Below are 72089 nucleotides of genomic sequence, written 5' to 3' on the forward strand. Positions count from 1 at the left end.
GCGGTAGCTTCTGCAACTTAGTCTAAGTTTGGTTTCATCGGATCATATAGTTGGCTGCGCACGAACTTAATGTAAAACAAGCTGAAGTACAAAAACAAACAAACAAACAAACAAACAAACAAACAAAACTATTTGGAGGTTTGCGCAAACCAGCGAAGGACATCTGGCGTACCCCAGCGGAGGACTTAGCATTATTTTTGACTACCTGGTTGACATGCAACCGAAATCTTGATTACACGGCGCCTTTTTTTCGCAATAAGCTTCCGTCATATCGTGTGCATTTCGGCCGGGGTTCGAATCCGTAGGTCCGTTGGATCCGTAGGTCGGTGCTTTGCTTCGAGCTACCGAGGCGGCTACGCACGTCTTGACGACAATGATTTGAAATTCTCGTCCGTAGGCAAAAATATATTTCAAATATATTTTGTGTAATTTAACGGGTTCTAACATATAGTTTGGCAGCATTTATTGCTAACGTTTCTTTAACAGAAGCAGACGCCTGACTTTAATGTGTTATTATTACATAAAAATTCTTAATCTTCCGAATGTAAATTATTTCAGGAAGTTCAACCCTGGCGCCGTCTAGTACACGAATATTTTCTATAGTACGAAACGGTTGGTAAAACTACACATCAACTAGTGATAACAAATGCTGATAGCAAGAGCTTTTCTTTCGCCTGACTCTGCTTTTGTAATGACTTATAATGCACACATAGACGAGTCTGCATTCTTACAATCCTAATGGCAGGCTAGCATTTTTTTTAGGGGCGAAGCTCCTTAAGGTTCAGTCTTGTTCGTCCGGCGTCCGTGCTCACATCGATTGCCATCCCATCTGTCTTCTTGAAAAAGCAAAAATGTTTACGCAGTCGACAAGATTCGAACCTGTGCGGGGAGACCCCAATGGATTTCTAGTCCATCGCCTACACCACTCGGCCACGACTGCGGGACGAGTAGGGGGCTCTGAAATGTGGTAGTAACTCAAGAGCTAGGGATGTCATAGATGAAAACGTTGCATGTAGCCGCTCAACGTCTATACAGGAGATATAATCGCGTTAAACTTTGCGTGCATTGGCTCAACGTTTATAGACGAGAGGGCGCTGCGGTCAAATGCTCAACTGCGTATATAACCACGATCGATACCACAGATTCTCTTTCTGACATGGATGAAAACGAACCCGGAACTCGGCATTACCTGTGAGCAATAAAAAAAAATCAGCGCCATCAGCACTACCTATGAACAAAATCAGTATCATCAGCACCACCAGAGCTTCGGCCCAATCAACATCCTTCACCACGTGGAGATGCGGTCATTTTTTTTTTGCTGACTGCGAATCAAAATAATCCGTTATGGTAGCGAAGAGTTATGTCGGAATTTTTGTTTAGCACATAGCACATAGGCTATATAACTTGGGGATTGTCCGAATCGTTTCGATCAGCGTCATGGCAGAATGTCGACTGGCTCTCAATAAAAAGTCAATATATTATCAAAAAAAAAAAAAAAAGACAACGTTTCTGATGAGTAATTGATTTCTAGTCAGATCTTTTTTTTATATTTAAAATACATCCCAGACTAGCCGGAAAGCACGACGTGACCTACGGTTAGGAGGAAGTCTATTATCATCGTGGGTTTTGTAGTTACGTGCGGTTTACATTCCTCTTGCCAATGTTTGCAAGTCCAGAGGCCAGAGTGCAATGTTCACAGCCTAGCCCGCGGGCAAATCACGCGCCACACGCAAAAACTCGAAGATTTTTTTTTTTTTTTTGTGGGGGGGGGGGGGGGGGGAGGGGGGAGGGGGGAAAGGGGGATAGTCAATATTTCTATATTTTTTAACCATTATATGCTAGTAAAAACTGACGCCTTTAATTTTTTTTTTCTGTTGCACAGAGGAACGTGCCAGGACTTCCTCAGGACTCTTACCTGGACTTCCGTCGTCCTTGTTCTTTGGATGCCTTGGCGAGAAGACCTGGAGCACGGGGAAGTTGCTGTCTGTGCTCCAGGACTGTAGGGGTTCTGAGTTGGACAGCTTCATGCGAGGAGCCGCCTTCAACCGAACCTTAGAGTCCGTGTTTAAAAACAATAAGCAATACCGTATATCGTAATCTGCTAACGTTGACGCAAGTGAACAAACCAGTGAAGATGACTGTGGTTCTCATGTTTAGCACTTAATAGTTACAGCAATATAACGCATTAAGCAACTGCAAATAAATTAAAAGCAGACTGTCGTTTTTAATAATTTTTAGTTTGTTAATGGTTTCCCATATAATCTCAAAGATTACGAAAAGCAAGTCATATAGTTACATTATATATAAAATTACAAAACGCTCAATCAAGGAATGTAGTTAGAGGTTCAAACTCACCAAGATGAAAATTAAGATGAAATTATTCTTTCTTCATCCATAACTTAAACCAACACGCTCTTCCCCCAAGCATGAAAATTAAGTAAGTCTTCCTAAAATAATACAGTTATCAAACAAAAAAAAAAAAAAAAAAAAAAAAAAAACTAATCGTATTTAATCAGGGCAAAACAAATTTACGCAGTTCAACAAAACGATGTGGTCAAAGTGTACGCTATAAAACTTCCCGTGCGTCTACATTTCTGCGATACAACTAATGTGCCAGTCACTGTAATGTACAAAAGGAACTGAGCAACTGTTGAGGCCGGCTGAACGTTTGCACTAAAAAATAAAGTTTACGACGTCAGAAAGCGTGAGTACAGCATATAAAGCGCCATTTTCGGTGTCCCGTCATTAATTCATTTTCCAATGGATGCACCTTACCAGGCTTGTCAATTGCCGAGGTGCTTCCCTAGGTCGCACTAGAGACCCTAAATCAACCACAATTAAAGTATCGACACCGCATTCCCCGATTGTTTTGTAGGCGCCGCCATTTTGTTGCCGAGCGCAAAGCGGGGGCGGCTGGCGATAGTTACGATTCTAAAATGCGAATCGCTGAGTCTTACATATGTATGGCGTGAGAAAGCTCGGGTGATGTCGTTTTGCACTGTCGCGGACTGTACATTTTTGGAAGTCCAAAAAAAGAATTCCTGGGATTTTGAAAATAAAGATTTAGTTTACAGTCAAAAATAATTTCAAACAAAGAGACGCCTGAAGTGCATTTACTGCGAAGTCTAGCTTATGTAGGTCACGCTGATTGACTCTGAGTATTTTGCCAAAAAGTACAACCATTGTTTGGGGCATAAAACAAATAGAAAAAAATTATCGATATAAATATAACTTTATAATCGGGACAGGTTAAGAACCCAGTCGGTGCGCTCTGCCTCAAGCGCAAGCTTTCTGCCTCTGATAACACTTCGTCACATGCGCAACCAAAGCCTAGAGGAAGGCAACGAGAGCAAGCTGGAGGCAGAGCATCTATTGGGTTCTTAAAGGGTAACTGCAAAGAAAAAAAAGTTTTTTTTTAAACAGCCTAATTGGGACAAGCATGTCACAAAACAAATGTTCCGCGAAAAAAAATATTTTTTTTATCAATATTTACGCCACAGGACGTAATTTAGTAGAGTCAGAATTTCTCCACATTTGAAACTCCCGGTCTTTCGACCCCCGCGGAAGAGGAGTACGCCCCGCCCCTCACTCTCCTTGCGTTGCGGAGTTGAACGACGCAGCGTCTCGACTTCCGGCAAGATCTGGCAACCACGCCAGGCCGTGGTATTTTTTTGGTTTGACACGGTTTGCGAGCACATGTAGCGAAGACGTGACCGGAGAAGTGCCCCTGTGATGTTCCCGGAAGATGGAAAGTATCGTTCGTAATCGTCGTGCGCGCTTTCAAAGCGAAGGGAGTCACAGAATCCACGAGTGCGCAACCACGAGCCAAGGTTCACGACAGCGCTGCGTTGGTTTCGGCGATCTCGTTCCGTTTGGTGCAACACGGCGATGAGACAGCTGAAACGTTTGTGGTGTGTGTAATGCGGTGCTAACACGGAGCGCAAATTGGTTGTTGTGGGGTTGACGTTCAACCAGTTAAGTCCCGTCGTCGTCAGCTGATCCAGTCAAACTGGTCCGGGAGGACGCTGGGAGCGTTCTTAAAAGTAAATCTGCCTCGTTCTGTTTCAAAATGTGGAAGTTTCCCGACGCATTCCGTGAGTAAAAAGCTGCGGGCGTTTTCAACAAAATTACTACGTTTTAATTGAACAATGGACTCCGCATTGTTGTCCTAAATCTGCCGTTTTTATGCTTCGTGTTGGACTGCGTTTGCACAGCGACGTGTGGCATCGTGCGGTGTGAATAAATTTGGGCACGATTTCGTACCTGCCTACAGATGCATGAACTGAGACCATTTTTATGTAGTGGACATAGTGCTTTTTTTATTTTCTGTCTAGTCGCGGACGTTAGGTGCACACGGGGGCGAATCTCGACGGCCTCCAGAGCGATACGACGAGAACGTAACTGGACACGTTTGTCGCTACGCGAACGCCCGATTGCCTCCACCCAAATAGCATTCCTTTCGGGGCGACATGGCTGCTGGAAGGCTCACTGTCGAGATCACGCATCTAACATCTCCGAAAAGTCAGCATTTGCACGCACAAACAAGCAAAAAAAAAAAAAAAAAGCACGCTAAGCAAGCAAAGAGGAAAACGAAAGAACCGCGCTATGAAAGCCAAAACCCCGCGTCGCTTCCTATCACTAACACCTGCGACAGCTGCTAAACACACACTACTTCACTTCAAGAAGTCTCACTCAAGCACCTGGGTCAGCACGAAACGACGAAACACTGATCACTTCGGCGAAACGATTAGTCGAGGTAGGCGAGACAGGCGGGGGCAGACTTCGGCGGCCATGAAAGATGGCGAAGCTTTTGTTTGTATGAATCCAAACGGAAGTGCCCGTCTTGTAAACCTTTTGTAAAGAATAATAACTCTCATCACATGGGTTATTCTTTAAACGTAAAAATATGCCGCTCAAAAGGAAATTGCAACGAATAACAAAGGTTTAACAACCAAGATCTAAGCTGTCAATCAAACTCTTAGCCAATGAGAACCTTTTGGGATTGACGTCACATAATCACAACTTCGTGGCGCGCGATTTAAAACGGGCGAAATAGCCGCAAACTAAAATCAGTCTCACGCAATAAATATTGCTGTAAAAAATGTTTTTTCTCGCGGAAAAATTGTTTTTTGACATGCTTGTCCCAATTAGGCTATTTAAAAAAAAACTTTTTTTTCTTTGCAGTTACCCTTTAACCTGTAGCCAATTATTCGCAACTGCAACCCCTCCCCTATAGATGGCGAGACGGTAGTCCCCAGATGGCGGAGAAGACGGGGACAGATATTCTCTCGGATTTCTCTCGCGACTGTTCGTTGCAGCTGCCCAGTGCGCTAAAATTAGTAATTTGGCTACAAATACGGGGGCGGTCGGTGGAAGAATACATCTTAGGTCACGAAGATGTTGACGTGAGTAAGAAAAATGAGCATTATGATTTTTGAAAATTGCGAAGAAGAAAACAATTTCTACCTTAGCGCACTACGCCGGCCAAAACCATGCGGTGGCAGCAGCATGAAGTCCGAAAGTCCCTGCCACCGTCTCCGCCACCGTCCCTGCTCTTAGGGTTCTCGTTCGTTTGCGAGAGGGCGAGCGGTGTGCTTTAGTTGGGAACAGTTTGTCTCCCTTTATGGGCGAACGAAGCCAAACCTAAAGGCACACGCATGTTACTTTGAAAGATACCTGCCCTACATTATTACTCGCGTGCTCGGCAGGCACACTGAGAGCATGGAGCTTATTCTTAAATGTTCTTATTCGCGACTCCAGCAAAACGGACGCCACCAAGCGGGAAAACCGGGAACCAGCCGGTCCAGGTCGCTCCGCGCCCCTCCGCGTCTCAGATGGCTTTCGCGGACACGTGTTGTCGGCGCGATGGCGAACAGTGTAATTTCACGAAGGTCCGAAAATTTCTTAAGTTTGCCTGAGTGTTCATTAGTGCGGTGAAGCCTCAGTAGATTGTTTCCTTCCACCACGTGTTTTCGATTTCTTGGATGGGGAGCAATCGCGGAAAAACGTTTTGATTTCTTGTCTGTCTCGAATCACATTCAAAGTGACGACTGCTTGGTAACTGATAGGGGGTTTCTTTATAAGGATATAGAAAAGTGGGAGGACGACAGACGAGGCATTTCACTGGAGGGAACACCAATGCCACCTCCTTCAAGTGAATGGGAAGGTTCGATAGCTGATTTTCTTGAGTTTGGTTGTGTTCGATTAGCTTCAAGTTCGAGCCACCCACGCCGGTCGGTGCGTTGGCTATACTTCGTTTCAGCTTCAGTCCAGACGCAGCCGATGCTACAAGCGCGAGCATCTGGCCCAGAACAGTGCTTGCACTGCACGAGCGCGCGTGCTTGGCAGGGATGCTGAAAGCCCGGAGCTCGCGTTTGTAGCTTTGGCTGCGTCTGGACCGAAGCTGAAACGAAGTGTAGTCATCTTGGCTGCTTTTCGCCGAAAAATCCTTTGGACCACTCTGAAGGAGTTGGGCTGATTTCGCAATTATTTGATTCAGGAAAGCCTGCTCACTGCAAATGATGAATGAGGGAAATGATCTGTTTTTCAAAAGGTGGGGGACGCGTTTCGCAACGTTAGAAGCTGTCACGGCATTATGATCTATCGCGCCTCCAATATTTATATTATACCCCCGTCGAATTAAGCCAGCAGCAATATACGTCTTCATTGCTCAGGTTGACCGGCCACAAAAATACTCATTTTTTCCGTTCAGGATTCGAAGTCAAGTTCAATGCTGAGAGGTTCTGCGAGAATCTCCAATGAAGAAGTTTGTCCGCATTCGTCTCAGTGCTACCGGCCAGAACCATTTCGCCAAGTTTAACTTAGTATCTCTCTGTCTGTCAAATATACTTTTATTCAGCAGTTCACCTAATAGCTAATTAACTAAGCTCATATTTCAAACCGAAGAATATACTAATATCGCTTTAGTGGGACATAGTACGTAATATAATATAACCCGCTCGTCAAAATGACTTCTCGATTGCTGCTAAAACCTGAATTGAAATACGAGTATCAGCTGCTTAGTGGGGCGCCGGCGGGTTAACATTCCTTGGCTCAAGAAGCGCTTGCTTAATTTTCGTAAATTTCCTGCAGCCTCTGTTGTTGACCGAGCACACGGCTGAAGCTATTTCTTAAACGCGGATACGCACAAAAGCCCGATTTCACGGACAGATAAGTCGCATGGTCGAGGCATGCAAGTTGGCTGATAATCACTATCGGTGGGAGAATTCTGCACTCATTGCCGCTTTCTTTAGATGATCAAAACTGATTAGTATATTACCGCCTCTCCAGAGCCCATAGTTTCGGTTTCGAACGAAATCTCCGAAACGAAAGTTTGACATGAAAAGAACAAAAAACACAGTTGGAAAACAAAACTATGCTCTGCAAGTTTATGTGCACCGGCTACACTTAACCGTCTCAGTTCAAATACCTATAATATTGGGCATTAAACAAAGAAAATCTGTTAAATTGAACGCGCCACCTGTTCAGGCGGCCCGGCCGAGTCGACGCGACCTGGACTCAGCCGCCATGTTTTTTTGGTGGTGGCGCCCCCTATAGGTCGCTGGAGTCGCGAATACTCTCGCAGAGTGTAGCTGAAGGCAGGGAGTGTAGCAGGATGGAGCGTAGCGAATATGCGGACCGCAAGTTCGTCCGCTTGTTTTGCAGGGGTTGTGGTGACGTCAGAACGCCGAGCTCTGATTGGTTCTGAATAAAAGATAGTGGGTAGACCTCACGGCAGGTTGCTTTGAGGTTTACCCACTATCATTAAATCAGAGCCAATCACAGCTTGGCGTATTTATGCCGTTACTGCAACTCTTGCGTTAAAAGCAGACAACTTTCTCTACGGATTGCGATACACTTCAGGTGGCTTATACTTACTTTGAATCGCACCCGATCGACGAACATCTGAGTCGCGTTGTTTTCAAAGTCTGGAAAGACGATACCTCCCAACACGGAATCCCTGTGCGCCATCTCTGCCGTATAGTGCGCCACCATGGCTTCTTCGGTCTCAAAGCCTCGTGCTGCGTATATACAAAAAAGAAAAGCGAAATGTCTGAACCACGCATAAAAAAGGAAATGTGGCGTGTGACCCTGCAGCTCCAGGGATCAGGTACGAAGAAACAGTTTTTGAATATAAATATAACAATTAAAAGTCTTTTTTTTTTTTTTTCGAGCAGTGCTTTGCAATGCCAGGCTCGTATCAATAGGGATTTTGAATTTCTCGGTACGTTTCGGCTTGCAAGAACACAAATAAAGAAATGGGCATGGGTGAGGTCACATGACACCAAGACGCCACGGGACCACGTGCTTTCCCGATTGCCACATGTCATCACGTCGCACCGTGACGTAACTACCTAAAAAGGCAACGCATTTAGAGCTTCTTTGGGATATCCCATGGGCGGTCAGACGGACATATTGAAAAAAAAAAAGAACACACAAAAGGGAAATATTTTAAGGGAAGAGGTGAAAAGCCACAATAAAAAAGCGAAGCACTTAAAAAAAAACAAAAAAAAACAGCACTTAAATTTCGTCTGTAGCAGCGAAACAGAGACACTAAAGACTGTTTACGTGTAGAAATGCGAATGCATTCGTACACGCAGCGGTATTTCTTTGTGTTTTATTGGGAATGGGAATTTAGGTGCCGTTTGCCTGCTACAGGCGGTTACAGACAACGGTTACAGACAACGCCGACTTCGCTCCATGGGACAGTTAATGATTTGGCATTAACATTTTTCCTTTCAGTTGATGTCGACGGTGGATTCCACTAATAAAGCGATTGCCCAGTACGATTTTTTTTAGTTTTTACTCCTAATTGGTAAAACAAAGACCTTGTTATGTCTTCCTTTTTAGAGCCCAGCTCCTAGGCACCCGGTTCCGCGTTTCGCGGCGTCGCCTTCAGCGTCGGCCTCGTCGTCGGCGTGATCGCCCTGCTAAATTTAGCGGGAAATTGAATTGGTATTGAGGCCACGTGACGTCAATTTTCCCGCTCAATCTAGTGGAGAAACTAAATTACTCCACGGGTGACGTGCCATGAAGTCTTGTGACGGCATTTTTCCCCGCTAAATTAAGCGGGGAAACTAAATTGGTGTTGAGGTTACGTGACGTCAGTTTCTCCACTAAGTTTAGCGGGTTAAGGAGAAGGAGGGGAGGGTACGGCGGGGCATACACTCTCCTCCGTACCTTCCCCTCTGTCTTCCTTTAGAGCTGCGCTCTACTTTGGCGTTACAGAAATTCGTAAACGTCTTTCCTTTTTTATCTTCTCCCCCGCAAAAAAAAAAAAAAAAAAAATGGGGAGGGGAGGGGGGGGGGGGGGGGAGGGGGGCGTAGGTTTTCCAGGGGGCTGCGAGCTGTACTTGTGTCCCCGAAGATCATCATGAGGCTCGCGGGCCTCAGTTTGGTCAGGCACTATTTTTGCTTTTATCTGTGATGTTTTGAAAGCACCTACCTTCTAGTTGGGGCACGGCGTCATTGGCGACGTTATTGAGGAGCCTGTTGACCAGCTCGGTGTTTGGCGCGTAGAACAGTATCCACTTGGAAGCGCTCGGAGGGGGCAGCCTGTAGCGGAGCGGCAGGCGGTTGATGCTCAGGTGCTCGAAGAGGGTTACGTTGTGCACGGTCTCGAAGGTGACGTGGAGGCGGGCGTAGACCAGCGTCAGTGCCAGCAGTCCGGGCACCAGCACTTCTAGGGCGAAGGTGAGCTTACGGCGCTTGATGCTCGTTACGTAGCACTTCCAGATGAGGAGCGACAGTTGAGGCGGGACCACATCCATGATGCGAAAATGAGGCCGACAAGACATGCTGTAAAGGCCGTAAAAATATTCGCATAATTTTACGCCTATTTTATTATAGTAGATGTAAGTTAAGAACTCTGTATTATGAAAAGTTGTCTAAAATGACACAAAGTTGAAATGTTAGCAAGGACAACGAACTCGCACTCGAAGCACAAGATTTTTTGATTCGGGAACAAAGGCTTAAATGATATTAACTGACGGTTGCGCTTAAAAAAAAAAAAAAGAAAAAAAAAACACAATTTACGCTTGATCTGCGCTGTGAGGAATATTCTGATGTTCAATATGCTGATGTCGGGATTTTGTAGGAGTTTGCTTTGTGTTTCTGCTGTCCAGCGCACTGCCTGTGCGGCGCCGGGGCTTACACTGCGTCGAGCGAGGGTCAAACACATTGAAATAGGAAACACAGCCTTGCAGTTTTTTTGTTTACTTTTGAATGATTTTTAGATGTCCTAGCATGTATCGAAGACCCCGAGCTCCTGTGTTCACAATTAATTCGTGCCCAGTAGTTTATGTGAAATTTAAGCATCATCTAGAAACTTTGTGTACAAAAAAGAATAAAAGGTTGTAAATGAAAGAACACGAGTGGAATTGAAATCAAGATTGCTGTATAGGTTACCTTCTTTTGAATTCAAAACTTCCTCTCTTCGCCCTTCTGCATCAATATGTACATTGTGTGTTGGGTTCCTTTTTTTTAGGCTTAATATTTTAGCGATTGCGGGGGTGTTCGTTCGGGAATTAATTTTGTTTTCCAGATATTCGATGTTTTTCGGTATCAATATTTGGTTCGGACGAAAAATCGGGGTTTATCGGGACCTCCGTTGAAGCAAATAGGGCGCGGACATAGAAGTTTCTAGCGTTCAGGGAACAGACCCCCGGACGGAATACTGGGAAAACGTGCACATACCGATACTAGAGGGAAAATAAATAATTTGTTTGGTTTCGAAGGCACAGCCGAGCAGACAGTTCATCAGGCTGTGTGCCCTTCTTCTCGTGAAGTTTGAATTTTTCTCCATCAAGGAAAGCTTGAATTCGGGATTTTCGATTTTCCTCGATCTTCATAAAACAGACTCAGAAGTTTCTTTTCGGTGTTCATTGGTATTCACCGAGACACGCAACTCTAATTATATATGACCTATAAAATGGGTTGGAGTGTGGGGAGGAGGGGATTGTTGAGTAATATCATAGCCTATATACTGACAAAGTCTGGCAGATCGCCACGAGACGCGGCCTCCGAATATGGAAAAGGTGGTGCGGCAGACAACGGATGAGAGGAGAGCCATGTGACTGGCACCCCGCTGCGGCAAGACGCGTCCTCGCCCGTGCAAAAGCTGTGCGCTGACTTCCAGGTTCCCCGAGAAATGGATCTTTGGTGCTCTGTGCTACCAGATCCTCGCGCTCCAGATCTGCGACCGGGGCACTCGATGGCTCCGTCGTCGAACTGCCGGGCTTTTGAAGTAGAGAGGAGGCTATGGTAACGTTCGAAAAGCAAATGCCAAACTTTCGGAGAATCCCACTGGGCGTTGCGTAGTTTCCTAGGCTGTGTGGTCATTGTTAACCGTCTCCTTAAATAAATACGCTTGAAGCTACATGTTATCATGACATATCAATCACAAAATTAGATGGAACATCGAAAAACCGCTGCTCACCAGAATGACAGTCTTGTTGAGAGCACGAGACGGTTAATCTGCACGTTGGCTCACGTGCGCCCGCCAGCAGTTGTCGTTTTCTTCTCTATGACATTGTAAGAAACAAGTAGCCTTGCTGCGCGGCCTACAAAGAACTGCCAAAGCTAGCAGGCAGAGTGTTCGGTGTGGAATACACTTACAAACCTATAATAAAGTATTCAGGTGGACTGCAAAGTCAACTCCATCAGTACAGAAATACAGAGTGGCCCACAAAAATTTTACAGTTTTTTTACCGCAAATATAAATTTTGTAACGCCGAAAGCTCCTTCTCCACTAAAATATGGCGCTAGCGTTCCGAACCAGCTGTCGACGTTTCTGAAGAAACCATTATCTTTTTGAAAAGTTACAAGAATTTGTTTTCCAACTTTTAAAGGGAAAATGACGTCCGACGGTGCCCCCGAAAATACGGAACTTAATGGTGCTTAATACAGATTTAAAAAAGAAAACCGGGTTTTATTTTTTTTGTAAAAATATCATTTATATCTTTTGACTAAGATAACGGTTAGTTTTGAAACTATGCCGCTTGATTCGGACCACTAGCACTACATTTGTGCGGAAAATGAGCGTTTGGCAAAGCCTAATTGAATTTTGCAGCTAAAAAGGAAAAAAAGAAAGACGTTTACAGCTTTCTGTAACGCCGAATCAGAGCGCAGCTTTAGAGGAGGGGGAGGGGAGGGTACTGAGGGGAGGGTATGCCCCTTCTCCTCATTCGTACCCTCTCCTCATCCCCTCCTCCTTTTTCACGCGCGAAACGCGCGTAGTCACGAGTGACGTTTCGGCGCGGTGCATTATGGGACGCTTCGGCCCGGTGCATTATGGGACGTTTCCCATAATGCACTGTGCGGATACACCGACGCCGATGCCGACGCCGACGCCGACGCCGACGCCGACGGTGACGCCGCTCAAGTCGAAAAAAAACGCCTAAAAGCTGCGTTCTAGAAAAAAAGGATATTAATTGTGTAAAATATTTTTGGTTCGCGCTGTAGATGTACGATCTAGAGATATAAAATCGTGATTGCAGGCTTTGCGGTAATTCTCGCTACTGCAGTAACAAAATATATTAAGGCCACGGTCCCACTGAATGTGGCAGTTAAGGTACTATATGGCAGGTCATTACTCATCTCCTCTTAAATACTGTTTTGTGAAATTGGTGTCATTCGAAAGGCAGTGCAATCCTCTTTCATTTGATATTATGTATGTGTTGGTTTATACTGCTCATGCGCATTTGTAGCGTTGCGAATATGATGGCGCGGACCCTCACTTGCTCCGCTAGTTCATGTTTTATGAACGATCCATTAAAGGTAACACGGTTCCAATATAGCAGTTTTGTTAAGATGATTTCGGAGCAGAATGTAACGATACACTTTTTTGGTATTTGCACTACTTTGTTTTTTTCATCCCTCCAAATATTGCCCTAAAATTGACATTTTACAGCACAAATTTGTTTTTAATGACAAGCGCTAGGGCAATGAAATTAGCTACAAATGTAGTGCTTATAATTGGTAATATGCACAAAAAAATTTAATGTTGTGTAAAATTTGTTTGTTTAGATATTTTATATCAAACGTAGCACTTTTTTGTGCTTCGAGTCATGGTACTTCAAATGCCGCTGAGGAAATAATTAAACTATGATAAAATCTTTTATAAAATTTAGAGCTACAATGGTTGCCCAAGAGGTGGACGATGGCTTTTTTTCATTTTCAAAGTCATAACGCTCCAGGAGCCCTTCAAACTTACCTGTTTTGACGCATATCTTTTTTTGACATCAAACTGATTTATTGGCATCTAATAACATTTATTGGTTGGAATAGATATACTTTGCGATGTATTACATTTTCACAATGATCTTGCTTTAGTTTCTTAATAGGTGTAGAGCGTAGCTAATTTTAAAAACAATTAAAACTGTTTGGGTGTTTTGTTGCGCTACCTGGCGGATGGCAGACAAAACTGCTGATTTCTAATGTTCAAAAAATTTCCGAGGGCGGCGTTGGCGTCTGTATCATCATCAATCTCCGTGTCTTTTTACCCTCACATTTAAAAAATATATTGGAAGATTTACTATCGATAAATGAATGGTTTAAGTACTGGGTCAGGTTAATAAATCTAATACAAATAATTACACAAGCGTAGCGTGATATAATGTGTTCATTATTCGATATGGTTGAAATCAATAAACAATAAAGACGAAGAGGAAAAGAATACACCCGAGTTCACTTCATGCCTAGGGTCAATAAATGAGCTTTAGAGTATCGGCACTCCGCTCCCCAAAATTGTTTTGGGCGCCGCCATTTTCGGTCTTGTTCAGAGCAAACGCAACTGCCGATCGTCATGATCCAAAAGTACGACTTCCTCAGCATTGGATGCGGTGCTAGGAAGCTGTTGCACTATTGCAATGCTCTGTCGTGGGTTGTTTAAACATTTGTGGGGGACGGAAAAGCGTTCCTGTGATTTTAGATAAAGCTTCAGATAACTGGCAACCATGATTTTAAGCCACAATATGGCCAAGTGTCGTTACTCTGAACCGTAGCTAATTTACTGGCACAAGCGGGAACAATGAGGAAGAGGCAGGTGTCAAAAGGTAGTGGCTTGTGGAATCCACGGGGCTTACTTCATGGCCCGTTCAGGTATTACAAGCCTCTTGAACAAGAGCATGAATAGAGTCATTAAATAAGCTACGCCTCAGAGTAGCGACACTTGGCCATATTGTGGCTTAAAATCATGGTTGCCAGTTTTTTTAAGCTTTATCTGAAATCACAAGAAACGCTTTTCCGTCCTCCACTTTAAACAGTTTGCGACAAAGCAAAGCAACATTACATGAGCTTCCTAACACCGAATCTAATGCTGAGGATGCCGCACTTTTGAATCATGACGATCGGCAGTTGCGCCTGCTCTGCACAAGCACCGAAATGGCGGCGTTCACAACACTGTCGGGGAAGAGAGTGCCGATACTCTAAGCGCAGCTCATTTATTGGCTCTAGTTCCCGCGAAACTCCTTTCCCCTGACTGAAACTGAAAGTAAATATGAATAATACACCATTATTATAGCTTATTTAGTTATAACCAACTACACATAATGAGAAGAGGAAGCGGCCGGGTAGGAGAAACGCAGGTCTTATGTGCGACCGTTCGAATCGTTTTAAACTAGAGAACGCGCAAGCTTGTGCTGGTTTAAAAAAAAAAAAAAAAAAAAGGCATCCAAAGAAAAGAGGCGGCACGCTGTGTTCGTTGATATTATGCGTCTAATTGCAAATTGTGGTGTGTATGTTTATACAGCCGGAAGTTAGTCTGCCTTAGTGGGCGTCTGGTGTCTCAGCTGTAGATGAACAATTTAGCCAGTGCGGTACAACCGCAAACCTGGGGTCTTTAACGTGCACCACGCAGTAGTGATACACGACCGCACGCCGGTACAGGGGTATTCACACGAGGGAGAAATCCCGAGGATTTCTCCCCGGCACGCGCGCATCACGAGATGAAAACGCGAGGCTTTTGCACATCGCAAAGCCTGACGTCTTCGTTATGGGATGCGCGGGCCGGGGAGAAATCCCCGGGATTTCTCCCTCGTGTGAATACCGCGAGCAAACATTATTTCTACGATTGTTTTTATTGGAGTTTAGTTTTTAAGGACAAGAGTCATACCGAGTTTGCAAAGAAGGCGAAATGATTCACAGCTGGTATATGTCTCTTACCGAGTCACAGTCAGAATAATCATGGCCTTCGAGACTGCCGGTGAGAGGAGGTGCTCACCAAGACATCGGAGGTGACGATTTCGGCTAATGTTAGCGATTACCCAGATGTCACAGAGGGAAAAAAAGAAAGCCGAGAACGTCGATGCGATGGGAGCGAATTCTCGCAAGTATCCCGCTCTCCTCTGCTACTTGCACACATCATCGGGCGTACAGGTGTCAGCTGCAAATAATGGCGAATATCCCAGATAACACTTGAACATCCCCAGGATGTCCTCAGGACAACCTTTTGAGGACATTATGATGTCCTGAGGATGTCCTCAAATGATCCTGGAAACATCCTAAAACGTCCTACTTTTTCCGGCCTCGGGACATCCTCAGAACGTCCTCAGGAGGGCAGCCAAGGATTTTTCTAGTACATTTTTAGTACAATGTACTGCAGGTGCAGCTGTTCACTGAGCTGTTAGGATGCCTTCATTTGTATTGTTTCTAGGTTTTCTCCAACTGCATTTTGAACCTAAAGATGCCTACAAGAGCTGCCTGCAGAAAAAAATGCATTGTTGTGCACTATTTTAAAGTGAAATTCTAACACTAACTCTAGATTACTCGTCAGTGAGAGGCTAAGAACATAGGGCAAGGGAAAGGAGGAAGAAAGCTGGCTTAATGCTGAAGAGGAAAGAAGAAAACCTATCCCCTCCAGCATCCTGTCGGCTTTCTCCTCTGCGTATTTCCTTGCGCTCTGTTCTTAGCCTGTAACTATGATCATGATCGTGTCATTGATTATTGCAAACAAAGGTAACTGTTTAAGAAATACTTTATTGGAGAGCAAATGTTATGCGTGACTTTTTTCAATGTCGACCTCTTGCAAAATTGAAGCGATCGTGACGTAGTGCCGCACAAAGCATCTTGGGCACCTTTTGGCCACAGTTTCGGTGTCGATCTGCGAACCTCAATTCACGACATCCCGTCACGACCCAATGCATGTAGTGCATGCGGTTTCGAATATGTGACTTTCCTTAAATTTATGGTGTAGCCTACCAATAAGTATAGAACGCAGAGGCTAGGGTCTTGGGGCTCCCGACGGATACCAGAGTTAGTGCGCGGGTAAACCAAGGAAGAATGGCACTGGAGCGATCATCCTGTGCCATCCTCTGAATGCCATAGGCTTCGTAAAGGTGTATCCACACGACGGACCAAATTGCTGTTTTGGTCCGCGGGCCGCGCATCACGTGATCTTACGTCACCGGTTTTCGAGGCCCGCCGGCGGTCCGCGGCCCGCGCTTCTGAGAAATGCCAAGCGACTTTTCTCGCCCGGACCTTGGCGGCGGACCGCGGCGTTTTTAATATAATTGAAGCGCCAAGTCTGGCAACAAGCTGACTTTTGTTGTCTGGATTAGAATCCAAATCCAAAGTCGTTTTATTTTGGCGCCAACTGTTGAAGACGAAGAAGACGAACCTTTTGTTGTGCGACGATGCAACTTTCTACTTCGTCGCGCTCATGGCGCAGTTCCCCGCTCTGTGGGACAATAGTCGCGACGACTACTAAAATAATCGTCTAAAGATGTCCCCATGCCTTTTTCGGTTCACTTAAGTCCTCTTCGTTCTCAATAGTCAACGCCAGGGCCACCGCGGCCAAACGTCTCTTTCGTTCAACCTCCTTCTTGGCTCCTTACAAATAGCCTCAAAGCAGCTCGCGGCATGAGTTTGGCGGAGCTGTGAGGTCGAGGGTTAGACCGGCCCGTTCGCTCTGTCGTCTGCTCTTTTGGTCCGCCGCGTGGATGCTTATTGCAGCCGGGCGGCCCGCGGGCCGTGCGTCACGTGATAAATCGGTCCGCGGCCCGGTCCGTCGTGTGGATACACCTTAAACAATCCGCCACCTGGGAGAGTAAAGGCTTGTTCACACATGCAGCGGAGATATACAGGCATAGCGCTGACCTCGCGCTAAGTGCGTGATGACTGGAGTGCGTGCTGACTGTTGCTCATGCCAGCCAACAAGTAGCTTACGACACGTGCGCAGTGTTATATCAGCTCTACGCTGCATGCGAGAACCGGCCTTTATGCTGCACCTTGGAGTGGCATAGCCGGACAGCTACACTGTTAGCAAAAATAACACGCCCAGACGTGTAAACCGTAGTCCCATAGCGGACACGTCGAAACGTGTTCGTTTTACACGAGGCCATCTGTGTTTTTCGTCTACACATGAGTTGCTGTGTAAACTTAACACGCTACACCGTGTCTGCCTTCCGCAAAACCGTTTCGAGCGTGTTCTTTATGAAGCATGGCGGCCAGCGGCCGAGAACAGGCGAGAGACGAGCCCAGCGAGCCCCGCGCCTTTCAGCCGAATTGAAAGCACACAGGGCGCGTTAGTTCTCGTTCGATGTCTTTTATACACAGTAAAGTCTCCAAGCGGCGGACGTAGCTACTTGCAAAGGTACGTACGTGTGTTGTCGGCGGTCGGCGGCGTCAATAGCTTCAACGAGCCGCTAGACAAAAAAAGAAAAAAACGAATGCCGAACTCACATGGATAAATAACTTGAGCAAACTATTTAGAATCGGGCGGTAACCTGCGCCACCTATTGAGATTTCTAGCAGCCTGTTTTTAAAAAAAACACGAGTCTGTTAACACTGGGAACGACCACGGCCACACAGCAACCCTACATACAACGCAGGCAACACAGCACACAGCTACACGGCACCGACATATACACAAACACAACAACCGACAGAACGCCCGACACTTCCTACTCGATATCCATTTCTCCCCGCGGCGCATATAAGCTTGACATGTGCGGGTGAGCTCCTTGGTCACTGACCATTACAGATTTATAGAAGAATACACAAAACACGGCGCAATGGACAGCCGTGTGTTAGAACTGTTTGCATTTAAAAAGTATGGAGGCAAAATCTATAATGCTAGTCCGTTGCAATAAATAATGATATGTTAACACTAAATCTTAAACCGGTCATGAAAAAGTTCAAATTTTTGTTATTTTCTTGCTTGACCAGTGTTATGAGCAGTCCGACTAGCATGAATCAGATAGAAAAACAAATTATTGGGATTTTGTCATTACGTATACAATAATAAATGAAAATGATCCTTGCGCAAAGCATTTTTTATATATTTTTGTGAAGGACATCCGGACATCCGCCCAACACTTCACTTCCGCTAGTTGCAGCAGTTGCAGTACGGGAGCAAACGCCTTCACTTTTGGGGCGTTTTGATGCAGTTTGTTGTCGTATGTCGTGTCGGTGTCGAGAAGAGCGGTGGGGCTTGGGAGTTTCTGACCGGTGTTATTCGTGAACACTGGTGTGGGGCGCTGATGCGTCTTTTTTTTATACTGCCACCACCCCAAACTTTGAAGATACACGGGCCCGTAGCAGTGCATTATGCTGAATCGCGAGCTCCTTCTCTGTTGACGTCGCTTTCCTGGTACCACTCGTGAATACTGCAAGCGTTTAAACAGTGTGCACCGTCTCGCCTACATCCCCGGTGACGTACTCGACCTGTTGAAACTTATTGCTTCCGTCATTTTAGAGTACGCAAGGCAGTTATCTCGTTGTTCTGGTTTCGGTTATAAAGGCAAGGCAAAACGCTCGTAGTTCCCGCCCTCAGTACACGTTGGACATCTTCCACACTTTGACACCGGATAACTGAATGAACGAGGATTTACATTCACTTCCGAGGTTACTCTCGCCGCTTCCTCATCGTTGAGCAGCAGGATGAGCTGGCGACAAGCCGCTGATGAAAGGCTGGAGCATCAACAGCCCAAGCGCACTCGGTGCCGATGCGGGCGACGCGGGTTTCTGTCAACCGGGAGGCCAGCACAAACCGTGACCATTCCAGCTCTTCGTCATGACACGGTGTTGCAGAGAGCAGGGTAAAATACAGCTACACGGATCACCGAAGCAAACGACTGCTATCTTAAATCTTGGCTTGTGATTGCGCCTTTGTAGTAGATCATCTTATTCGTATTGCTGGAGAGACGCAAACGACGGGCGTAACAAAATGGCTTGCATATTCCGCATATCTCACAAAAGCATTTACCCTGTCACCTTGCGAAAAGCGCGAAACACGGAGTCCGCACCGTCCTAAGCTTCCCGTTTTTTACCTGCTTTAGAGCAGTTTGTACCTGCTAGTAGATATGCCTACTGAAACTGAAACAGGGCAGTGCCAGAGAGAAAGAGACAAAGTTGAGAAAGCTTGCTCGCTCTCTAATTTCTCAACTCTCAAGTGATTGTACCATAATAAATGCACCAACGCGTCTTCCAAAATAAAGAAAGAGCACTACGTTCACAACATAAAAAATGGTCTCTGTACATGCATCTGTGGGCAGGTAGGAAACCTTACCCTTATGTATTCACGCCGCATGATTGCCGCAACAAACTCGTTGCAGGACCGAATCATACTCGAGCGGTGTGCGTCGCTATGCAAACGCAGTCCAACACGAAGAATAAAAAACGGCAGATTTAAGACAACAATCCGGAGTTCATTATTCAATTAAAACAACGTAATTTTGTTGAAAACGCCCGCTGCTTCCCAGACAACACACCGTATCCCAGGGATGTCCCAAAAACCTCCCGACTTCGCAAACTCCAGCACGTTCCCGCTTACAGCTGCAACTATACGAGCGACGATGCTTGTTCACGTAATCCTTCGCGTCCTTCCGACCATCCATGCCTGGGAGACCTCCTCTTTGTTAAAAATGATTCAGGCGAGTCAGAATGTTGTAGTCGCCGGCGAGGATTGCGAGTTACCCTTGGGAGATCCTTTTGTTGGACCCAATTTTTTTTTCAGTAGCGTAGCACTAGCACTACGACGTGACGCGCAGTCGTCCGGATGATCTCATCGTCGTGGCGCGAGACTTGAACCCTTGACGGTGTGGTGCACTGGCCCAGCGTACTCTCAGAACGACGTCGGAATGAAGAGGGGCCAGTCATAACAATCTCAACTTGACAAAGAAAAAAAAAAGGAGGAAAGTTTGTTATTAAAGACCCTCTACCCTAGGCAAACCTCACAAGTTTCGTCATGGACTCCTAAGATGCCGACACTCGCTTACCCGACCCCGCACAGCCTGTTTCACAAATTCAACGCTGCCGTTCCATCCAGCCCGTCAGCGGAACGTCTATTTAGCTGGGCTGGAGACGTCTTGAGAAGGAAAAGGGGAAAACTCTCCTATCAAGAACTTTGAAAGTCAATTGCTTCTGCGAGCGAGTAAACTATTTTGGCGAAAACGCAAGCCATAAATAGACTGCATTTATTTTAGGCTCGCAGGGTTTTTCATTGATCAAAACTGCTGTTCATTTTGCTACCACAAATATATAAAAAAGTAACTTCGAAAGTAACCTCAAAGTAACTCGCTACGTTTTACAGTAGTTAGTAGTTTACTCAATTACTATTACGAATGCGTAATTTCTACTCTACTCCAATTACTTTTGGCGCCGATACTCACTAACTTAACTTAACTACCTTTTTTGAGTAATTTGTACATGTCTGCACCTAGGTGACCTCGGGAACACGGCGACTGCTGCTCTTCATAGTCCTATCCGGGAAAAGCTTCCCATATAATTGTACCACTCCAAATATCTTTCGAAGGCGACCTTATTGACTACCGTCCCTTTTTGCAGAGCCGGTTTTGCTCGGACTTTCCAAGTCGGGCAAGAGTAAAAACAAACGCAAAGATTGATATATTAATATATCTGAAAAAGCGTTACATTTTCGCAAACGCTTTAACTTGGTCTGGCCTCTAATACTAATTGCCGTCAATACTGCAATTCGAACACGACTCGGAAGACCAACAATTAGAAAGTTAGTAACACATTTGAAAATAGAACAACTTAGTTATGACTATTATCCCCTCGTCTTATCTCCGGCGAGGCTGATAAATACATGCTGAAGACGGCACTCACCTAACTCTCGCCGCCCCCCCCCCCCCCCCCCCTTTCCCGCCTCCTCTTTAAAAAAAACGACGTTCGATTTAAAATTAAACACCCTGTCTATGTAGACCTCAAAAAGCAGTCTGCTTTGTGGCACTCAGCATTGCGTTTCACTTGCTAAGTGCCATAGCTCAGACTGTTTTTTTTAAATGAACACATTATCGTCCTCGTCATCCGTCGAGCTCTCTTTCGTAAATTAGAGCGATTAGCTCTCCGGAGTGTTTTGCAGGAAAATATACACTCTAAATTACTGAGAGTGGATAGAGCGTTTATCGAATGATGTATCGAAGTTTAGGTTTGCATCTGGCGCACCACATTTCGGTCACCACTTTAAAATTTCGTCGGCTTTCTCCGACAGGTTTCAATTGAAAGCGCGGCCTGCTTGGGAGAAGTAGGAACTGAACTGCTTTGAATCGGGAACGAAAACGAGTTTATGCACATTTACGTACCAAAGTGCAACATAAAGCCCCGACCAAGAACGAAGTGCTTGAATTTGTTTCAAAACGAGCCGCCTAGACTCTTTTGAATGGTGTTGTAATTGAGTAATATGGACGGCGATTTACTTTTGCTTGTTTGGTCGTGTTTTTGAAGCTCGCCAGAACGGCTATAAAACTTCTAAGAAGTGTCAGCCAAACGTACTGTGTTTCTCTTCTCTGGATACACGAAATACGCGGCAGATATGCCAGAAGAACACCCGAGGGCGCTTACGTCATCGCGTAACTTGTTCCACAGCGATAGCAGCTCAGCACTCGCGTAATTCCCTCTCATTTTGAAGTCGCTCTCGTTTCCGCACCGCCTCCTATAAGCACGATTACGGAGCTTATCATGACATTTTCGCTTACGCGCTCAATTCTATTTCTGTGCTTGATCCCCGCTCCGTCTACGACGAGCATACTCAGCGTGCCGTGATTGAAAATCGCGTTCCTCGAGCCTGCTAAGATCTTTCCGAGGTTCTGGCCATACGGCGTGCAAGTCGGCCTGCTCGGATGGTCGTGCGCATGCGCCAGCTCAACGTAGCATCGTCCTTAACCAGCACCTCGTGTAGTCACTGTTAAGGTGAGAATGGCAGAGCGTCTCTTTCGAACCCCAGGCCTCAGCACTATATCTTTTGCAGAACTTGTAATTGGGTTAGTTAGTGAACGTCACAAAGCATGGTGTAAAGCGCCAAAAAAAACAAAAAAAACAACAACAACAACACTACAGTTCATGGTTTTTTGCGCCTTACACCATGCTTTTCTCTTGTTTCCTTGCGTCGTGCTCTGGCTGCCCGTGCGTGCTCGAAGCTCGCTAGACGATGAAGCATTATCAAAGATTGAGGGAGATTAATTCAATTAAATGAATTGGACTTACTAAAATTAGGTTCCTGGTTTAGATACCAGGACCAGACTGATTTTTCAGTCACGCAACATTTACCTAGCTGCGGTTGGAGATTTGCGTTTGTCCTTTGTCCACCTTGATCCCCTTTTCCGGGGATTTTTGTCGTGGTCCTTCATGTTTGTTATATTCTAGGCCTCGCCACTTTTTTTTAAACAGCAATCACTTTGTGGATGTGTGCAAGTGATGTTTTGTACCCGCGAAAACTTCAATGGACCTTTTTTCAGTAAGCTTTTGCGCATGCGTACACCCTCCCCTTGGCCTTGATTCCTCATGTCGCCATTTTCGGACGACAAATCTCCAGTCGCGACCAACATATTCAACCCCTATCTTTCTGCATATTTCGTCTTTTTTTTTTTGCCATTCTTATTTCAGTGTACGCTACTATGTGGCATATAAGTCGACGAATATCAATACAACGGCAAGATGCCAATGTATTCTGACAGGCGGAGGTAAGCTGGGCTGCCCTTCATTTGCAGTTCGAAGAAAATTACGCAGTGGCGTGGATGCTCGTTACTGGAAAAAAGTCCATTATTTGTCAACTGCAATTGTATATTTCGCTCCCTCAGCAGGACGCCTGTGTAAAATTTCGGGCGTATGCGACGCTTTAGCTGTGTAATTAAGATTATCATGTTCGTGTGTATGTAAATGGTGGAATGAATGACTTAATTCATCTATTTCCTGTTTACAACTATCGTGCATTAGAGAGATACTAAATACCTTCTATAGAAAACAATTGCTGTCATACATTGATAACTGGCTCGAATCCAGATCTACAGGCGCTAATTTTGAGAAACATAGCGCTGGCTGGTAGCCATCATATGATTAATCACGTAGCTGGTGATGTAATGTAGCAGGGGTTTTTCGCGATGGACGACTATGCAATTCTCCGAAGAGGCTCCAACTTCCCATTAACAACTGTCTCTCTTAAAATATATTTTTGAATATATGTAGAAGAAATGCGTATACTTTAATATTTTCAACTCCTAGAATATTTAAGAGAATCCCATATTTCTGAGGAATGCTGTCAATTGATTTTTGGAGGGAACATCCAAAAATTCACCCCCCTTAGCCATCGAATGAATTCATAAAAAATAAACCAAACTACTCAGCTTCTTGTTTCACGATATTCGTGTTTAGTAACAAAGTGTACTGACTGAGGCACTTGTTTTTGTGGCAACTGCTGTGCGCAAATGGACTTCGTTCAAATAGACTCCTGAGCTGATGTGCCTACGAAAATCAGCAATGCGTCAAATCTTAACCCAGCCGATATAAAAAAATAACAAGACAGTATCTCACCGCTATATCTACATACATATGATACGGCATTGACTATAGCTCAGGACAATAGCACTTCGGGATATATTAAGATATGTAAGTTCTGCTGTTTTTTTTTTAACCTCAAAGTGCCAGTGCATCTCAGCATTAAAAAAAACAAAAAAACTTGTTTTGATTTTGTAAGTCAATGAAAATTGTTAACGTAGATGAATGACACAACTTGCATCGTAGTGGCTCGTGGTAGTCCTCGAAAATAACATTATTCAGGTATTCAAAATAAATGTCCTTATCAAGTTTATTTCGAAAAAATCACGATTATCACTTGGGCAGAAAACAAAACTGCCACCGCAGTTCTGCATTTCTCCATATGTCAAATATTTATCTCAAGGTAAGTGTCTACGAAATAATAAATAAAACCAGATATGTCTTATATGTTTATACTTTATTGCAGGTGTACCCGTTTAATAATGATAGAAAATATTTAAATGGTACTCACAGCTTCAAAACATATGAAGTTTCTTGCTGCCTTCCTCATCGTGGTCCTGGTCGCTGGTGAGCGAATTTTGTTCTATCTTTGTTATTACATCAACCGCTTTGAAAAACAAACTTAGCTAAGATCTTAAGAAAAGAAAAATGGCTACCTTTTTCTTTTCAGGTCTGATCGCCGCTGAGGTTGGTAGCGGTAACAAGAACAGAGGTACGAACTTCCAGCTACGGGTAGATGCAACGATTACATGATTTATTGACAGGTATAATAATCCTTACATTTGTTTTAGTTAACCATTTGAAAAAAGGCAACGTTAAAGAGTAAGTGTAGGCATCAAGACGTTCATCTAAATTTGCGCAGTGGATTGAAATATCGCAAATTCAAATATGAATTTGTTGTGTTGTTTTAAACTAGCGCTTTGCTCCGATTGTATTTTTTTTTTTGTATAACGACTGCACTATTAATGAGAAACACATCAGTTTGGCAACCATTCATGAAGCGAATATGCTTCGAGCAGTGGGGTTTGCGTCGGATGCAAACTGAACGTGTCGCCGAGAGAAGTTCGTCGGTTTTTCGGCCCACAGTCGCTTCATAGGTTCCAGTCTTGGAACAATAACCTAAGTTTGCCGTTAACTGGACAGTGCTCTAGACGCATTTTAAGTTCGATCACCGATATTGAAGAATACCGCTTGGCCACTTACTGCATCAAGATGTATAATAAACTTCGACATCTCAAAACCCAAGTGAGAAAAAGTGCGAACATCTGATATTCTCGTTATTGCTTGGGAAGTGTTCAGAAGTCAAATGTTGCCCAGATTCATTCCTAAATTGATCAAGAAGAACCTATAACTTACTTTCGCTATATTCAGTGACAAAAATTTATACGTATGTCGGTTTTCACGATAATAATTATTAAGCGCCCTTAAAGCCATAGTATTTAAAAAGAACACAATGGGCTGTCAAAAAAAAAAAAAGAAAAGAAAAGAAAGAAAATAACTGCTGCAGAATATTTTTGCGAGGGGGTGCAGTTTTTTTACCAACTTCTAAAGTGAATGGCTATTAAGGATGTTAGCGTTCAAAAACTTTGTGACTGGGTGTTGGTAATCGGTATTAAGTGAAGCTTTCGTTCCGTTGTCTCCACAGTAGTAATGAGATGATAAGTACGGGGGTGCGCGGATACTTCTCCGAATCGAATAGTCCCGCGTCATCTTTAGCTTCAACATCGTAATGAGAACCACTATGCCGTGACTACTCTTTGCACTGTGAAGGCTATGAGTGATGCAGCACTATTCGATTTGAACCAATATTTGTTCACTCCTAGTTGTAAAGCCTGCAGTTAACCTTCCGTTATCCTCTCAGTAGATATTAGAGTGATCTCTTATAACCATCAGTCAGAGTATACACAATCACCCTATATTTCGGTGCGACACAGCTATAGTCGTCAAAGACAATCTTCGTGGAAATACGTTCAAGTCCATGCATTACTTTAAATTGGTTAGTGTTCATTAAGGCGGCAGTTTATAAAACGCAAGGAGTGGTCAGTTTTTCTATTATCACTCCGCAGGCATTGCGATTGTGACATTAACCAATGAGAACAGCGAAGAGCGAATTCTAGAGCAAAAAGTGGGAATATAATAAGTGACGCCCTGCTTTTCTTTAGCTGTTCGTCACCATTGAGAGATCTATATTAGCGTTAATTTGACACTTTTACTTTTCGCAGTATGCGGGTTACAGTCAGCTACGCCTCGATTATCGAACGGGAACTTGATGCCTATTGAATCGTACCCTTGGACGGTAAGTTTCGAGGATAGTGAACTTCTAGTGCGCTGCAATTTGAGTGCATGGAGTGGGCTGCACTCCATGCACTCACTCATTTTTGCTTTTCCGTTGAAAATGCTTTTTTTTTTTTTGCCTGGTGTTACTTGCTGTAATCGCCAATTATACTTGTCCCCTTCGGAAAGGACTGTTTCCTCCGTATCGTTTCTTGTTAAAAGTCCCCCCCCCCCCCCCCCCCCCCATTTTTTTCTCCTGCTGCCCTTCAGACTATTGTAGTTATGTCTGCGCCTCTAATCCCATGTCACTTCCGCCACTCCTGCGGGCCTCGTTCCTCATCTCAACTTTCCAGAAGATACAGATTTGCCGAGGAAAATTGATGCATTAATTCAGAGGCTCTGACAGAATGTCGCATTTACAAAGAAGTTTCTTTTCAAGATATGTCGAGCAGCATCACCAGACTGCACCTGCGGTCTCGTGGTAGGAGTTGTGGAACATCTAAAGGCTGGTTCACACATCTGCGTTGGTTGCATTTGCATGCAAAGGAAACGACCGTAACGACAAGTTCACCGGGACTACTGTTCGCCGTACACAGAATGGCAAGCGATGCAAGGGGAAGCTTCGCGAAGCAACCCATGAGTCAGGGTTGTTGCGCTGTATTGGTCGTTACGGTCGTTTCGGTTGCAAGCGAACGCAACCGTTGCAAACGTGCGAACCAGCCTTTATACTTGAATGTAGACGTTTTTCAAAGGAACGACAACATCTGGAGCAGCGGCTTCGAATAATGGACAATATACCGCTCACACTTTCAAAAGTGCTGGGACCATGGCCATCTGTGGCACAACAGAAGAGAGCTCTGTATGCTGTTCGCGACTTTCTCTCCGAAACGGATATCGCCCAAAACTATTGAGACTAGAACTGTTCAGATATTTTTTTCAGGATAGTGTATGTCTACGATTGTGTATACCGGCCTGACTAAGTGCCTCATGTGCATGACATATGTGTAAAAGCATGTGTTGTTCTAGGCATATTTTTTTTCCTACATTGATACGGAGTAGCCGGCATGTGAAGCCAGCGTAAACATTTACATTGTTTTTCATTTATTGAAGAATATTTTGCAGAAACACTTTGTTTTAGTTTAAAACATGTTGGCATAATCTCGACTCTAGATATCCCAGGGAATAATGAAGTGGAGTACAAAATCTCAAAGTATTCCTCCGCGGAGGAATCCCCGAGAAGCGTTTTTATAGCCAAATGCCTTTTGAGTGGAGTTGGAGTCGAGGTGGAGTGCCTTCGAGGTGAAGTCGAGGTGAAGTCGAGGTGGAGTGCCTCTTCGGGTGGAGTTGGAGTCGAGTAGAGTTTAGGAAAACGGCCGTGAGTACGTGTCCTACAGAATGGCGGACTCCGATAAGTCGTGCAGCATAACCACTAGATAGCGCGCTTTCTTAAAAAGGGTCTCTTGCGCCCTCTCTGAACTATGCGACAGAATGGCGCACTTCGAAGACCAATCGGAGAGGAAAGTGTCGCTGCTCTTTGCGTAGCTTATAGGAGTGATCCAAGTTGTGTCGTTGCGCTGCCTGCCTTTCTACGCAGGTGGCACTGTACACCAGGCTCAGGAATAGGACGCGCTATTGTAGTGGCGCCTTCATAACGTCGAGCCATGTCCTCACGGCTGCTCATTGTTTTGGGTAAGTATTGCTTCAGCTTACTCATTAAAAAAACTGTTATGAAGTAGTTGCACTACAGTCAATGAAATATAAAAACGAACATTTTCGCGACTTTATCAGGATGTCTCGTGAAAATAGAGAATGCCGTTATTTGCCTGTTTTAGTTGCACCCAGTTGCAAAAGGTTTGTTGTTGTCGTGGCCATGGTTTTTGGTCAAAATATTTATTTACATATTTACAAAATGTGGAAAAGATCTGGGGTAGTCCAATTAGCGCCGAGCGACAGAGCTCCATAAGGTCACTGGATTCTGGAAAGTAGCGCCACTGCCTTCCCTGGGTGATAGCCGAACACAAACTACTAACATACAGAGGACCAAAACCTCGGAAGGCGATTGGCTAATGAAGACAGATTTATTGACGCTGTACACTGTAGGACGTAAATTACCGGGAAACGAGTATATAATAAAAGCACGTACGCTACAAAGGTCCAGAAGCGGAAGTAACAAGCAAACATAACATAGCTAGCAAACATGGCCGCACTTTACATCTCGTCAGCACACACAAGAAGAGTTTTCTCCTTTCTGTAATCAATGACAATGCTAGACAGGTGTAGTGTTGGGTAGTCCAACGTCTTATCCCCCCCCCCCCCCCCCCCTTCCCCCTGCGTCTCTCACACCTGTGCGAGAGAAGCGAAAAGCAAGTGAATGCGACCATCGGCCAGCCGGACGTAACGGCAAGACCACCGCCTGAGAAACTCTTCCTCGTACAACAAAAAGGGCTCGGCGTCCAGGTGGCTGAGCGAAGCACCCCACAGTCGAGAAAGCACGGGCTACATTGCACGACACCGTCGCTGCTGGCCAACTGCCGCACAACGATTCTGCCAGAGAACCCACTGGCCGAATGCCAACAGGAGTAACGTACCGCCCGACATGAAATTCTAGATGCCCATACCCCGCCCCGGAAGCGATAGTACACCAAGCGTAAAAATGAACGCGCAATGGGACAATCGAAGAAAGCACGTGTGTGTTGTCACCACCTGCCCACAGTGGGGGCGCTTAGGATCGGGAGCAATGCCCCAGCGGTGGAGTCGTAGTCTGTTTGGGTGAACACCCCACGCTACTCAAAATCCTCCACAGGTCCGGGAAGGCGTCGAGTAACCAACGAGGTTCACTTCACGGAAAGGCGTTCGCCCGGTCCCTCTGCTCAAGAGGGATCTGAGTCACTCAGATCTCCTCGACGACGCGAGCTGGTGGCACTTCGCGCGCTTCGAGGTCTGATAACGCCTGCCTCAACTCCTCATGGAAAGCCACCACCGTTTGGTAAAATGGTGGCGTTGCTTCTGTTCTTGAGTAAAGGTTGCCCAACGCGAGAGGAACAAGCGCTCGACGCGAGGGCCCTAGAAAATAAAGAGCCAGGGACCGTGCCGGTTGGTCCGGGTTATCTAACAGCCCTAGAGCACTCCGGAGGGAGAGCAGGCGGCACACCGCGTTGACACAAGGTGTACCCCTGCCGCCCAGTGACGTGGGGAGGCGGAGCACCGACCTTGTCACCAGCTCAGTGCCCCTACTCCAGCAAAACTGTAAGAGACATGAGGTGACGCGCCGAATAAACCGAGGAGGGAGATGTCCCTGAGGGTATTGTAAATAAATAAATAAATAAACAATGTAAGCATCTTAAAAAAGTTGACCACAAAAAACAAAAAACAGCTCTTGCTAGGCATTTGGCTTTTTCCTTTTCAATAATGTTTTTGTGTCTTTTTGAGCAAACATTTGGTGTCCCCGTAGTGGGTCTAGACGTGCTTGACATTTAGACAGTAAAATCGACTCTAGAATTTGGTTGCAGTATCCGTTTAATGTTCGTACAAGCGGGACACGGGAGTGTGGTGCCAATAGTTAACGCTTCTCGCAGTGTTTCCGAAAAAAAAAAAAGAAAAAAAAAAAAAAAAACGTAGACTTCCGCAAATTCAGTTCACTGTTGCGTTTGCAGGCAAAAAGGAGAGAAACCCACGAAGATTACGATCAAATATGGCAGCGCGACCCTGAGTCAGGGCACGCGGATGCAAGTGATGGGTTACTACATACACGAAGACTTCGGCAGGCAATTGAACGACATCGCCATTCTTCTCCTCCCTGTGCCGGTGAACGTCACTCAAAAATCAAGGCCCATCTGCCTTCCTGAAAGCCCGTCAGATGCTCCGGGAACGAGAGCGATTGTGACGGGATGGGGAACCGTCAAGAAAGGTGAGGACCATGTACAAGGAGCTCAATTTCAAGTCGGTACTGTGCCCGTCACGCATGTTAGTAACACAATACTTCCATGGCTGATCACCGTACAGACGTGCGGTCGCGCCTCACTACTGGGTGGTGCAAGTTAAAGGCCCCAGGCTATAGGGGGTATTTACTGGGCGCCATATTTGAGGGCGATGTTTAGAGCGCATGCTCACAACGAGCTCACATTAATAGCCTGGTAGGACCGGCAATCTTGATGGTGCTAAATGCACGTTGCAAAAGAAGTGCGGAAGCTTGATGGTGCTAAATGCACGTTGCAAAAGAAGTGCGGAAGCTCGCCGTCAGCACGCGCTCAGCAACCGCGCACACAGATATGGCCACCAGTGAATACTCCCTATACTCCGTTTACCCTTAAAGGGTAACTGCAAAGAAAAAAAAGTTTTTTTTTAAACAGCCTAATTGGGACAAGCATGTCACAAAACAAATGTTCCGCGAAAAAAAATATTTTTTTTTTATCAATATTTACGCCACAGGACGTAATTTAGTAGAGTCAGAATTTCTCCACATTTGAAACTCCCGCTCTTTCGATCGCCGCGGAAGAGGAGTACGCCCCGCCCCTCACTCTCCTTGCGTTGCGGAGTTGAACGACGCAGCGTCTCGACTTCCGGCAAGATCTGGCAACCACGCCAGGCCGTGGTATTTTTTTGGTTTGGTGGGTTTGACATTGGTTTGACGCGGTTTGCGAGCACATGTAGCGAAGACGTGACCGGAGAAGTGCCCCTGTGATGTTCCCGGAAGATGGAAAGTATCGTTCGTAATCGTCGTGCGCGCTTTCAAAGCGAAGGGAGTCACAGAATCCACGAGTGCGAAACCACGAGCCAAGGTTCACGACAGCGCTGCGTTGGTTTCGGCGATCTCGTTCCGTTTGGTGCAACACGGCGATGAGACAGAGCTGAAACGTTTGTGGTGTGTGTAATGCGGTGCTAACACGGAGCGCAAATTGGTTGTTGTGGGGTTGACGTTCAACCAGTTAAGTCCCGTCGTCGTCAGCTGATCCAGTCAAACTGGTCCGGGAGGACGCTGGGAGCGTTCTTAAAAGTAAATCTGCCTCGTTCTGTTTCAAAATGTGGAAGTTTCCCGACGCATTCCGTGAGTAAAAAGCTGCGGGCGTTTTCAACAAAATTGCTACGTTTTAATTGAACAATGGACTCCGCATTGTTGTCCTAAATCTGCCGTTTTTATGCTTCGTGTTGGACTGCGTTTGCACAGCGACGTGTTGCATCGTGCGGTGTGAATAAATTTGGGCACGATTTCGTACCTGCCTACAGATGCATGAACTGAGACCATTTTTATGTAGTGGACATAGTGCTTTTTTTATTTTCTGTCTAGTCGCGGACGTTAGGTGCACACGGGGCGAATCTCGACGGCCTCCAGAGCGATATGACGAGAACGTAACTGGACACGTTTGTCGCTACGCGAACGCCCGATTGCCTCCACCCAAATAGCATTCCTTTCGGGGCGACATGGCTGCTGGAAGGCTCACTGTCGGGATCACGCATCTAACATCTCCGAAAAGTCAGCATTTGCACGCACAAACAAGCAAAAAAAAAAAAAAAAAAAAAAAAAAAAGCACGCTAAGCAAGCAAAGAGGAAAACGAAAGAACCGCGCTATGAAAGCCAAAACCCCGCGTCGCTTCCTATCACTAACACCTGCGACAGCTGCTAAACACACACTACTTCACTTCCAGAAGTCTCACTCAAGCACCTGGGTCAGCACGAAACGACGAAACACTGATCCCTTCGGCGAAACGATTAGTCGAGGTAGGCGAGACAGGCGGGAGCAGACTTCGGCGGCCATGAAAGATGGCGAAGCTTTTGTTTGTATGAATCCAAACGGAAGTGCCCGTCTTGTAAACCTTTTGTAAAGAATAATAACTCTCATCACATGGGTTATTCTTTAAACGTAAAAATATGCCGCTCAAAAGGAAATTGCAACGAATAACAAAGGTTTAACAACCAAGATCTAAGCTGTCAATCAAACTCTTAGCCAATGAGAACCTTTTGGCATTGACGTCACATAATCACAACTTCGTGGCGCGCGATTTAAAACGGGCGAAATAGCCGCAAACTAAAATCAGTCTCACGCAATAAATATTGCTGTAAAAAATGCTTTTTCTCGCGGAAAAATTTTTTTTGACATGCTTGTCCCAATTAGGCTATTTAAAAAAAAACTTTTTTTTTCTTTGCAGTTACCCTTTAAGCTGAGACTAAAAGCTCGGCCTTCAGCACGAGCTTTCTGCCCTTGCTAACACAAGTGTGAACGCCGAAGCACGCGCAACAGAAGCACTGCGGAGGCCAGCGAGCTCGCACTGAAGGTGGAGTTTCCAGTCTCAGCTTGAAGGTGAACTAAGAGCAGTGGCTGTACTGCATCGGCTGAATTTTGCATCTGCAGGTGAGGGGCAAGTCGACCATTGAGGCTGGCTAAGTTCCGGCTGTCTAAATATACACACAAAACAATCTACCTTTTTTAGGAAACCACAGGTTCGAGGGTTTCGGGCAGCGAACGTGCGTGCACACCACGAGCACTGCCAAGAGATCCCGCTTGAAAGCGCGCCATGGCCACTCAAAATTCCATAGAGCGCAAACATGATTTTATACCAGATTTTTTGGAACCATGATTTTTAAAGAGCTGGATTACTTTGTCGAAATATCGTTACTCGTTCATTCGTCAAAAATGAATGTGTTACTGAGATTCGTTCCCGTCCCGCAAATGTGACGGAATGCAGTTAAAGTTACTTCCAAAAATCTAGAAAGGTTACTTTTGCGTTCGGTAGATTTCAGTATTTGGCAGAGATAGGTCGTAATTACGAACTTCAACAGCAATTAATCTTTTACAGCTTGATTTGTCAATATTTTATCCTTCCTGGATCACAATTGTTGGATGCAGCGCGCTCCCTAATGTGGGCAAGTCGAAGAACCCCTGGGTTCTCCGTCTTGTCCATATTTTGCAGTCCATAAAAAGTTATTTTAAACACCCCATAAAAGGGCTCTTTGTTAGGCTCCTTTTTTGATGCGAAAGAGTTCTACATCGCCCAGCTGCCATTCTAGTGCGCCAGGGGGCGATGCCGCTTGAGCCGAAACCGTTCTTGAAACGTTGAAATATTTCTTGAAGCGTCAAAAAACGTTTCAAGAACGGATTGTTTTTAGAGTGTATAATGAACGAGAGTTCTGGCGCTATTTCTACGTCCAGTTTCCAGTTTCAAATCACCTCAGTAAAACGAGAAAAAAAAAAAAAAAACCGGATGAAGTTAAGTTTAAGACATCCGTTGGATGTAATACAGGTAGAGGAAAAGGGGAGGCACTCACTTGATCGAATGACGTTTTAGCGAACGCCCACGTTTTACCGAATGACACTTTAGCGAATAGTCGGACGCCGCGAAGCGGCGTTTTCGGGTGGGCCAAATGGGTTCACATTTTTGTAATGAGGCGCCGCAGACTGTCGCCGGCGAAGCGGCGTAAGCGCACCCCCGTTATTCGCTAAAACGTCGATTCGCTCAAATGTCGCTGTTCCCTAAACGTCATTCGCTCATGTGATATGGACCCGTAGAGACACAAAATACTTAATATTAAAAATGTTTTACACTTGAAGCGGACCTGTAAATAGTTACTATCGGTTACTGTAACGACAGCCAGCGAATTCCAGTCATTTTGCACAGGGAAAGCGGGGATAATTTGGGTAGATAAATTTGTGATTGTAATGGTTAAATTTTGATAGTATGATCAAACCGTACAGAAATGTAGGAAAGAGGACGACAATAAAAGGATATTAATTGTTGAAGGCGCACTGCCGAAACAGTTTGCTATGTGTTGCTAAAGCCGAAGGATTAGATTCAGGTTTGAGTTGTAACAGGCTCGTGAGAATTTACTAGTTCTGATGAACAAATCGGGTCGCTTTGCTGTGTAAGGATTCGACACTGGTAACCACGTAAGCTTGATGAGGATTAATCTCCAAGTCCATTGGCAATTAGAAAACTGATTGAATTGGTTTATACCTTAATCGTAACTGGCTTCGACACTCCAATTTTCACACGACCCATAAAACCAATAATCAAAAAAAGTCACCCCTTCGCCATACTAGCGTGGCAAAGGCAGTGTCAACATAGAATGTGATGTGTTAGTACGGAGAAACTGCGTACAAGAGACTGGATGGCGCGAAGCGGCCTCGTGTCGCGCAAGGAAAGCGGTCACTGGACAGGCTAGTTCACACATCATCGTTTTCTAAATTCTTTTTTACGTTACGTTTAGGGCACCGAATATTTTGTGTCTCGAATGTCGCGGGCCAGTCTATATACCGGTGACTTGTGGCGTGCAGTGTTGTGCCAAGTACGCCACAAAAGTATTTCAGATGAGATACTAAATACCCCTTTAAGATGTATTTCGAGTAGTATTCAAGTTACTGTTAGTACGAACTAGCTTGAGTAGAGTACAAATATTTTGAAAAAAAAAAATAGTTGAATTGCATTCGAAGGTACACGGCAACGTTTGCAAGCCAGTATTATAAGAATAAAATAGTCAGAAAGCGATGATCTATTTGTGATGACTTCACGGAAGAGCGCATTTTGCTGTGATCTTCATGACCTCCAAGAAGCACCTTAGATGCTGCAATTGAAGGTAACCATGAGATAATTGGGGATATGCAGCATAATACGTACTGAGGTATTTAAGGAACAAACGGGACTCGTGTATTGTAGACATGGCACCTGACGTGCTTTAGTTTGACGACAGGCTCGGCTCATTCCGCATTCCGCAGTAAGTTTGTAATATGCCCCGCCGCGATTTGGAGGTATTGACATGTATTCCGGCATTGAATATATCCATAAGTGCTGAACTAGAAGTTACTCAGGCAGCCGGACGTGTTGATGAGTACGCTAGTGAAGGACACAGGTGCACACACGAGAGAAACATCGACGCGAGGACAGCAGCCTCTGTCGCTGGTGAACAACCAAGAGCGAATGCTATACACCAACTCATCTCTGTGACGTCACGGCGCGGTGGTGGCGCGTCGGTCGCACTTCCGGTCTGGGGCTGTGGGCAGAAGTCCCCATGCCAGACGTGTATTCCTGCGTTGTTTTGAAAGAAACCAGACAAAAACCTGCCTTCTCGTCAAAACGCCGCGACTGGGGCCGTACCAAAAGTGTCGAGAAAGGTTTGAAGGTCAGTTTTCAGGTGCTCGATTCGTCCGAGAATCTGGATATGTGCCGTAAAAAGGAAAAAGCAGACGCCTTCGGACAACGATTGCTTGGGCGGGAAGCACTTTGGGTTGAATTCACGGATACTTGTGGTCATCAGATTTATTTGTTTTGTTGCAACATGAACGCCAGAGAACCATCCAGTTGTGCGGACCACCTGCGGACTACGTTCAGTGCGTCTTCAAGTTCAAACGGCCGCCTGATCGTTCGAGCTGTCGTCTGCTCTTTCAAACGTTTCTGCTTGTCGTCTGCTCTCTTAGACGACGCCGGCCCGTATATGTTGGCCCGGTACTTGCGATAAGAAGTAAGTGCAGGCCTCAAAAGACTTACGTTTGAAGGTTGGTAAGCAGGCTCGATGTAAACAGTAAATAAAAGATGTTGACCATTGTTACCAGTGACTATCACTGACTTGCTATGCCTAATTGACTTGGTCCGATTCTGCTTGCGATTTTCAGTATCGACGTCGACCATCTCAGCTACGGTTCACGCTTTTGCAGCCCGAGCAGCGTCGCGATTGAAAATTGCGAGCGAAATCTCATCATGTGAATCAGGCTCTAGCTATTCTGCGGCGTCCACGCGGAATGAATCGCCACATGTCACATTATTCGCGCGAAGTTTCGCGGTGTAACGAGCCTCGGTAATTTCGGTAACGCCGCTCAAGTAGTCGGACATCGCCAGGTAGACGTAAAATCAACAATTCGAACGCGAAAAAGAGCAGGGGGACTCACACCGACGCCGATAACATCGCGTTTCAATGGTTTGTCTATAATCGACGGCGAGCTTTTTGCCCACACCCCCCTCGCGCATGCGCGGCGCCGGTGGCGTCCGCTAGGGGCGCTCCGGTTTGTTTGTAAACATGAGTTGGTGTATAGTCCCCCCAGTCAAAAGTCAGAAGGAGTGACGGCGGCGGCGCCGGCTGCGGCAGCTGTTCTCGTAACGTCCCGTCAAATATGACGAGAAGGTGCGAGAGTTCCATCCTCGGCTGTGTCTCCCGGGCGTTGCTGCTCCCGGAAGAACGCGTACTCGTGACGTAGGCAGCGTCGCACTGGGCCAACGAGGTAGAGGGGCTTAGAGTGATAAACCGGAAGTTCGGAAGTGGCACCCCCCCCGGTTGCCGCCATGTTGTACGCAAATGTGACCACTCGTCACGTGACCTCCCAAGAGCCGTGACGTCACAGGTAAGATGGCAGCGCCCATAGCTCGCGGATGCGAATTTGTTCGGTGCGCGGTAGCCGTGACGTGCAGCTGCTTTCCGACGACTTCGGGCTTCTTCGTGCTGGCTGACGCAGGTATAATGTGAAAATATGAAGGAATGAGACTTTATACCGTTTTTACGCAAGATCGCTCTGGATCATCTGGATATTAACGCCTGTGAGACAGCATCAGCTCTGCATCGCCGTACCGGTGCTCGGATTCCGGGATGTGTTCGAGGATCGATAGAACTTTTGAGTGCTTTTAACATAAAATTTTCGCATTCTCTTAGTTTTGTTTGAACGTTGAAATATCTGAGAATCTACGCGAAATGTATGCGTCGCGTTAAGGCCTAGGGGAAGTTGTTTCAGCCCTCCGTCACCGAACAACCATAGCAACTTTTAGCAAGGAAGCTCCTGCGATTTTTACCTTTTGTGCTAATCCACGATTTACATTCGATCGCTTTTCTTCCTTTTCTTTTGTGTGAGTGCGAAGTGCACTTATTTTCAGCTACGAGGATGACGTTTTTTTTAGCGTGGGAAAGAATAAATCGTTGCAGGCACCTGCTTCAAAGCTATTCGACTTGCTGTAAGAACAACTGTTTTGGTGCATGCATAGATTAACTGCACACTTTTTCTCTTTCGTAGGATTTATTGCAGCAATACTCTTTTCCATCAAGAGTGCGTTGTATTAGTCGGTCAATTATTTAATTGTTCTAATTACCTGGATAATATGATTCATATTTGTGTTCACCCTTGCCTGGAGAGCAGTGTTGTTGATAAATGTTGACTAGACTCTTTTCAAAAGTGTGGGCTGCCTATACTTCGTATCACCGTAACTTGGAAAAGGCCAACCGCCACAGCCCCCTCGAGCCAATCAGAGAGACGGAGCGAAGGTGTGTGACAAATCTGTGCAGACGAGCCCTCTGATGACACGTTGTCGTGTGCCCCTCTCCAACGTGTGTATTGAATCAGCGAGACTGTAGCCTTTGCCATCTGCCAAATTCTGCTGAAACAAATTACAGTAGCTACTACTCTAATTACCCCAGGCTTTCATACTTTGGGCATTTGTTCGACAAGAATGTTATGTCCGCCATCCCTGTGAATTCGGCTCAGCACCTATTGGACTCGAATGCTGCATTAGCGTTCGACGTGGACTGGGGCCCATTCGTGTACTTTACGCCGAAAAAAAATGGTGACAGTTGTGTTGCTTGATGGGGCTCTGCAAAGGGTCTATTGTGTCATACATATAGGAAGTGACATGCTATATACCAGTGCATCAACACATACTACATACTATTAAACTATATGCTTAGAGGTGTGTTTGTTTTTTCTATTAACAAGTTACAGCAGTGTGCTTTAATGTTATTATCATGTGTGTAGTTTTAAGTATCCTCTCTGCATTGCCAACGAAGGACCCTGGAGGGAATAAATTAATAAATAACATTTTCAGATCACTGGAGTTGGTTTTCGGACGCACATGTTCAGGAAAGGTTGAACGAGTGCAACCCCATGCAAGAAGTCTGCCAGTCTGGTGTGTCCCATTCATTAATATTGAAGGGTCAGAGATGCGAGTGTCCTCGTAAGGTCCAGAGCGTGCAGTGAACACAATTCTCGGTGTATAGACTCTCAAGGCGTGAAGGCAAGCGGAAATATGTTTATCTGGTTAGTGTATCAAATATGTTTATTTCCACTTGATTACATAATTATTGATTCTTAGTAAATGGTTCCATAACGAGTTCTTTCTGCGACAGTCTCGTGTCAGGCGTTCAGTCGTAGTACCTGTGGACCTTGTTGTCGGATGACGCTCCTGGCACGTTGGTGTTCAGTTTGGTCAAGTGGCAACTTTGACCGACTGATGCTGTCTTGTAATCATACGCCATGTGCGGCCACTGACGTCTGATGCACTGAAGCTGCAGGGCTGGCTTCTAATCCGAGAATTTTCCTGGTAGTTTTCTGCATCAATGCAGCAAGCTCGGGCATTTATTGCTTACGTGGCTGTGCCTTTTGCTGTACCGTTGACTTGATAGCTGGCAACAATGTTTGTTTGCTATCGAAGTCTGGTGATGCTTGCAGTTCACTTTTGAGAGCAACCAACCATTCTATTCCTTCAACTCACTCAGGGGCATTCTCCCTCAAAGTTGGAAATTGTGTGCTTCGTGGAGTGGACACAGATAATTGGTGTCAGCAAATTTTTAGGTATTGTCCTTGGACGACAACGGACACCAAAAATCCACTTTCACTGCATTGCCGCTCAGCTTCTTTGTCGTGCTTACATCTCGTTGAGGTCATGGACATCAGGAGCTTCGGGGTAATCAGGCATTCAGCATCTTCGATTCAGCACCTTCGGCATCAGGGACAAAGGTCGCCGAAGGTAATCCTTAATCTCCCGTGGTCGCTCCTCGAGACGTGATCAAGGGTCGTTCGGCACGAACCCTCGCAGACCAATCCTTTGGTACGGGCAGCTTTGGTAGACATGGTCGGCTTCATGCAGTGGTAGCAAAGTGGTTTTCGGTCGGCCATTCGCATCACCTACCTTTTCCTCGGTATACTTTGTTGAGCACAGACCTACACACGATGTCAGGAATGCTTCGGCATTGGAGTGTCTCACTGAATTTGCATTGAATACCAAGGGGCAGCCGGTGGCGGTCGTTGTGCCATTGTGGGGTAAGTTGCCCTTGGTTTGTCAAATGCCGCTTCGCTCGCAGAAGTCTCGGTTGAAATACCTGTCAAACTTGTTTCGAAACAATCTCGGCAATCAAAATAAAAGCCGGGCAACTGATGGCAGGAAATAGCTTCCTGATCTCCTCCCAGACAACGTCGTGGATGATGTCGTGGATGCCTGGGAGGCTGGCGTCGAAGTAGCAGCTGGACAACTCCAGTGTCGAGACGCTGAGAAGTTGTTCATAGTGACAGGCTCGGGCATGCAGTGCACATTCAATGTTGGAAGCCTCGGTGATATGAACACTTCGACTGTTGTTGGGGGGGTTACGGACAAGGCTGCCGAGGGTGTTGTCACTTACATGAGGGGCATGGGATTCTTAGGTTCTTGTCTTCTGTAGCATCAAGGTCGACGTGGGCGTGGGTGCTCGATCAAGCCCAAAACACCCTCCACGAATGCGGTGGCGCTCTCGTTGGGGCAGTGTCCTGGACAAAATCAAGAATGCGGCTCTCTCTCTTTGATGTTGGCTGACGAATGCGCGCTTCAGCTCGATCTTGCAAATTCCCATGACGCTAAGGAGGATCCATGGTTCTCAGACCAGTGCCGGCAGTTTCTTCCACGAGAAGTATAGGTTCTGCAGGAGCTGGTTGTCTGTCCACCCAATGTGGCGGGCGACACTGTCATATTGTTCAATCCAGTCCTTGACGTCTTCATACAGCTTGCGTGAAAAAGCGTCGGAGTGTAATTTGCGACGGGCATGCAAACAATGGTGGGAGGGGCCGCGGTTTGCTGCTACAAGGTTGGCATTGTTGGCTTAGTCAGCTTCGGATTTTCTGGCAGGAGACCGAATTCCGGTGGTTTTTCCTGGTTGCAGCAATTGGCTCGGATTTCAGGTGCTTCGTGGTGTATTTCCGAGGTTACTCCTTGTGGTACTCGCTCGTCTTGCGGTTGTTCTGCCAGGCTCGGGTTAGGACTTTGCTTACGGCTCGCCGGGGGTATAAGACGGAGGATAGTCAGCCACCCGTGTCTCATTATCGGGCAACTCGGCTGAGGAGCCGCCGGGTTCACACAGAGTGAAGGGCTCTGGGTAAAGTACCCAGCACCTCCACCAGAACATACAATGACAGCCGAGCATAACCTGCAGTGTTCCAGTATAGTGAATATTCATAGAAGATAGGACTGGAACAAGGATCCGTGACAATATAACAAAACTCGCAGAAGAGAGTCTATCCTGACCACTGAAGAAGCTGCATTGCTTAGTGGCATTCTGTCCGAATAAATCCTCTCCTTCGGGGTTTGGCGACTGCCGTGGACGAATTGAACTGAAATGGATGTGGGACCACTTTTTTGGTAATGAGCCACCGCAGACTGTTACTACAAAGCGGCGTGAGCTGGGTAGGTGACACGCTCGATGAAATGTCCGTACAGCTTGCAATTCGCGTAACGAGTATGGTTGAAATGTTTGTGTTGACGAAACGTGCGACAGACCAGCGGGATCAATACCAACTGCAACACCTGTGCTCCGTGAAAGTGCACGTCTACGCCGGAACAATTTCGGAAGCAGCACAGCATCACCTAAAGCATGGCACAGGAACTACCAGCTTGAAGGCAGCTCTTCGGTGCGCCGCACACCTGTGCTCCGTGAAAGTGCACGTCTACGCCGGAACAATTTGGGAAGCAGCACAGCATCATTCAGCACGGCACGGGAACCACCAGCTTCAAGGCAGCCTTCCAGTGCGCCGCACAACCAAAGTGAGCCCTCGGTCATTTGACCGAAGCTGCACCACGATTGCACACCGCCAAGGACGACTCACGCAATTTCCGTCGCTAAACTGTGTATCCAAATATCTTGCACACGCTTCACTGCAAACCTCGAAGATTCCGATGGTCAACGAGAGCACAGAAACGTCACCTTAAATTTTATCCTAGCGGTATCCGAATCAATCCGAGGTCCGAGCAACGTAGGTCAGACTGTCTCTTCCGTGGCAATATCCCAGTCGGTCACCAGCGAAATGCACACGATCACCAGCGAAATAAACACCGTTCCTCCGTATTTTCACGTTATACCTACGTCAAACACTACGCTGAACTCTGAACTCGCTTTCGACCGGCCTCATATGACGGCTTCCGCGTCTGAAATCAACTCGCCGAGACGAACGACAACCAACAAAGCATCCGACAAGCTCCGGCCCAGCTGGGGCCAGCCGCTGCATGGGCGCTGCCATCTTTCCTGTGACGTCACGTATTTGGTTTGGTCATGTGACGTGTGGTCAAATTTGCGTACAATGGCAGCCGCCTTATGGGGGTCACTTTCGAGTGCAGACCGGAACCCCGGTTTATCGCTCTAAGCCCCTCTACCTCGTTGCACTGGGCAATAATGTCGCTTCCGGACAACGAAACGCCTCGTTAGGCGGCAGAAATAGGTCCTGGACTATGGCTCGCTGCCGCGTTTTCAGCCCAGAGTTTCACCCCAGCGGCAAAAGCGGAGCTGATTCGCTAGCGGATCCGCAGGTGTAAGCGTACCATTAGCTAAGGACACTGGCGCGAGGAACAATAAGACACGAGGGAGTTTTAGAATAGCGCACGCTAAAGATTTGCGTACGCAAGGAATAGCGTCGTCACCACTGCGCATGCTCCGAACGCAAACCAGGTTTTGCGTTTTGCGTGCGCCATTTTAGCGTGCGTTATTTCTCGGAAATAGCATGCGTACGCAAAGAGTCTTTGTGCTTCTCCAAGGAAGATTCGTGATGAGAAGTTGGCAAACGCCAAGGCGAGCAGAGTAAAAAAAAATGGCGGCTTTTAGGATTACGTCGGCGGCTAGTTTGGCAGCGTCGTGAGTGCGATGTCGGCGGCAACCTCGCTACTGCGATTTTCAATATAGGACGACATTGCACTCAGTTTGGCAGCGATCATCGGCAACTTGATGCTTGCGACGCGCGAACATTTCTCGGCCAAGGTACGATGTGTAAGGTCAGTAAACAAGACCTCTCTTGCCGAGGCGACGCAAGCGGATACGACCGGTCAACCGCTCGCGTCGAATTCTCATGTTTAAACAAATCTAAAATAATACTCTGGACCAAAAAACTTTTTTTTTTTTCTAAACTTACAGCCTTTCTTGTGTGAAATAAAAATTGTGACTGTATCTTGGTGGCGTCGCAAGCGCGAGATGCTTGGGCTTTTGCTTCGCAACGGAGAAACGCTATTCTAAAACTCTCTTGCGTCGCGTGCGCTAATACAAGCGTTAAATTTAGCGCTAGCGTGCGCTAAAAGTGCGTACGTTATTCTAAAACTCCCTACTATCGTCTAGGTAAAGTCCTCTCATCAACACATACGCGCGCCCAACAGCTCGCGGCGAACTAGCGTCGCTCGCTGACAAAAACAACAAAACTGTAAAAAAAAATATATATATTTTTTTCCCATGGCATCAGACGAGCACGAGCTCCTTGCTTATGGGTACCAACCCCTGCTGTGCTGTTCTAGCGCAACGCAGCAGAGGCTGGTTGCACTATTTCTCTACGGGGCGCGATGCCGTCGGGGCCGTGATGCACTCTGATTGCAAACCGAAACCTAAAAACCCGTCGAAGTTGCGCGGTTTTTTAGAAAGCCGTAAAATGCTTCGCGTGCCTTCTATCGTTCTGTAATTTGTTCATTTACTGTTTTTCAATGATGCTGAGCAATTTTCTAATTGAAACCATGCCCTTAAACGCAATATTAAAAAGTTAATTACGTAAAAATAATGAACAATCTAATTATCCCGGACCTAATTACTTTTTCCAAATAGGCCCCTGGCCCAGGGTCAAGACGACACAAGCCTTTGTTTGTTGCGACGCGTAGTTTTCGCTATATCGAATTTGTCCACCTTTCGTGAAACAACTTTTATATTGTCTTTTTAGTACCTGGAACATTTAATTTTTTTTTAAATTTTATAGATATCCTAAGAGCTTTGATTGGATATCCGAGAAAAAGTGCCTTCTAACAAGTGGCGGGATACAAAATCAGTTTTTAAAGTGTCGTGTGCCTCGGGTCCTAGGCGTAAAAACAAAATACAAAAAAAAAAAAAGTTCCTTACTTTTTTGCGCAGATGGCAAAGTGTCTCTTGATTTGGGCAGCACTTCTCAGGTTCTGTGGTCTCCTGAGAGGTGCAGAGTGTCATTCCCAGGCTTCGACCCGCAAAGACAAATTTGCGCGAAAGTTGCCAACACCGGCCCATGCAAAGTAAGCAGATTGCTTATTTTCACTGCCACCCCATAAAGAATCTGTCGGGTGTACACGGTTTAATATAATCATAATATTTAGTTTATTTTCCCTTAAAACCACGAGACATGTTAGGGTAAAAACAAGACAAAAAGCTGCAAATCATCTTGAAGTTCGAGCCCCCAAGGAATTGATTAAAGCATGTTCGACGCATACGTACGTACGAAGCAAAGCATGCTTCGGACATTTCTGAGGCGTGTTCGCGGATAAATCTGCCATCATGTGTGCAGAGAAACGCCGTGTCTTTCGTGCGACGTATGAGGAGTAAGGGACCTAAATATTTTGTTAAGTATATGTAATATTCGAAACGATTACCAACAGAAAAAAAAACCCGAAAAGGTTACATGGCTGGCGGAACATTTTATTCGGCACATATTTTGCACACACACACACAAATAAAAAAAAAAAAAATAAAAATCAAGATTTATTGAATTTGTTTTTGTGCAAAGCTCTCGGGAGAGTCAATTGCTGCTATTTACGAAGATAGCTGGACGAATGATCCGGCTACATTTAGTTCTAAAAGAACAAAAACGGGCTACGCTGCGACACCGGGTAAGACGTTTCGCGCGCTTACGTCACGGTCAGTGTCTATTGACCGGACATTCTTTTTCTATTATATAAACATATATTTTGCATCGTCATTCACCAACTTCCTTCGGTGGGTTGCAGCGATTGGCTTTTCCAAGTGCGTTGCCGTAAAGTAGACTCTCTCGAGTTTCTTGAGTGTAGGACGCCTGGTAGTAGGCAGCCAATTTGTTGATTTTCGTACTATGCCGGAGTACATGGTAATTAACCTGATCGGGCCACGAATCGCTTAATCAGTGACAAAACAAGTGGGGTGTGAAGAGAGGTTGCACTCAAAGAAAAGGCGACATACATCACTATCATGGTGGTCTGACATGTATACAGTCTAAAAACATTTGCGGCCGTTCCGTTCCCCGAAAAAATAAAATACTTATCACCCAACGCTCATTTTGCACTTAAAATGTTTAGCTAGTGGTCAGTACCGGATGCAAAAGTTTGAGAGCGAAATCCTCTCCTGGAAGAACCTGCGTTAATAATATGTTGTTCTTCATAACTCCAATAACGTCATGATGGCGCTTAAGACGAGGACAAAAGGGAGACAGACAACACAGACAAAGGGAGTCTGTCTCCCTTTTGTCCTCGTCTTAAGCGCCATCATGACGTCAAATTCCCAGTACCAACTAGCCCAACAATCTGGATTGATTCTCTCAATAAGTTTAATTTTTTACTTAAAAACATTTTTCAGCGCGTTCCCTCAATCATACTAGAAAGTTATGAGCAATTAAAAAATATATATTACAAGAGAATATGGGGGCCTGTTTACGTTAGCCGACGTCATTCATCACTAGGAATTCGGTCCCACGCTATTTTATCCTAAAGCATTTGCGAAAGTTGCTTACAACTTTCGCACCAGCTGGCGGCAGCTCCGAACGTTTAGCGTAGCGTCCGTGGCCCCTAGTACTGAAAATGGGGTGGAGGGAGAGCGTTCGGCAATGCGTTATTGAGAAATAAGGTTTATAAAAAAATATTTTTTGTTGGCGAAGGGTTATGCTTTTTTATAGGCACTTTTCGAAATTTAGTCGGGCAAGCTTGTTCACTATCGTCACTTCAGTGTACTGTAACTGCACCAAACTAATGGCGGTGTTTTTGAGGCCGATGAAGGAAGAAGGTATTATACGAAGCGGAGGAGACTGTAAACGACTAAATTTTTGCGAGGACCTAATTTTTGCGAATTTCGCGAATCGGCTACAATTCGCGAAATATACGTCCCGCGAACAATTTGGGCAATATGTGAACGCTACAGAGGCTACACTCGATTCGCGAAAATTAGAACCCGCGAATAATTTCAAATTTTCAGCTTTGACCCGATTCGCGAAAATTTGAGCCCGCAAAAATGAGGTCGTTTACAGTATTGAAGACCTGTACGCTCGCGATGGACCTTGAGCACGACGCACGAATTATACGCAACGGCAGCGTAAGAGATTATTTCGAGGTGGCAAAATCAATCTCTGGCAGAAGTGTGGCTCTAAAGCCTTTTTATGGCGGAAATCTAATCAACGGGATTATGGGTCGCCGATTTGTGCTTGTCAGTTCTTATGCTCACGCCATCGAAAGAGAAAGATATCAAGAAAGAATTACGGAGATGATCGAAGAACCAGATCTTATCTGCCGTTGTCGTGCGAAAAAGCTGGTGCCGGATGAAGTAATTTCACGACAGTCAGTAATCCTTTCGAAAATGAAACTGCTTTTTGAGCCGAGAGATGGCACTGACTTTCGAAAACGATGATTCGCCCCTCGCAGGGGGACTCCGGTGGACCATTGATGATCCGAAACGGCGTCAACTTCGAAGTGGTCGGCATTGTGTCACACGGCAGCAGCTGCGACACTCTGGCGAGGCCAGAGGTGTACACCAAAGTGTGGCACTTCTTACCGTGGATAAAAAAAGCGCTCTCTGCTGACAGCACTTGTAAATACAAAAAACCACAATAAACTCACTTTTTTCTTATTTTTTCACCGGGCAGTTGTACAATGTTCAGCGCAGGTTTTCGATAGGTTCGTCTGTCTCGCTGACATCACGCTTAATGGGAATATTTCGACGTAACTGAACTTGTTTTTAAATGAAGGGCTATACGTAGAGAAGATATATATATGGGAGTCAACTTGAGTCGCGTGTATTATGTAAAAACAAAAAAAAAACCAGGATGATGTGACATGGGCCCAGTTCTGAAAACGCTACTCGAAAAAAGTAATAGGTTACAATTAAAATTGTTTTGGTTAAAACTATTCAATTAGATTACTTGACTGCTTTACATGAAAATTAATTGACCAATACTTGAAGAAGTAATCGTTACTTTTACAATCACTTGATCTTCAAAGCGACATATTTTTATGCCAGCTTGAAAGGGGAGCCTTTCGACACTATTCATTATTACATTCGACCCACCGAATTACAAGTTACTTCTCAATGCACCAAGTTTGGCAAACCATCCTGCAGTCCTAGACGCGGTTTGATCATTCTTTCGCATTGAGATTTGTAGGAACAAGAAGCGCAAATAAAAAGGGAAATGAAAAAAAAATGGTTACGGTTACAAGTAGTTGCAATACTACCAAAGGTAAGCATATTAGTCTCGTCATCACTTCGCGATAGAAGTAATCAAATTATTATCAGATTACTCTAAAATGTAGTGGATTACAAATAATTTGATATCTTGTGATGAGTACCGACGGGTACAAGTCTGTATGGGCCAGGGTTAAGAAAATAGCAACATTACTAAGAAATACGTTTTGAGGACCGCTTTTTATCGCTCGGTTTAAATACTGTCGAGACCGGTGAAAACGAAGTCGGTTATAACGAAATAGTGGCTACAACAAAGCGATCACGATTTCCCATTCCCTCTTGCACTTCGCTATAACCGAAGTCGGTTATAACGCAATAACGGATATAGCGAAGTAATTTTCGATTCCCGATGACCTTGCATAACCGGTTTCGACAGTCTTTCCTTTCATCAGTGACAGCATAAGAGACGCAGGACGTGACATCTGACGTTCAATTCTTTCGCTTCGCGATTTGTTCTTGGGTGTTCTTATTGTCCAGTGCCGCCATCTTGTGGACTGAGGAGCGACAATGAGATGATTAGGACTCGCCACACCTTGTGCGTGTTAAGTTGTTGGTGACTGTATACAGAGTGTCCTAAAGATATTTACAGAGTTGCTTTCACCGCAGATATAAAATGCGCATCGCCGACCGGTCATTCTCCGCCCAAACGTTGCCCTTTAAAGGTCCGAACCAGAGGCCGAAATAGCGACATAATTCCTGATTTTATTGATAAGTTTTAAATGATTTTTTGAAATTTTCTGTGGGAAAATGGCAACGGACAGAGGTATCAAATACAGGAAGCTCTATATATAATGCCAGTAACCGAAAAAAGAGAAAATTTTCAGAAATTCCCTTACAAACTTTTGAATAAGATTGTGTTCCAACTATGGCACCTTGTTCGGACTTCTAGCGCTACATTTGGACGGAGAACTAGCGTTGGGCAATGCATAATCTATGTTATATCGTTTCTGCATAAGCGTACAGGAACGATTAGTGGCTTAATTATCTTGGTGTCTTTGTTTATTTCTCTAAAGTATATGACGGCATGAATCATACCGCCTTAAATAATAAACTTCAGTTTTACGGTTTTGGTGGACTAACCCTAAACCTGTTAACATCGTAGTTAGAATTTCGTGAACAATTAATTTTTATAAACCAGTATTCTTCAGACTTTCAAGCAATTGAAACAGATGTCCTTCAAGGATGTATATTAAGCCCATTTCTGCTTAACACTTATACAAACGACATTGTAATGATTAGCCCAAACACCACTTTCATCATTTACGCTGATGACACAAGACTACTTTTTTTAGTCGACAATATCGAGACATTTGCAGAAACCACTAACAACACATTGGAATATTTACGTAAATGGAGCGAAGCAAACTCTTTACTAATTAATACATCTAAAACAAAAGGTTATTTTTTAAGTCATATAATAAATTTTTAAATACTGACTTGCGCCTTAAATCTGCCCTCTCTAGCATTGAAGTCTCCCCAAATGTAAAAAAAAAAAATCCTTAGGTGTAATGTTTAAAGAAAACGTGCTTTAGGAGACGTACATTCAAATTGCAATAAAAAAAATAGTGTTGTCGGCGTTCTCAACAAGCTCCGTTCTAGTTTACCAGTCAAAATTAAGCTTCTCATTTACAATTCTTTAATCATGAGGTACTAAAATTATTGTCACGCTCTGGGGCTTATCAACTACAACTAACTTGGACAAGTTAACAATTATTCAAAAGAAGGCAATTCGAGCTATAATGGATGTACACCAATCAACCGATACGAAATCATTGCTTAAATCATTGACCGTCATATCCTTAAACAGACTGTACAAATACACTTTACTTATTCGGTATATAGCAAGTATTAAACAAAAAGACACCTGGCATTAATGACACTGAATTAACAATAAATATTAAACCTTATAACGCACGTCACGAAGAAGTATAAAATATATCATTCAGTCTAACAACCTATGGAACTGAAATGCTAAAACTTTGCTCCCTTTTTTACTAAGCCAGTTAATTGTAAATAACATTAACATTGGAATTAAACATCTCATTCTTGAAAACTGATGTTTCTGTGAATATTTATGTCATACAATTGTATATTAGAATATAGTTTCTACCTTTTTTTTAAATAGTAATCTATAGCCCAATTTTAAACATAAAATGCACCTATTGCTACGGTGATTATTTTTCTTTATTATCTGTCTTTTTTTTTTTTGTTTGCTTGCCGCTTGCTACAAAAGGGGGGAGTGAGCCTCGTCAAACTGACATCTGTCGGTTTTTGCGTTCACGCCTCGAGTGCCTGTATTGCTGTACAGTCGCAAATAAAATGACTGATTGATTAATTAATTGATCGAATGATTAGTATACGATTTTCAGATTATATATTCATCAGCGCAAATAGAGACCGCGAGGGCTGGCGAACAAGGCATCGTGGCCGAGAAATGTTTCCTACACTTTAAAGGGCCAGATTTGACAGTTTGCGGATCGAGTTTGCACAGACGTACTGGCATTAATTTCACAAAACGCTTAATATCGGGAATCCGCGCCGTATTTCCGCGAGTCAGCCGATATCGTCAATAACTGGCATTGCCGAATAATCGTGGAGTCTAGGACTTGACCATATTCAACCCGCAGATGCCACCAATAAATCGAGCCAAATGGCTCATGGATCGTAAGCACAGAAGGGCGACGAATCAGCCTAGAAAATGAAAGATCCCCGGATTGATTAGACCCCATGTGCTGCATAGCGATGGACTGTTTCATATTCGGGGTATTATAAAAGAAATGTTTCTGATTCGTAATTGATTCTTAATCACATTGATCACACAAAAACCGACTGGAGACATGCTCGAGGCATATATGCGAGAGCTGTTCAAGGGGTATCCGAGCTTTGGCCAATAAGGCCGTCCAAGGGGACCTTGGGCTCTCGAGTTTCGAAGCCGTGGAGGCTTCCAGTTAAATGAGCTACGACAGGTGACCAAGGCAAATGAATTGTTTCCGGTGGGCTCAGATGCTTCTTCTCTATACACACATAATTGGACTGCATTAGACATCGTGTGTTAAGTCCTTCAGGATATGGCGACATCGTAACACGCTGTAGATGAAATATGAAGCCAGTGCAGTATCTTTGCTAGCCTGTTTTTTTAAATATTGAACGACCGCACGCTGAGACGGTGGTCATCCATAGGAAAACGGACAAGCAGCGAGATTTCGTTCCATGTGCTCCTAGCTGGTGTACGCTGACAGACTCCTCGACCACGGACCTCCCTTTACTCCGGGATCTACCGCTAAACCTGATCAATAGCGGCCGTCACCGTAAAAGAACCCCGACACGTAAGGATTGCATCAATTGCCTCGCACTCGATTGAAGCTGAATTCGTGTGAAGAGCGTTGGCCCGTGTTCACGTCGCAGCGGTCAAGGCGACTCCCATGTCGTTTGGCATAATATACTCTAGCCAGCAACAACACAGAAGAGGCTCTAGGATAGCATTTAAAGACACAAAGAACAAGAAACAATAGCGCTGTAAGAGGGTGGAAATGTAGAAGTGCTCTCGAAGCTTGGATGAGTTGATGACTTGTTACATTGGTTCACTAACTCGTCCAATTTTCCATCTAAACAAGCGCCATAATAGGGGTCGGGCGTAAGTGCTTTTCTCCCCTGTTAATTGAGAATGAAGACAGGCTTGTAGCCAGACGGCGGCGATCCGCTGTGCGTGTTTCTCGTAAAGCTTTCCTTAAAATACTTGGCGACATCACTTTTTCTTTTTTTTTTATTGGAAAATAAAGGTTATGAAACACTGCATTTTCAAAATTAAGTATATTTCAGGTTGAAAGCACCAGAGGAGATGCAGCGGCATTAAATGCAGCCCCGATGATGCACGGTAAAAACGTTCCGTAAAAAAACGTAGAACTTATCATTAAAAGCTACGGAGAAGCATCCGTAATCTGAAATACGGTTGACTTGTCCGTAAATCTAAAAATACGATTCTGTAAACAACAACAAAAGTTGTTTGCAACAAGCTGAAAATTGTCTTATTTGGTTTAGACTAATTGACAACGGTTCTCACTCTTTAAAATATCATTTATTGCACTGTTAAACAACTTATAATAAAGGTTCCGAAACGAGGTGGCGCTAGTTACCGCTTAGTCGAAAAGGCTCGAGGTGAGATTTTTTGTCTAGTACAATCACACTACCGCTATCTCTTCATCTACCCATTTCCGCTCGCTTGTTTTCCTTGTTTTGCAACCGCGCTTGTTTTGTCGAGGGGTAAAGGCGCTTGGTGATTTTTGCGGTTGCGACTGTTCTACGTTAAACTACCTTGTTGTTATCAAAACGGTGAGTTTGTTCTGCTCTTTTTATTAACATTGATTGGGGACTGTCATATATGCGTTCGTATTTTTGACACTTATTTCCTCGAAAGGAACGAAATCACGGATTTGCGTCGCTTTAAACTTTCGGGTTCAATGACGGTCGCCGCTATCTCAGTTCGTGTTTGACGTTCTTCTCAGAATTGAAAGCTCATGTCCGGTACTCGTTTGAACCTTGTGTCATGTCGCGAGCTCGCTGGTACGCGCGGTTCGTCGTCCGTAGCGATTGGGAGGCTGTTCGCGCGTGCTGGCTGGCAGGAGTGTTGCAGTAAAGCACATGAGAACGCATTGTCCGAGTGCGTGAGTGTGCTTTACGAGTTTCGCAACGTTGTTCGCGCGGCCTGTAGCCTGCTCTTTTCGCCGGGGGGTCCCTATTGTTTCGTCGAAATTCGTTTCGCGGAAGTACGTTTCGTGGACAACTTTTCATGGACACGTTTCGTCGACACGAACGTTTCATCGGCACTCGTTACGCGAATTTCACGCTGCAGGGTCGTTTCGCCACGCGTGTATGGGTGAAGTGCGCGTTAACCCACACTCCCGCCTGCGTTCACACCACTTCGCGGTGACAGCCTGCGGCTGCACATTACAAAAATGTTAACCCACCTAACCGACCCGTACAGGTCGCTTCGCGGCGACAGTCTCGTGCAGGTTATTAACCCCTCACCCACCCTAAAAAAAAAAAAAAAAAAAAAAAAAATTGAGCTGTTGATGAAACGATTTGTCGAGGAAACGTCGTTCGATGAACTGATTCCTACTGATGTATCACCACTGCGTGATGCGCGTTCACTAGTTAGCAATCACAATGCAGCTGATGAATTTCTCATTTCACAGAATGCACCTGTGTCACCGTACGCTGATTCCCCCCAACCACATGGTCTAAGACCATCGTATTGATATTAATTTTTATGCTCATAATATTCTATGTGTATATTAAAGCAATATACGTCCACTCATTACTTGCATGGCGCCACTCAGGAGGGCACGTGATACCACTGTTCCACGGACTGTAAAATTGTATGCATTAATCTTGGCTCTGCAGTCAGCCTGTTTGTAAAGAGCTTAGCCACCGTTCCTGCAGATTCAAATCGTCTGAGATGCAAGCTCCTAATTTTTTCAGGAGGCGTCATCAACAACAATTGCACGCTTCCTTGTCACCGAGCCTCAGCCAATGTTTAAAGAGCCTATGCCATTCTTGAAGGTGGTATGCGTCTTGTTTGGAGCTTTTTGCGTGTTGAATTTACCTATCTAAAGGAAGCTTTGGCCAGTCTCGAGTTTATTCAACGGGGAGAGAATCTTAAAATGTGTCAAGTCCACAGGATACATAATCTATATCACCCTTTCATTTATCGTGCCTCAATGCCCTTTTTCACAACTCGCACAAACATTTGATCTGTATTAATTTTACAAAGAATTACGCTGATGCATTTCTATAATGAATTGATAACATGTGAACACTGGTTGTCATTAGGCTGTAACTTTCAAAGCTGGGAAACATGGTTATCTTGTATAGACCAGCACGCAGCACTGACGTCTTGCAGCTGCGGCAGCGCTGTCGATGGCACTGCGCATGCGCGCACACTTCATTTCACGCTAATTTGGTTTCTGCGCATGCGCAGTGCCCACACCTGGTGTGGGCAAACGCGGGCTTGTGTATAAACAGCGTGTCAGTGTATAGAATGTGTGTTTGTTCAGCAGTCTTTCAGGTTTAACATGATCCAACACTACCATAGTCTGACCTGATAATAGAAAAAAAAATGGCTTTACCTTCACCAGGCTGAGTATTCATGAAGCAAGCATGGCATTAATGTTAGATGATGCAATATATCCTCTTAGACTAATCTTCCAAATCAACCTGGAGAAGGGGTTGAAGAAAATGGGAGCAGTGAAGCGAACAACGGCCCATCGCAAGATTTTAGCGCTGCTGAAGGGCTTCAAATGAGTCTCCACAGAAATCCCTTGAATCTGTATGTTTTTTTATGGTAAGTGCAAATTTGAATTCCTGCACGTCTAGCGTGTCTCTAAGAGGGAGATAACACTAATGTGGCTGACGCCAACCTTTTAAGAAGTGTAAGGAAGGGCTTTGGGAATATTCAAAACTTCCAAATATCGAAGCGAATGATGTCATATTTTGTTTATACTTTCATTGAATATGACGGTTCTGCAGTTGTACCAATTTTCAATCTGAGAATGCTCCAGGACACACCATCTTAAACAAGCAACTGAAACGACTCGCAAAAGCCCACACAGAAGTCTGGAAACTGTATGCAAATAAAACTTATTTCCACTCGTTCATTTAAAACTGGAAGTCATCCTATAATTGTAAACAAAGATGTTTGATTTATAAAATTTTTGAGCCCCCAGAGCAAATGCATGATTTGCTGCGATACGCTGCTGTGAACCGGTGATGCATGCATGCAGTGCGAGTGCTACAATGTCAAGGCAGATGTGGCTGACATGATATGGTATTCATATCCTGTGTTATCAGGAGTCTGCATCTGTTTAATTACAGCAACCAGCATCCTGCCATTTTGCAGCTTATCTCCTTGCAACTTTTTTGCCCCTTGCTCTCGCACAAAGTAATTATTCGTTCAATATTTAAATGTATTATTATTAAATAGTAACTTTTAAGCTTCGAAGTAAGTGAAGCTGCGTGGTTTTTCTTTTTGTTTTATACTGGTTTTTCAAAGCACAAGTCGGCCGGTTTGGCAGCCACCTGCAGCTATGCTTGTACTGCTTGACTACTTATGTCCAGTGCCAACTGCTATTTAAGCTGCTCTAACTTGATTGAATTGATAGTCAAACAATCTTGTGTCTTGTTTTTCAGAAAATACAGTTTGCACCTCAAGACATCGAGCAATGTTTGATGATTTAACCATTTGAACAAGTTGAATTACGGACTCAACTTTGCTTTTGTTTTAGAGCGCAGCTCTTAGGGGCCCGTTCCCGGCTTGAGCGGCGTCGCCGTCGGCGTCGCCGTCGCCGTCGCCGTCGCCGTCGGCGTCGGCGTAACCAAGGTCATCCCAAGGTCACGTGACCCCCAAGGTCATCTCAAGGTCACGTGACCCCACGTGACCCCCTGAAGGTCACGTGACCCCTCGAGGTCACGTGACCCCTTCCAAGGTCATCTCAAGGTCACGTGACCCCAAGATGACCCCACGTGACCCTTTGAAGGTCACGTGACCCCTCTGAGGTCACGTGACCCCCGAGGTCACGTGGTCGCCTCCCCAAGGTCACGTGACCCCCGAGGTCACGTGACCCCCAAGGTCACGTGACCCCTTCCAAGGTCATCTCAAGGTCACGTGACCCCACGTGACCCCCAGGTCACGTGACCCCTCTGAGGTCACGTGACCCCTCTGAGGTCACGTGACCCCTCCACGTCACGTGACCCCCCGAGGTCACGTGACCCCTCCACGTCACGTGACCCCAAGGTCACGTGGGGGTTGTTGAGGAAGGAACCCGAGCGCGTCCGTTTCGTTGGTGGCCGTTTTATTCTCTCGTGCCCCGATCCTGCCGTTCGTGGTCTCGTGTATTGTTCTGTCGTCTCTTTCTTCTTCTGGTAGTTGAATTCCCGTAATATACAACAACTTCCCGCGGCGGCCGAAGAAAAGAGAGACAAGACAATACACGAGGGGTCAGTGTCAGTAATGTGAAAACAAAATCACAAAAAAAAAGGGGGCGGGATCAAAAGAAGCCGTTAACACACAAGCAGGACGAAAAGAAACGTTATCGCAAGCCATTAAAATAGAGTTCCGTCTCGTTTGTTTTGGAACACAACTTGCTGTTATGTCGAATCAGCGGGCTTCGATCCTTCTCTTGGCGAGTTTGCTTCAAGGAGGTAAAGTCCTTGAATGGGACGGTGTATTTCTTGCCCGTTCGCAAGGCGCAGTGTGCATGCTCTTGGTATTCCATCTCTCCCCGAGACGGTGTCTGTTACACGCCCGAGTTTCCATGTAAGGGGCGGCGAGTTGTCCTCTACGAGGACAACATCTCCTGGATTGACCCGTGGTAATAACCGTGGCTGACTCTTATGTGCGGAGTCCAGAAGCAGTAGGTACTCGTGTTTCCAGCGTTTCCAGAATTGCATTATTAATCGCTGGCGATACAGAGCACGACGCCTTAGTTCAGCGGCAGTCGATGTTGGCGGTCCGATTTCTGCTCCATGTGGTATACGTAGGAGTCGCTTGGCTACGAGAAAATGTGATGGTGTCAAGGGCTCTAGTTCTTCCGGATCATCACTGATGTGGGTAAGTGGACGGCAGTTTACGGTGGCTTCTACTTCATGAAGTACGGTGGTAAGTTCTTCAAAGGCTAAGCTGCTGCGTCCAAGAGTTCTCTTCAGCACGTTTTTTACGGTCCGAATTATCCTTTCCCACCATCCGCCCCACCAGGGTGCTCGCTCCACATTGAATCGCCACTGAATACGGAGTCCGCTGGAGTAGTCCTGTACGCCATCTGTGTGAAGCATCTTTAAGACTCTAGCTGCGTGATGGAAAGTTGGCGCGTTGTCCGAGTAAACAACAGATGGTACTCCGCGTCGAGACACGAAGCGACGTAAGGCGAGAAGAAATCTATCTGCGGACATGTTAGAGGCAAGTTCTAGGTGTACGGCGCGTGTTACAGCACAAGAAAAAATAACAATGTAAGCCTTTTCTGACGGTGCAGCACGCACGTACAGCGGTCCACAGAAGTCGATACCGACGACATTAAAAGGGCTCGTTTCTGTTATGCGTTCTCGTGGTAGGGAAGCCATAGGTGCTTCCTCTGGTTGGAGTCGCCTACGTCGACATGGGAGACAGGTGTGCTGCACTCTCTTCACTGTCTGGCGCCCTCTTAATATCCAGTACCTCTGTCGTAGTTCCGTGAGTGTGTCTTGGACTCCTCCGTGAAGTAGTCGGACATGTGTGGCCAGTACAAGAAGCTCTGTGAATCTGTGGTTACTCGGGAGTAAAATCGGATGTTTAACCTCCTCCGGAACGTCCAGTTGCTGCAAGCGACCTCCAACACGTATCAGTCCATGGTCGTCGAGGAATGGATGGAGGCTTGCAATACTAGAAGTGAAAGGTACCCTTTCTCCCGACAGTAGTGCTGCAACTTCGACTGGAAATTCCATTGTTTGTACCGTTCGTGTCCAGTAGACCTCCGCTTGAACCAGTTCTGTAGCTGTCAATGGGCCTGATAGTGGTGGAAGCGGTGAGGCGTTATGCAGAAATCTTCGTACCCATGCGGTAATGCGCAGAACACGCGTCAGGTTACTGTGTTTCATTAGGTCGAGTAGTGAGGTGTGGTCCGGTGTAACCACGGGACAAGTGGTTGTCGGGCGCCTTGACTCTTCCATAGGGAGACCTTTGGGATCTCGCTTTAATTGTTTGGAGGGCCACGTTCCCTCGCCTTGTGCGAGCCAATGAGGCCCATTCCACCATAAGGCGCTACGTTGTAGTATCGGTGCTGGGACGGCACAAGTCAACAGGTCCGCTGGATTGTCCTGGCTGGGACAGTGATACCACTGGAAGCTGTCCGTTAGACGCCTGATCTCTACTATCCTGTTGCTGATGAAAGGCTGCCATCGACTTGGGTGGCCGGCAATCCAATGGAGCGCAATCTCAGAGTCTGTCCAGAAGTACGCTTGAACGTGTTCGAGTCCAGAAACTTTGCGCACATAGTTGAGTAGTCGTGCTCCTAGAAGGCAGGCAATGAGTTCGAGTCGCGGTAGTGAATGCGGTTTCAGAGGGGCAACTCGACCTTTAGCGATCAGGATCTGTGTTGTGAACGACCCATTCGAAAGTACGGCCCGCAGGTATATCGCTGTTCCATAGGCACGTGGGCTGGCGTCTGTAAACACATGCAGCTGAATCGAAGGGTCTGCATCAGCTTCAGGAGGAATCACGTACCGAGGAATTCGGAGCGATGAAAGTGAAACTAGATCCGAACACCAAGAATTCCATACCGCAAGCTCTTCAGCGGAAAGGCTTTCGTCCCAGGAGCACTTTCGTACCCAGAGTGCTTGAAACAAGAGCTTGGCTTGAGTCGTAAACGGTACCAAGTAACCAAATGGGTCGAAGATCCGGGCGAACGCCTGAAGAATGGTTCGCTTTGTGGCTGATTGCGTTGTCAAGTAAGTCGTCACATTTTGTGTACTGAGAATGATCTCGTCTTTAGTGCGGTCCCACATAACTCCGAGCACTTTCAGCTGATCAGTCACACCTTCAGTGGCATTTTCATACGAAATTTCATCACGCATGAACTGGTTTTGTAAAGAGGACAGATTGGACGACCATTTTCGTAGGTCCATTCCTGCCTCTGTTATTATGGACCGAGTCTGCTGGTAGGCCTGTAAGGCGTCGTCCTCCGACGAGCAACCCAGCACGAGATCGTCAACATAAAAGGATTGCATCAACCGATCCGCCATGTCAGGATAACGTCCTTTCATGGACATAATGTGATGGCGTAACGTTGCTGCAAGCAGGAACGGGCTTGAGGATGCTCCGAAAGGGACACGTGTCATGCGCCATTCCACAACATTGGGCGTGTTGATTGTCTTGCATGGGAGTTGGTCTACCCATAGGAAACGAAGTGCATCACGATCGGAGGGTCGAATGCCAATCTGCAAGAAAGCCTTGCGGATGTCTGCGATCAGGACCACGGGGCTACAACGAAACTTGAGAAGCATCTGAAGCAAGTCGTTTTCAATGTTGGGTCCCTTGTCAAGCACTTCGTTGAGCGAAGGTTTGTTGCTCAGATGCGATGATGCATCAAACACAACACGGATTTTCGTTGTTACAGCATCCTTGCGAATGACGGCATGATGTGGCAGATAGTAAACGTTTTTTGGTTGCTCCTTTGAGGGTACAACTTTCTCCGCATGACCTTCATCAAAATACTCCCGAATGGTGCGATCGTATTGTTCAAGCATTTCTGGGTGGGTACGGAACCGACGCAGCTGCACGAAGAGTCGATTCTCTGCAATGGATCGGTTGTCATTGTCTGTTCCAAGGCCAGGGGACTTTATCATCAAGGGGACTTCATAGCGGTTGTTAACCTTAATGATCTCGTTCTCAAATTCCAACATCGTTGGGTGTTCAAGGAAACTTGTCCCAGTACATTCCGAGATGCCAATGGCGTCCAAACGCCACATTTCTGACGGATCAAAAGCGTTGCGGCAAGGGTCGGTGGGCTGGCAGGTGAGAAAAAGGGCCGACGCTCTGGCTGAAGGGTGACCGATACTCCCAGAGTAGGTCCCTTGAACCACCCAGCCAAAAATGGTTTCAACGGCGGTTAAGGTTTGACTCATGCGTTGGATCCTTCCCTTGACCACTTGCCAGTAGACATCTGAACCTATTAGGACGCTTATGTTATTGTCCACTCTTGTGTCAGAATCTGGAGGAATGTCTGCGGCCTGAAATCCGTTTGAATGAAGTTGCGTCAACAGATGATCATCAAGTTGCTGGTGCGATAACGTGCACAGCTCGGGGATTTCCAGTGCTTCAAATGTCACCTTCTGATTGCTGCGATGGCCCTGAAGGGTCACAGCCACGCGCCGACAGGAGTGTTTGGTAGCTGTATTGCCGAATGTGTAGATGGTTAGACCTTCCCGGCCTACAACTTCGCAGCCGAGTTCTTCAGAAACATCCCGTCTGATAAACGTGCGCTGGCTGCCAGTATCTAGCAAGAGTCTTACGAGAACATTTCTCGGTGTCCCTGATGCCCACGCTCTTGCTGTTTGGAGGAGGACAGGAGAAGAACAGGAGTTGCTAGCTGGCGCGCTAACAATGGATGTGGCGTGTTCAGGGGGCTCTTCAGGTTGCGGAGTGTACGATGGGGCTGGCATTGGACGTGATAGTTCACAAAGGATGGTCAAGTGATGACCCCCACATGTGGAACACGACAAGCTTCTGCCTGAACGGCAAACACGAGCGATGTGATTTCGCTTCCCACATTTAAAGCAACAGCGCGCTCGTGCAAGCTTGGTTCGCTTATCTTGTGTTGAAAGTGGGACCTGGCAGTTTTGGAGTTCGTGCTCCGGGGAACCACAGAAGGGGCACGCAGTTGATCGGTAGCCTTCCGATTTCGTCGATAGCGCGAGAGTTGAAGGGTGATTTGCCGAAAGTGATTCTTGATGTGTCGTTGGCGATAGCCCTCGTCGAAAATGGTAACTTGCTCGATCTATTTGGCCATCTTCTCGGATTTCGACCTGTATCCTCAAAAACTTCATGATAATATTAACTTGGTCTTCTGGAGACAGGTCCGGTGTACTCATTGAAGATGGTGGTGTGGATTCTCTCAGCTTCTGACGGTAAAGGATAGCCAGGTCAGCGGGAAGGCAGCGCATGAGAACTCGATGGAGAACGACTGCGTAGCTGCTAGGTGGAACCTCCAACCCTTCAAGTGATGTTGTGCGGAAACGTATTGCGTCGTGAAGCTGACGAAGTTTTGCCACGTCGCTGGAGGTGTTAATCACAGGTAAGTTCAAAAGCTGATCAATGTGATCGTCGATTAGAATGTCACGTCGTCCAAACCGGTCCTGAAGTGTTCGTACTGCGAGTTCGTAGTTTTGGTCGGAGAGTCGAATTCCCTCGACGGCGCGTTTAGCGTGGTCTGTTAGATACGTCATGAGATATTTGAATTTTTCTATTGGTGGGAGATCGGGGTTTGCGTGGATGGTAACATTAAAATGGTCCCAAAATCCCTGCCAATCGCGGAGGTTACCGGCAAACATGGGGACTTGCAGTTTTGGAAGGGCGACGGTCCGGTGGCTCCTTACTATTGTTGCGGTTGACGGAGGGTTGACGGGAGGTGCCTCCGGGAGCCGAGGTTGAGCGTTGGTGGCGAAAGTGTCTAGGGTGTAGTGGAGACGCGTGAGAGAGGTGCTGATGCGCAGCCGGTATTCCTCTGCACCCTCCACTTCGTCCTCCAAGGCGTCGTCCGTGATGGCCGCGAGGATGTCGCTGTCGAGGTCTTTGAGTGCGGCTTGTTTTTGCGTGAGGTACTCAAGTGGGATTCGCAGTTGGACTTCAGTGGAATCCGGGTTCTCCAGGAGAGCGTCGATTTGGGCGAGAGTGCGAGAGACGGCGGAGCGGACAACGCCACGGGCTCTGCGGAGGCGGTCCATGGCTTCTCAAGGGGTTTCGGCACCAAATTATGTTGAGGAAGGAACCCGAGCGCGTCCGTTTCGTTGGTGGCCGTTTTATTCTCTCGTGCCCCGATCCTGCCGTTCGTGGTCTCGTGTATTGTTCTGTCGTCTCTTTCTTCTTCTGGTAGTTGAATTCCCGTAATATACAACAGGGGTCACCTTTGGGGTCACGTGGCCTTGAGGTCACCCCCAGGTCACGCCTCCCCGAGGTCACGTGACCCCCTCCCCGAAGTCACGTGACACCCCCCCCCCGGAGCATATTAAAGAATGAGGGGAGGAGGAGGAGAAGGGGGTAGGGTCTACCCTCCCCTCAGTACCCTTCACTCCTCCTCCTCAAGAGCTGCGCTCCAATTCGGCGTTACAGGGATTTGTAAACGGCTTCCACTTTTTTTCTATAGTAAGTCACAAGTCTGAGCTTTTACAGATTGAGCATGTCCCTGGGAGGGAGGCAACGCTGATGTAGCTGATGTCACTTTTTCGACAACTGTTGTAGCAATATCAGCCGCTTCTAACATGGTGCCACTAAAACCCCAGTTTGAGTATGTATTAAGCTTTTTTCTATTCTATATTTTAGCAGGTTATGAGTTAACTTCAAAATGGAACTACATGGTTCATTTTTGCTTTGTAGAGGGTTTTTCAGGGCACAAGTTGGCTGATCTCTGGCAGCCTCCTGCAGCCATGCTTGCACTGCAGTGTTACTTTGCATGTCTAGTGCCAGCTGTGATTTAAGCTACTCTTACTTGCCTAAACTAGCATTCTGACAGTCTTGTGTGTCTTGTTTTTCAGAAAAAATAGGTAGCAGCTCGAAACGTCGATAAATGTTTGATGATTTAACCATTTCAACAAGTCGAGTTACAGAGTCAACCTCGCTTGTGTTTTTTATGGTAAGTCACAAGTCTGATTTCTTACATATTGAGCATGTCCCTGAGAGGGAGGCAACGCTGATGTAGTTGATGTCACTTTTTCAACAACTGTTGTAGCAATATCAGCCACATCTAACATGGTGCCACTAAAGCCCCAGTTGGAGCATGTATCAAGCCTTTTTCTAATGCATATTTTAGCAGGTTATGAGTTAACTTCGCAATGGAAAAGCATGGTTCATTCTTATTTTGTAGAGGTTTTTCAGGGCACAAGTTGGCTGATCTTTTCTTACATATTGAGCATGTCCCTGAGAGGGAGGCAACGCTGATGTAGTTGATGTCACTTTTTCAACAACTGTTGTAGCAATATCAGCCACATCTAACATGGTGCCACTAAAGCCCCAGTTGGAGCATGTATCAAGCCTTTTTCTAATGCATATTTTAGCAGGTTATGAGTTAACTTCGCAATGGAAAAGCATGGTTCATTGTTATTTTGTAGAGGTTTTTCAGGGCACAAGTTGGCTGATCTCTGGCAGCCTCCCCATACTTGCACTGCAGGGTTACTTTGCATGTCCAGTACCAACTGCGGTTTAAGCTACTCTCGCGTGCTTAAACTGGTATTCTGACAGTCTTGTGTATGTCTTGTTTTTCAGAAGATACGGTTAGCATCTCGAAATGTCGAACGTTTGATGATTTAACCATTTGAACAACTCGAGTTACGGAGTCAACTTCGCTGGTGTATTTTCACGGTAAGTAAAAGGTCTGAGTTATTACAGATCGAACAGGACTCTGAGAGGGAGACAACGCTGATCTAGCTCGTGTCACTTTTCCGACAAGTTATGTAGTAGTGTCCATCACATGTAACATTGTTTTGGCCCCAACTGGTGTTACTATGCACTATAGCTACATTCAAACCTAATATGCTAAATTCATTTGAATCTAGTTACTATAGCTAAATTCAAGCCTACTAGGTCACCTGCTGCTGGCTTTTTGTAGCCGATGATTTGCCACGTTTGATTCGCAGGTAGTATTAAGTAGTGACACGTTGCAAGTAACATATTAATCTAACAATTGTTTTCTTGTTTGTGGGAAGTGACTTCTGTAACTTCTCGCTAAGTTTGTTGGAAGTAACTTCTGTATCACATTATTCTTTTCTGGATAAAAAAAAAGTAGCAATGTTCTTTTGTAGTTAATTTTCTAATCTTTCTAATTACAGTTACATATTGAGGAGCATAATCTGATGCATACCTTATATCTAGATTGTCATGGATAGACAACGACCAAAAAGATTACGCATTTTGGATTATGAATACAGAGAAAACACTGACAACAGATAAACGAGGAGAATTTTTTTTTTCAACTCCCTCCAAAAGTTGTGCGTACTGTGAGGCGCAGTGGTGGAGAAAGATAACCTCAGCGGCAATGGCTTTGTGTATCGTTAAGGTCTTAACCAGGAACAAATCCTTGTGTGTGCAAGCCATTCCACCGAGTGTGCCAGTTGAAAGCTTGTTCAGCGATGGAAATAGATGCGCTTGCCTTCAGTAAAGTAAAGATTTTGGATGAAAATTTACAAAAGCAACCGCTGCTTTAACATAAGATGTAATAACACGGATACAGGCACTTTGTGCAATAAACCTGAGCATAGACGGTTCCTACTTTTCCTTGTTTATTTCTTTAATAAAAAAGTCAGGTAAAATAATAGAATTACCTCTTAAGAATAACTGTTATAGGTTACCTTTTTCTTAACTAGCTTAATTAGGTAGTTTTTGTATATAAAGTATCTTGACCAAGGCGACAAATATTGCAAGGGCCCTCTAAATGCATATTTTTCGCTTAGTTTATGTGGATGCATACAAGGTCTTGCTGCAAGAAGAAAGGTCTTGCTGCAAGAAGATTTTAAATCTGCTTTCTTGTATATTCTAACACATTATAATGTAACCTTTAACTAAAGGGAACTGCATGGTTCTTTAGCCTTGTTTGTAGGAATTTCTTAGAGCACAGGTCCGCTGATTTCTGGCAGTCTCCTGTGGCCATTGCACTGCGAGATTACCTTGCATACTTATAGCCAGCTACAATTTAAGCAACTCTCATTTGTATAGATTGTCATTCGTGTTTGTCTTTTTTTTTCTTTCAGGAACTACATTTGAAACTGTACAACGTGGAGCAGTTTTTGACGATTGAGAACTTTGAAAAAGTCAGTTTGTGGAGTTGGCTGCACATGTTTTTTTGCTGGCAAGTAAATACTTCAGTTTTTAAAATCTAGCTTGTCTGAGATAAAAGCAAACCTGATGTGACTGACAGCACCCTTCTGAAAACTGTTTGGACAATACTGGTCACATCTAACCAGGGTTTTTCCCACGGTGGGTGGCAGTGGCTTCGCTGCCAACTAGTCCTGCTAGCCACCCAATTCCTTGAAAAATGTCTTGTGGCCTGCATGTTTTGGCTTGGAAATCCACAGTGCTCGCCAGATTTCTGTGCCACGACATGCAGGTACAGGTCCCCACAATCCAAATTAATGCGACTTGGTTGAGGTGCTAGGAGAAGAAAGCTGCAACTGCTGCCTCTGTCCCCCTCCCCTCCACAGTCGCAGTCGGATGTCTATTTGTCTACAATTTATGAAGAAAAATCTGCATCTAACATTTATTTTTATCCTAAAATGTACAGCTTCACTAGATCAAAGGCCACATTTATTAAGAGGGCCTTCCACAAGATTGGCTTTTTCCTCTTTATCTGTGCAGACCCGATTATAGTCTCTGTAAATTAATTTTAAGCGGTTGGCTTCACATATTTATTTCTAGTAGATATAAAATAACTGATGTAATGAAAGTTTCATGGTACTTTTTTTTTAATGGGTTGCTTGTTTCAGCTTGTCCTGTTTTCAATTTAAATGTGACAGCATTTGTGGTGAACCTTTTATCACTTTTTATTGGTCATTTGGTGTGTTGGATGGTTCGTGTGACCGATTTAACTCTAGCACAGGCAACGGCACAGGCACTTGAGGACAGCTTGGTTTGTATGAGCACTCATGCAGAGAGAACGCTTTTTAAAATCGTGCATCTGACCCTATGCCTTTGCCAGCTCCAAAACCAACTTCTGAATTGAAGTACCTATATGGCATGCAGGTACACCAAAATGCATCGTTTGCACACATCAGAACAATCTCTTAGAGAAAATTATAAGGAAGAATCTCCCTTTCAACGGGCAACAAAAAAAATGCGCAGTCAGAATGCGCTGAGGAAGTAGCCAAGTGAGCTCCTTGAGTGGTAGGCACTTGGGTAAAAAAAATGGCTAGATCAGATTTGGGGGGTAATCAGGTGCACAAAGTGTGGAGCTTGCAAACAAACATGCATGCCATATAAAAATACTCGGTTAATTTTTAACTCGCTCGACTCAAAAGCGTGTGCACAGGTGTGCTCTAACGTGGATAGGATGGAGCTCCCAAATTGTGAGATTGGCAGGGGTGGAACGGCTGCGCCATTTTGCGCCAGACGCATGTGTCTGCGCCATCCTGCGCCGCAGTTAATACCTCGTGCCATTATGCGCCAAATGGCAAAACGTGCGCCAAAAGCTTTTTTATTTTGTCTTGGTTTCGGTTTTATTGACTTGATTGGCCACAATGAGCGCGTTTAGCCTGACCGGCCTTGTAATCCTTTATTCTGTTTATTCTCCCTGTGTATCCCGAGTAGGAAGCGCGCGAAAAAACTCGGGATTCTAAGCTCTACACCACCTCCTGCGACTGGATTGTTATTCTTTAACCATAAGCGGTTAAGCAAGTCAGCTGAGCTGAGGTCGAGCCGTTAAGCGTCAGATTGCCTGAGGCTCTGCGGCCCGGGATCCAGACGTCAGCCAGTTGAAAACAAATGAGCAAAATATTCCTTTTAGTACTTCATCGTTAGAAGTTGGAACTGCATTCCCGCAAGATAAATTGTGATTTGATAGAACTGAAACACTGTCCGATCCAAAACCTTGCCGGCCAGCAGCTCTTACGCGAGTGGTAAATCTGCTCGGCATACATTAATTAACCTTGCTCCTGCTTATCGCTTCAAATACGATAACTTCGTTAATCGTAGTCTGCTGCTTCGATATCGAGTTGCACAATAGGTTAAAGTCGAAATTTGTTTCCCTATTCCTCCATGCAACTCCACGTCCGTTGCTTACGCACGTCACGTGGTTCGCACATATAATTACTATGTCGAGCACGTGTGGGTTGTGCGATAAGCAGTGCTGGTTTGCATTTTGAGCAACTGAAATCCACTCAGAAAATGTCAAGGATACTATCTTCAGAAACATGGGGCACTTGCTTTTTGATTCTCATTCACCGCTCATTCACACTGGAAGCGGATCCGCATTCGCAAAGCGGTTGCGAACGCGGTTGTATAAAGATCCAGTAAAATTGCACATGCACTCGATGACATCAAGTGCGCATGCAATTGTACTGGATCTTTATACAAGTGCATTCGCAGCCGCTTTGCGAACGCGGATCCGCTTCCAGTGTGAATGAGCGGTAAGGCTCACAAAGTTTCAAGTTTTCGCATCTGTTATGCTGTTATCCCATCTACCTAGGTCCCTAACCACTCATGTTCATCTGTGCTGCTAAGCACGATTGATATTGCTCCCGTGCTTGTCTAAGACACAAGCTGAAGGGCAATAAAAACTGATCTGAGCTGCTCCTAGCCTGCTCCAGAGCATAGTTTTAGCTGCTCCCAACCTGCTCCAAAACAGCTGTTTCAGCTGCTCCCGTGGCTACTCCCAAGTACATTTCATGAGTTCCACCCCTGGATTGGGGACTGGGGAGGAAGCTACTGCTTAGTCCCCAGTTTTTGATAGCAGTTTTAATACAAATGCACTCTCTCACCCCCTCAGTTCTATGAAAACTTTCTAAAGAGAAAATAAAGTTTTTAATGCTCGTGCTCTCTAAGCACTCGAGGCTGACCACCTGATTCGACGACGCGAAAGAGTGCAAGTAGCCCTTCGTTCTAATAGGAGATTTTAAGTGGCTGCCCAAACTTAGAAAAGTCTAGGATATGAGCTTAGCCAGTTTTACATAGACTCTTCTGCAACATCTCATGAACCTTAGAAATAAAGCATTACTCAAACTGGATCGAGTTTTCCGGTTGGTTCATCAGTTCTCAAGAAATGTTTCACATTATAAAGCAAATCACTATTGTAATTCCGGCATTGCATTTTTTCACAGTTTCGAACGAATCTAAGCTTGAATGAAGTGTATCGGTTTTGACTAAGGAACAGGAGAACAAGACCCTCAAGTCAAACATAGGTTTTAGATATCGGATCACAGGATGAACAATTAGGGGCTATGTCCATTTGACTTTTGTATAAGATGCATGACTAATAATTAAATGGGCTGAGGGGGGCTGTGTCTTATGCACAAAGCTCAATTTGCACATGTTGACTTGATACAGATATTTAATTATTTTTTCTTTGTTTTCTCTTCTTTAGCACATCACGTTACATGCAGCATCTGAAAACAAAGGCAAAACACCACGGGGCTCCACTTTGGCTTCTCAAGGTCCGAAATAAAGTGTTCGAAGGTACTTTTCTTATTTTCTGATCAATTATTCAGGTGACATTGCATGATTGTTGCAAGCAGCATAGGAAAGAATACTCAATATTCTTTTAAAGAGATCCTTTTCCAATTCAAAATTCTGTAACCTTTTTTTTTTATAGAAAACCTGTTGGTCTCAGCGTCATAATGAACATTACTCTATGTATAGAGCAGTATCACTAAGGGACTGGCTGTAAAACGAACTGGAGAAATTTGCTCCTACAAGCATTGAGCTCATATTCCTACCAAAGGTCTATTTTAGCAGTGAACACTATTGTGACATGTCAAGGCACAGCTCCGTCTCTGTGGAATGTGAAAACAGCATTCTCTATATTTTCAAGCGTGAGTGCCGACGCAGATGACAGAGTGACGTTTGGTGTTGTTGAGAAGGTGCTTTATAGCGCTGTTTGAAATTGCAATGATCGCAGTGGCCGATCAGACTGCAGATAATGTTTTGTAATCCCACTGCCTTCTATAATTCTGCATGTTGATCTGAATGCCAGAACTTGCAGAAGAAAACACAACTGACATTGAGGAAACTTGCTGCAGATGCATTGCTCAGCTGTATTGCCTGCTTTCCACAACAGGTGGTGGCACTTCTCCGACAAGAGCACTCAACACGACTCAGTTGTATACATCGGTGCCCATTGTCAAAAATTTTAATAATATAGTTCTATTTTTCAGAGAATGGAGTTGCACCTTAAAAGTTTTTATGGGAATCTGTGTCACAAAAAGAAAACCGTTGATAATAAGTTCAGTTTGCTAAATGAAGGCATTGATTCATCCAGCTCGTTTTACAGCCTACCTTTCAATTGACACCGCCCTATGTGGAGAGCAAGTCGTCTGTTTCTTGCGTAGACATTACGGTGACGTCAGAAAGGTGACGAGCTCTCATTGGCTTTGAGCGGAAGATATAGTGGGTAGACCACAATGCTAGACAGCATGAGGTCTACCCACTATGTTTTTTTGTTCGATCGGTCAATAAGAGCTCGGCCTTCTGACATCACTGCAACCCCTGTGTAAAAAAAGCAGACAAACTTACGCTCCGCATAGGATTACGGATACTCAAGAGTGCTTTCCGTAATATAATTTACGGAAAGCCTACTCTGAGTGCCCTTTTACGGACAACTTTTAAACACTTTTACGGATATTAGAACGATTTCCGTAATAGGTTTTACGGAATGCATATTCCAGTCCGTTGTTTTACGGACAGCTCTTGAATAGCGTTACGGATAGTAAAGCACTTTCCGTAATCTGTTTTGCGGAACGTCCTTTAATTTGCGGATTGTGTATGCGTTTAAAAGGATTTTTCCGTTATTAGGATTACGGATGACCTTTCCGGCAGCATAGGTGCCAGAGAATTTCTCCGTAAAAGAGGGCAAATTTTTTTACAGTGTGATAACCGTTTTTATCACCTCAGCACTCGCATTATCACCTAAGAAGTTGTAGGACTTTTTGCAGGGAGGCCCGATTGGAATGGTGGACAAAAGACTAAATAATCGTATTGGTATTGGAAGGTAGTCTGCATCTTTTATATTTGGTGTATACACTATTTCAAAGTTTACACACTGACACCTTATTCTGCCAACTCCACAGCCGAGCATGCGGATGCAGGTGTTCGTCGTTTCGGAAAGCGAGCAAAATACGCGCCACACGTATACAAACGCTGGAAACTGAACCGGGCAGAAGTCGAATTTTATAAAGGCATATAGGACATTTCTGGCGTAAAAAAATACTTCGCAAAATGCCCGTGCATTATCAAATTCATGGCAAAACTCGCGGATAGCCAACAATTGCTACCTTTGCAGTTCCTTGCTCGGGAAAAACCTGCAGCATTCCGAAGCACCGAGCACTTCTCCGCGTGTTCGTCGGGCTCGGTGAACATGTTTAGCTAAGCACCATAAACACGCAGTGAAGAGTTTTTTTTACATAGCGGTCACCGGAAAAAAACAAATTTAATTAAGGACAAAACAATTTCGCGTATAAATAAAGGTCCATTATGTAATACGTGTGTAGACTCATTTTATTTTATTTAAATCGCCTTTTATTCGTGCGTGGTTTCCAGTCGTGTCCGAACGGTTGAGGCTGGAGGGATCCTTTGAGCCGTTTTCTTAACCCTCTCTTCACGCGAACAAAGCGTCCCGACCTACTCTTTACAAAGAAGTGACGAAGGTACTATCGTGGACACTGTTAGCTATAACACCGCAGCGGCGGCCGTCCCGTACCCCCAGCGCCTCATAGCAGGCGCCGTCCGAAACTCCGCGCATGCGCCATGTGGCGGACTCGCTCTTCCCGTTTGTGAGCACACCCTCGCTTTGTCGTCTGCTAGGCGCAGAGCAGGCGATGCCACAGTGCTGCTCGTCTGGTACCCTGGCCCTAGCGAACTGGTCTCAAGCTCATTTTAAACCGGCGATTTTGATTGGGGGAGATCGCAGAGTCATTAATGCACTAACCCTGTCTACGTTTTTTTTTTTTTTTGCTTTTTGCTTTTTGAGAAACAGGATTTCGCCATCCATCTTTCACAATATGCGCTGGCAAACCAGTATGAGCGCAGCAGGTGTGATACAGAAATAGACTTGTACTCCGTTTCACCTTAAGTCCGAATGCAGCGTACGCTACAAAACGACATAGCCAATCAAATAGCGGCAAAGGTGCAATGTCACGGAGTGCATCACAGGGGGACACAATAAGGTGCAAAAAGTGAGCTTTTGTCGCTTTTGGTTGGCCCTATCTTCTCGTAGCGTCCGCTGCGCTTAGACCTAAAGTGAAACGGAATATAACTGCAAGTTTGTCCCATAAAAAAGAAAAAAAGTAGTCTACCGTGATATTCCAATTAGTGGCGATGATTATCTTTAGCCAGCGGAGTCAGGGAATCAACCCTGGACACCTCTTACGCAGTGGTTTGCTGAACCGTGTTCAGGGAAAATTGGCAAGCGCTGTGGCGTCGTCTGCTCTGTGCCTAGCAGACGACAAAGCGAGGGTGTGCTCGCAGGCGGGAAGAGCGAGTCCGCCACACGGCGCATGCGCGGGGTTTCGGACGGTGCTTGCTATGAGGCGCTGAGGGTACGGGACGGCAGCCGCTGCCGTGTTATAGCTAACAGTGTCCACGATAGTACACCTTCCCTCGGTGCACGCGGATAGCGGATCACCGCAATTGACAGAAAGACGCGAGCGATTTAGGCGACATAAATCACGTCCTTACGGGTAAATGCTATCTGCATGCGTACATCGCAATGTTTCACGGAGAACCAAACTCTCAACTTCATTAATCGCTGCGGACTTTTTTTTTTAAATATAGAACTCGATGAATTGCTTGTACGTGGGCCTTGCAGAAACGTAGGCGCAATTAAGGATCATGTTCTAAATATTGCGCCTATTAAGCGAACAGATACGGTGCTGATGCAGTTTCTGATAGTTAAGAAACGCAGGGAGAGGTTTATGAAAGCATGAGTTGCTTTCTAATTCTACCCACCAATCCCAAAACTTCGTCCGTCCGTCCGTCCGTTAGTGCATTTCCCGCTCAATTCAGCGGGGAAATTTATATCCCGAGACCTAAACACGAATTCAGTTTCTCAGCGATATTTAGGGGGAATATTGACGACACGCGACCGGACGTCACGGGACAGACAAACCAAGTCAGTTTCCCCGCTAAATCTAGGGGAAAAATTAAAGTCACGGGACCATGCACCAATTCATCTTCCCCGTTAATTTTGGCGGGAAATTGGCGTCACGTGACGTCCCCTGCACGTCAACTCGGTCTCCTCAACTTAGTTTCCCCACTAAATTTAGCGGAACACAGACGTCACGTAGCCTTCACGCCAATCCAGTTTTCCCGCTAACTTTAGCTTTGTAAATCGGCGTCACGTGGCTTGTCGCCACGTGACATATACAACCATTAAGTTTCCCCGCTCAATTTAGCGGGAAAACGCGCTTCATCTGACTCACCAATTCCCTCACCAATTCCCTACAATGCATTTCATGAATTACAGGACTTCGAAGGAAAATATCGCTTTCAAAGTTTACGTTTACGTTTTCTGCTTCGTGATGCGCTTTTGAGTGAATTCTTATTGCGTAACGGCGCAGTCTCGTTGATGGTGAAGCGATAATGAGATATTCTGGACTCCGCACGCCCTTCGTTTTCTAACTTGTCGGAGGCTATACGGGTAGAAACTGAGAGAGAGGAGGAGAAGAGAGCGCGCGGAGGCGTCAGAGCGCCGAGCCCTCAGGGTTGGAATGATTAATGTCCAGACCGGTTATAACGAAGTCGGTTATACTGAAATAGCGGCTACAGCGACGCGATCACGATTTCCTATTCCCTTTTGCACTTCGTTACAAACGAAATCGGTTATAACGAAGTAGCGGATATAGCGAAGTGATTTCCGATTCCCGTTGACTTTCTTATAACCGGTCTCGACAGTAGTGGGTATAAAATCGCAAAGCTAGCTGCCTTTGTCTCTACTTACTCTTTGAACATGTTCGTACGCGAACGGCGAGCGCCGGAAACCAGTGTTTTGCGTACGAACCTGTTTGAAGTCTGACTAGAGACGAAGGCAGCTATCTTTGAGATCTTACACCCACTAATCATTCCAACCAGAGCTCGGTGTTCTGATGTTCTCTCGCACTCTCGTCTCGTCCTCTCTTTTTTTTTATATCAGCATATCCGCATCAGAAATCTAAGACATCGGAAGTGAAGAAGGCTTTCCGCAGTTGTGCGCCCGGTCGGAGCGGCCACCTTCAAAAGAGCGTTGTTCGTGTCCACTTCACAGCGGCAAGGGCTATCCCGATGTCGTCCGTCATGATGTGGTTCACGTAGGCGCATTCCTGCGGGAGACGTCCAAAACCACATTTAGGCTAAATATCGATGGCGGTTCATCTTATTGCACTCACACAGCTGTCCGGGAGTCAATCAGTGTATTCTTAAAAGCTCCGAGCACGTTCAACGAGTAACCTTAAAAGCTACTTCCCCCCACAGTCCTAAATCTGAAATACGCTTCACACCAAACGTTATCGTGTCATGTGTTTTGTCGGATGGCGGAATTTATTTCTAAGTGTAAGCGTGTCTTTGTTTCATCATTCTCCTTTCATGCATAGTAGCAGCAATTGGGAACAAAGACTTGTAGGTGTAATACTCTGCAGGTATTTCATAATTTCGGCAAATTTTAAATGAAACTGACTTTTGGGTTCCAACACGAAATATTTTATAGCACTCGCTTCCATGAACAAAGCAGAACATTACGAAATATGGCCTCAAAATATCCAAACACGGTAACCGTGGGATGACGTCTAGCGGCGCTTTTACATTTGCCAATAATAATTTATTAATTAACTATCAGAGAGTAATACTATTAACTGAATAATAAAAGTGAAAGAAATATGCAAATGCAGCCAGGGGAAATAAACTCGAGCAATTGTTTACTTGCAGCCCGATGCTCGACCTGGCGAGAAAATGTTTTTGTCTTTAATGCACTGGTAGCAATGGAGAACACCGGCTGCAAGACACAAGCGAGAGCTCTATGACCTCCTACGTATCAGTAATCAGAGCTCGTAGGCAACCACAAGATATCACACGCTCAGGTGATTTCATCAAACTACCTGACCGCATGGGCTCCCAGATAAGCACGTTTTCAGTGCGTCAAGAGGGCTTATACAAAACAGAGTCGTAAGACATTCTTTAATTGCCAACACATTTAAAACATTTTAAGAACACCCATGAGTCCATCCCGCAGATACCAAAATGATTATGCAGCTATCAATTGTTTCTAGGGATTAAATAGGGAGTTTG

At 45.4% G+C, this 72089-nt stretch overlaps 1 protein-coding gene and 1 long non-coding RNA gene across 2 annotated transcripts; one reads left to right on the forward strand and one right to left on the reverse strand.

The window, feature by feature from the left end:
* Nucleotides 1–2160: 2160 nt before the first annotated feature.
* Nucleotides 2161–9797, reverse strand: LOC121047172 (phospholipid-transporting ATPase ABCA3-like). The gene is made up of 3 exons (XM_040502215.1): nucleotides 9446–9797; nucleotides 7879–8021; nucleotides 2161–2193 (listed from the first exon to the last, which is right to left on the reverse strand). Exons 1-3 carry the CDS (start codon nucleotides 9795–9797, stop codon nucleotides 2161–2163), a joined length of 528 nt encoding a protein of 175 aa, XP_040358149.1.
* Nucleotides 9798–50635: 40838 nt separating this feature from the next.
* LOC115327792 lies at nucleotides 50636–53636 on the forward strand. Its single transcript, XR_005715999.2, has 3 exons — nucleotides 50636–50725; nucleotides 52591–52736; nucleotides 53582–53636. It is a non-coding gene; the product is annotated as an uncharacterized LOC115327792 (long non-coding RNA).
* The last annotated feature ends 18453 nt before the right edge of the window (nucleotides 53637–72089 follow it).

The sequence above is a fragment of the Ixodes scapularis genome, unplaced genomic scaffold (genome assembly GCF_016920785.2).
Source record: "Ixodes scapularis isolate PalLabHiFi unplaced genomic scaffold, ASM1692078v2 PGA_scaffold5__190_contigs__length_132052651, whole genome shotgun sequence".
Classification (NCBI taxonomy): Eukaryota; Metazoa; Arthropoda; class Arachnida; order Ixodida; family Ixodidae; genus Ixodes; species Ixodes scapularis.

Bases quoted from the DNA above. Each gene is read 5' to 3' on its own strand.
- LOC121047172 (XM_040502215.1), bottom strand. From the start codon at position 9,797: ATGTCTTGTCGGCCTCATTTTCGCATCATGGATGTGGTCCCGCCTCAA. The intron at 8,022-9,445 runs GTAGGTGCTTTC...GTATATACGCAG, and splicing joins CGCCGTGCCCCAACTAGAAG to CACGAGGCTTTGAGACCGAA. The intron at 2,194-7,878 runs GTAAGTATAAGC...ATTTATTTGCAG, and splicing joins TCGATCGGGTGCGATTCAAA to TTGCTTAATGCGTTATATTG.